Source organism: Corylus avellana, chromosome ca4 (assembly GCF_901000735.1).
Source record: "Corylus avellana chromosome ca4, CavTom2PMs-1.0".
NCBI lineage: Eukaryota > Viridiplantae > Streptophyta > Magnoliopsida > Fagales > Betulaceae > Corylus > Corylus avellana.
In genome coordinates this window covers 36,765,962-36,831,044 of record NC_081544.1, presented here as the reverse complement: position 1 = coordinate 36,831,044, position 65,083 = coordinate 36,765,962, and the positions used below count along the sequence as shown (strand labels likewise).

The following is a 65,083-nucleotide window of genomic DNA, read 5'->3' as shown; positions in this document are numbered from 1 at the left end:
TATTTTACAAGAAAAAACTATTTTACAATAAAAACGTTTAAATAAAAAATGGAAAAAAAAAACGTGAAAAACCGAAAAAAAAAAACGTATAAATGAAGAAACGTAAAAAAAACGTATTTTACAAGAAGACATAGGTTTTGGTACAACGAATGAGTTAAATACCTAATACCCCTTAGAGTTTCATTTCTTTATTTTTTCCCCCCTTAAGTTTTGATTTTTATAATAGGAGATCCCTGTGGTTTTGATAAAGACCAAATTAGTCATTCCGTCCGTTGACCGCTAGTTGACTTAACGGAAGTCCACGTCACTGACACGTGGACCAATTAAAACTTGACACTTGGTATAAGTGGTCATGTCATCGGTCATGATGCGGCACCTAATTAAATTTTTTAAATTAAAAAACTAAAAAAAAAAAAATTCAAAAAGAAAAAATTCTGGGCGTGGCTCGCCATTTGCAGGTGGCTGAGCCCATACGCTGCACGTATTAACATAAACACCTACACACTATTGATTACATATCATACATATTAATATTATTCCTTATGTAATGAAGAACCTAATTCAACAAAAGTTTTTTCTCTAATATTATCCCTTATGTAATTGAAGGAAATGAAAAAATAAATAAATAAATAAATAAAACATCACTTTCTCACCGAGAAAGGGAAAAAAAAACATAATGAAATAAAAGGAGAAAATTTAATTAAAAAAATTGAAGAACACAAACTTTTTTGTAAAACAAAAAATAAAAGGGATAAACAAAACAAGAAAATAAATAAATAAAGGAAAAGGGCAGAAAAAGAAGATAATAAAAACACATGAAGATAACATATGTGAAGAAGAAAATAGAGAGATATTTTATATAGGAAGAAAATAGTTATGAAGAGTAAAATAAAAACATAACAGGAAAATATATGAAAACTCTTAAAAATCTAAAACACCCAAACAATAACACAAACACCCAATCAAAAACACCCAAGTAGGAAAAAAAAATAAAAAAAAATAAAAAAAAAAAACCCACTAAAGAGGAAGGAAACTTAAAAGACGCCTGAAAGGCTAAAAAATGACAAGGCAGTAAACAAAATTAAATGTAAAAGGCCATGCAAAACTAGGCGAACTCACATAATAATAAAACACCAATAAAGAAAGAAAAAACACAAACAAAGAAAAGGAGATGATGGGCATGAGCCAACGTTACATGCATAAAACCTCATTTCTTTGACAGATTAAGAGAAAATAAGAAAATACGAGAAAATTAAATAGAAAGAAAATTTAAGAAAATCGAGAAAAAATAATAATCAATAAAGATAAAATTAAAATCACAAAAAAAGAGAGGACAACGTTACAAAGGAAGATTTAAAAAAACAAAACAAAAAAAAAAAACAAACACAGAAATTAAAATATCGGAAAAAAAAAATTTAAAGGAAATGAAAAAGGAAGAAAAAAACTTAGGGAAGACGCTTGAAGGGGTTGATGGCAACATTGACATACGTGCTGTATACTTTGCCTACCTATCTCGGCCAGAGAAATTGATCCTTCAAGGTTTTTCATTGTCAATCCCAGCAGGAAAGACAGTGGCTTTAGTGGGTAGCAGTGGATGTGGAAAGAGTACAATCATCTCTCTAGTTGCAAGATTCTATGACCCCTCAAAAGGTTTGTGCAGCTCCTTCTTACTCCTAAATTAGTCCCGAGTTGCTCAGCATTTTGTTTTTTCCTTCTTTTACTTTAAGCTCATAAGAACCCAAGCATTCAATGCGAAAAATGGACACACGTATATGTATGTTTCAATAGCTTGCCACATCAAGCTCTCCTATGTCCTTCTGTTTGAACGGAAATCCCTTATATATTGTACTGCAATAGGTCAATCCATGCCGAAAGGTTGTAATGATTCTACTTGTAAGAACTATCCGAGCAAGAATGACTTCGGCTACTCGAACGTCTGTCCGACCAAATGGGTTCAAATAGCCTTTTACATAGAACAGCCCTATTTGTAGTGTAATATGATAACTCTATTGGATGCAGATATCGGAAATAAAATTATAATCAAAATCTAGAAAAAAAAAAAAACAAAAAAAAGTTGTAAACAAGAATATGAGAAGGGGGACAGACAGAAAACTAATCCATATGTTTGACATTCTAGTGAGTCTCCGACTAAGCATTCAAAGTACAAGCCTCGCAATCCTAATTCATAATATCAACCCTTTCCTGTTTTGCTCACTATACAGAACTATGTTTTATGTGACAATTCCTTGGAAATCACTTATTCACCATTCCATTCATTTTATATAAATATGACGAATTTAAAAGAGGATGACCTCTTTAAACATTATTCTAATCCACCTAAAAAAATTTCTATCCACCATTCCGTTTTAATTGCAACAACAAAAAATACTTTTAAACAGCATGTCGGATGTTTGCACAGTACCATAAATAGTAACCAAATGAATAATTAATGTGCGTCACATCATATATTTTAATACTAACATTTTGCTTCAATTCTATAGCCGCTCCATACATCTTAATTGCTGTGTACAGTCCATAGCTTTTGGGTTTCAATTTGGGGTTTCTTTGTGGTTTCTTTAGGGTTTCATTGGTAGTAACCAAATGAATAATTAATGTGCGTCACATCATATATTTTAATACTAACATTTTGCTTCAATTCTATAGCCGCTCCATACATCTTAATTGCTGTGTACAGTCCATAGCTTTTGGGTTTCAATTTGGGGTTTCTTTGTGGTTTCTTTAGGGTTTCATTGGGGTTTCATTGAGGTTCCAATTTGGGGTTTATTTGGGGTTTCATTCGGGTTTCAATTTTGGGTTTCATTATAGAATAGAATTAGATTTAATTTAAAAAACAAGTACACATTAAAAATTAAAAACAAACGAAAGTTTAACTGTTTAAAATAATATATTAGTTAAATTAAAAATATTAAATTAAGTTAATAATAAATTGTATAAAATTAGAAGTAGATAAAAAATTTTTAAAGTATTCCAAAATCAAAAATCAAATGAAATTTATGAAATTTGAAATGAATTATTAAAAAATTTGAAATGAATTATTAAAAAATTTGTAAGATATTTTTACAACGTACAATTTTTCATTCTAAAAATATTAACATATTAATATATCTAAATAAAAAATTGTAAATTACAATAAAATAGAATTTATTAATTTCTAAGTGAATTATTAAAAAAATAGTAAGATATTTCTTAAAATACGTTGTTTTAATTTTAATAATATCAATATTCGTAAAATTTTGTTTTTCTTGGTTCTAATATTTATTCATTTTGATTACAGTTTTAATTTCCTTTGTTGTATAAAAAAAAAATTCAAAAATTCAAAATATATATATAATCCCTAATTCTTTTCAACTCATAATACTTTTCGGATACATGGCCGGAAACATGGTGTCCATGTTCCAACTCCCTCAAAAAAACTCCTCCTGCAATCAAAAATCGTCGAAACCAATTTCTAACGGCATCTCGGAGTCTTAGCACCCACGGCAGAGTCAGAGCAAAAGGGCAGTGGCGCCAAAAGTTGTTCTACTCCCACCGGGGCACTTCCGAAGAATTTTATCTACCCGAAAAGTATTATGCATTGAAGAGTAACCCCGACCAAAGGAAATTGTCTAAAAAAGTGAAAGTAGAAAAATCAAAAAAAAATTAAAAAAAATATTTATACCTTCTTTTCTTGGAAGCTTCGACCGATCCTGCAAAACAATCTTGAACAGGCATTAGTAAGAAAGCTATCTTCAATTTTCTATTTCTTAATTCAATTACTATTTTCGTACTTCGTTCTACTTTCTTTTCTTTTTTTTGTATTTCCCACTTTACATCTTTCACGAATTCTACTTGTATTTTTTACTCTTATTTCTTAGTTTACATAATTTTCTACATTTCTCCATTAGTTTCGATTCATTTTCTTACCCTAGGTTCATTTATTTTTTCTAATTTCTGCATTTCTTTTACTCTTTTTTATACCTTCCTTAAACCTTTCATATCAAACTCTTAATATTATCCTTCGAACTTTTAACATAATTTGTTTTTTCTTTCGTTTAAATTTTAACCCTGTCATTGGAGGCTTTTAATGACATATTATTCTTCTATTATCTGTCATTTCACTTTTTTTTTTCTTCATATTATTATTATTTTTTCAACTTTTCTTTAAAAAAACGTTAAAAAACCCAAAAAAAAATTAAAAAAAGGTTAAAAAACCAGAAAAGGTTTTTTCTTTTAAAAAAAAAAAAAAAAAACTCCTAAAAAACCGTAAAAAACTCCAAAAAAAAAAACTATAAAAACCTAAAAAAACCAAAAAACTTCAAAAAAAAAAAAACCATAAAACCTAAAAAACTCCAAAAAGAACGTAAAAAACCATAAAACCTAAAAAAACGTAAAAAAAAACTCCAAAAAAACTATAAAACCTAAAAACGTCAAAAACCCAAAAAAAAAAAAAAAAAAAAAAAAAAAAAAAAAAACATATAAAAACATATAAAAACTCCAGAAAAACCAAAAAAGGGAAATAACTAAAAAAAAAAAACATAAATATCGGACTTTATGAGATAGATAAAAAAATAAATTCGAGTTTTCAATCATTCTTAGTCAAGAAAATGCAAACGTTCTTTCATGCTTTCTTTTCGGATGGAGGAAAGCAAGAAAAAATTCGGATATTTGATTTTCACCTGAAACAACCTGAAAAAATTCGGATGTCTGATTTTCACCTGAATAGTAACGAGCTCTTGCCAAATGGTGTGCCATACACTTCCACATTTGGTCCCTTTTGACAAAAATTGGGTGGTTCAAAACCACCCCAAATTTTTTTGTTTTTAGTTATTTATTTATATTATTTATAATTTTTTATTAATTTTCTCAATCATGTCCAAACATAATCTCAAACTCTTTTTTCTCTTCGGTATTCACAATCCAAAAAAATGGTATATTCAAATGAGCCGATCATCTTCCTACTTTTGTGGCATCTATTTTTGAGTCCAAATTTCCATTTTGTGTCTAACAGTATCTTCAATAGCATTGAGACAGATGATCTTGCCTCCCCTTTCCTCAAAAGACGAAAATAAAATAAAATAAAATAAAATCAATGGTGGTACATATTCAAATTAGATTAAGCCATGCACCAACTGAATATGCCATCGGCAGCTAAAATAGCAAGATCAAAGATCTTTCAAGTAATGCGTCCCATGATATTATCCAGAGGATATTATGCTAGTGCTATATATACACAGACCAACAGAGCATACTGAAGTCTAAACCGCATGACCCTAATGTTACCACCGGCATGGAGCCCATTGAAACGCAAAAAGGCCAGCCTCAAGTATTTATAGTGCAAATCAACACCTGAGCTAACAAGGAGAATTAACGGAATGGCCGATTTATGTTTCTTCTCAGCCACAATTGGTAAGCAGTCATATGGAAGGAATCAAAACCCCTCGGTGTTTTATTCCAACAAAAATGTTTCCGAACTTGGCACAGATTACGAAACATATTTAGGTACTTTGGTGTTGTTATTGACAGCAGTTTGTTCTTGGTGAGAGCTATCTCTCGTTGGTTGATAATAACCGAAAACTTGCTCCAGTCCAAAACATTAGCAAATGGAAGCTCATAGTAGTTTGAAATAATAACGGGAATGCATCCATAATGTATAGCATCACTTACCCTAGCAGTGTTCACCTCATAACCTTTAACATGGAGGCAATACTTGCTTCGCCTAAACCCTTCTTCATATGAGAAAGGTGGACTCCCAGAGAAAACGTCCACATAAGAATCATTTCCCCATAAAGCTATCAGCTCTTGCCGAATACGAGAGTTTTGGATACGTCCAGAAAAGTAAACAAGTTTATGTCTGCATGTCAACAAACCAGCAGCAATTGTTGGTCACAGCAGGAAAAAATAAATAACTGTAGCAAATTGATCTAGAATTTGCAATGAATCTACAAGGCTACAACCTGATATGCTTCAAAATTCATACTGCTCCTAGAGGAGTTCTTATATCTATATGATTTTAATAATTTTGGATATAATCCGGAAAAACGTAGATCCCAGTCATCAGGCAGATAATTGAGTTTGTAGTGACTCCTATCCACAAGTTGTATACCAACTGTAGGGAATCTAGTGTAGTGATTGACTGGTTGAACTTAATAGCAAATCATTAAATGGGTTGGTAGCCCCTTCCACTCTCTGTAACTGTAAGTAACCAATTTATAACTGCTAGGCTAGCCGGCATTCACAAGGACACAACACTAAACTCCCCTCAAATTACTGCACGTAAAAAGATAACTAAATTTGAAAAAATGAACTTAACACCTTTCACTCACATTCCTTTATAAGTCACACCTTCTATATTAGCATGTGTCACATTAAAATAGACGAAAAATATTATACATGATACGCACGTGATTTTTTTTACGTAAACTATCTAAATTAATACTAAAAATCATTAAATAACAAAAACTAAAAGAATAGCCAAACTATCTTCAAAGGCTGTGGGAGTAGTTCGGCCACCCCCAAACTAGTCAAGGGGGTGGCCAACTGGCCACAAAGGTCGCCGAAGTGGTTTGGCTACTCTCGAACTGGTCAAACCACTCCTTCATGACTGAGTTAGCCACCCTTTCAAATTTTTCTTTTTTTCTTTTTTTGTTTTTTCTCATAATTTTTAGGGATAACTTGGATAGTTCGAGTAAAAACAAATCACATGACATTTTCCACCCATTTTAATGCCAAATGCTAGTGGAGGACATAACTTGTAGGAGTATGGGAGTTGGAGAGATCTAGTATCACTTTTAATAATTTGGTACCCCAAGTACCAAATAGATGGCAGCTTGGGGGCTAAATGTATTCCCTCATTTCGTTATTTGTTCTCCAAATCTAAAATTTGTAATTTTTTGGGGAAATACACTTAGCCCCCTTAAAATCATTGCCCCTTTGGCACTTAGCTACCAAATTTTAAAAAGTGGCACATGATTTTCTCTAACTACCACATTGTTAGAAAGTACACCATCTGATAGCATCTAACATTCAAATAAATAGAAAATTTTTCACACAAGACACGCACATGAATTTCTCTACTTGAGCCTACCCATATTAACCCTAAAAGTTATTTAAAAAATAAAACCTTGTGAGGTGGTTCCGCCACCCTTTAACTAGTTCAGGGTGGCCGAACCACCTCTTTGATGGTTGTGGGGTAGTTTGGCTACTCCCATAACCAATTTTGGCTGGATCACCCCCAAAGATTGGAGGGTGATTCAGCCACCCACTAGACCATTTTTGGGAATAGTCGAACTACCCTACAGCCATAAAAGGGGTAATCAAACTGTTAGATAATATTATGTTATTGCTATTTACTTTCTTTGGTATTCTAAGTCTACTAAGTTTATTTTTCCTTATTCTACTAGGTCTGTATTATTAGCCTATATATAGGCCCCTTCTGTACATTATACCGTGTGATTCAATATACAACCTTATTCTCAACATGGTATCAGAGCACAAGTTCTGAATCACTTCAAATTTTTTTTCTGCATCTAAAATTTTTTTTCCAGGGCCGCCAGTGTTATCCAACGCATCCATCTCTCTGTCCCTCACGGTTCTCTATCTTCCCCTCGAAGTTTTCAGCAGATCACTATACCACTTGAAAGCCCGGAAGCCAACCATCACAGAGCCGCCGCACACAGTCCCATCGGAGCCCTCATGCGCTGCCCAAGTTTCGGCAATTCCGCCACTGCTATTCCGTCACCGACCGCCACAGTGGTCCGATTGCTTCTCTCAGACCATCGATCGATAGATCTACTCCCGGTGACTCCAGAACTGCAACCAGAATCCAGATCCAGTACACAACGCGCCACTCATAGTTCTGCGCGTGAGATCCACACACCACCTCTAGTCGCACGTGCCCACACGCGCCAAACGCTCCAACCGCCACGTCAGCCCTAAGTGCCACGTCAGTAGAACCACGTCAATCTGAGTGCCACATCATCACAGCCACGCCAGCCCTGAGTGCCATGTCATCAATACCACGCCATCAATGCCACGTCCGCCCTGAGTACCACGACACCATTGCCACGTCATCCCTAAGTGCCACATCAGCAGTACCAAGTCAGTCCTTGCCACGTTAGCTGTGCCACATCAACATTAACTTTGACCGTTGACTTTTTGTTGACTTCCAAAGTTGACCAGGTGCTTTCTTACCTATTTCTTCGTCCTGATTTCATATTTGTGGTCTGTTTTTGCTTTTGAGCCTTCTAAATGGCACAAAACGAGATTATTTATCATGTTTATTGAATGGCACAAACTATATGGTGTAGTCTCAATCTATGCGTAGCTTTCTTAAAGGCCGCAAGCTTTGGTTTTATGTGACTGGAGAGGTCAAAAAGCCAGTTAAAGGGGCTTCTGAGTCAGATAAGGCTTTCACCTCTCGTCTTATTGATTGGGATAGCAAGCATCATCAGATTCTTACATGGTTCTGTAATACCACTATACCATCTATTTCTGCGCTCTTTGGCAACTTTGATGAAGCAAAGGGTGCTTGGGATATGCTTCCTTCTCGTTATTCTTCTGTAGATAGTGCTCACGAATATCAGCTTCTGTTTCAGCTTTTCCAGTTGACGCAGGAATCTGATCAGAGTATAAATGATTTTCTTGCTCACATGCAATTCTTGTGGAACCAAATTGATGTTTCTGATCCTATTTGAAAGGATCCCACTGATGTTGAGATGTATGTTACCCGTAGAGATCAACATCGCCTTCACCAATTTTTAATGGCCTTGCGTGATGATTTTGAGCCTGTTCATGTGCAACTTTTACATCGTTCTCCTCTTCCCACTTTGGACACTACCATCTTCGAACTTGTCCGTGCCAAGACTAGATCGCAGACTATGCGCTCTCAGCCTAGTCATACAATATTGGCTGCACCATCTTCTGGCTCCTCGTCATTCCAACGAGAGTATTATGACAGGTCATGTACTCCTTGACTCCCTCCTAAGTCTCGCGATAACAATTACTGTTGCTATTATCGACGTCGAGGGCACACGATTGACAAGTGTTGGCGTAAATGGAAGATCTAATGCACCCACAGCAGCAATTGCTCATACTGAGAGTGGTTCATCTCCAGCTGCTCCCTCTGGCCACACATCAGGATCCAGTGTCACCTTAACTGCAACTGACTTTTAGACAATAGTCAACCAGGTCGTCCTATCTCGGTCTGGTAATGCATCTTCCTCTGTCCTCTTAGTTTTGCCAGGTACCTCTTCCCCTTGGCTCTTTGACTCTGCTTGTTGCAATCACATGACACTTCACCCTACTTCCTCTACCACATCTATACCTTCACCTCATTTCTCATTGATTCGCACAGCTGATGGCTCCATTATAACTGCTAAAAATATAGGCACTATCAATACACCTTCCCTTTCTGTTCCTGAAGTTTTTCATGTGCCTAAATTGTCCTTCAATCTTCTTTCTATTGGCCAACTGTGTGAACTTGGATATAGACTTGTTTTTTACTTTTCTGGTGTGCATGTACAGGATCCTCGTACTAGTCAAACCATTGGGATCAGGCGTAGAATTGGGCGTCTCTGCTGCTGCCTCTTCATCATCACCATCTCTTGCACTTTGGCATTCGCGTCTTGGTCATGCATCTGCCTCTCGCATTCAATTTTTAGCTTCAAAGGGTTTGTTAGGTTCAGTTTCCAATAATTCTTTTGATTATAGTTCATGTCAACTTGGTAAACAATCGGCTTTGCCATTTAATAATAATGAGTCTCATGCTACTGCTTCTTTTGATTTAATTCATTCTGATGTTTGGGGACCTTCTCCTGTTGCTAGTATGAGTGACTCACGTTATTTTGTTATTTTTGTTGATTTCTCTCGTTATACTTGCGTGTTTTTAATGAAATTTCATTCTAAATTATTGGACATTTATCGTACTTTTGCCAAAATGGTTGAAACCCAATTTTCAAAACCCATCAAAGCTTTTCGTTCTGATAATGCTTTAGAATATACTCAACATGATTTTCAAGCTATTCTCAAACATTATGGCACTGTTCCTCACTTGTCGTATCCAGGCACCTCACAACAAAATGGTTGAGCTGAACGTAAACTTAGGCACATTTTAGACACTGTCTATGCTCTTCTCATTTCCACATCTGTTCCTACCCCGTTTTGGGGTGAAGCCACTCTCATAGCTGTCTACACGATCAATAGGTTGCCTACCCCTATCCTTGATAATTGCATTCCTCACGAGCGGTTGTTTGGCTCTATCCCTTCATATCACCATCTCCGTGTCTTTGGTTCTGCCTGTTTTGTTTTACTCCAGCCTCATGAGCGCACCAAACTCGAACCTCATTCTCGGTTGTGTTGTTTTTTGGGATATGGAGTGGAACAAAAGGACTACCGGTGTTATGATCCTGTGTCTCATCATCTTCGCATCGTCATGTAGTTTTTTGGGAGCATCGACTATTCCACGAAGTTGAAAAATTCAACATGCCATCATTCCCTCCCTTTACTACCCTTTTTGAGTTTCCTCTTTCTCCTACTCTCACCACCAATGTCTTGCCAGAGTCTCTCGCTCAAACTGCAGTCATCTGATGCCCTCGATGCTACTTTGCATGCGTCACCAGGTTCTGATGCCCTCGACGCCGCTTCGCCTGCGTCCCCAAGTTCTTCGCCTGCCTCTCCAGGTTCTGTTCCATCCGAGGATCCAGTCTGCACTCCACCACCTGACCTTCATCGATCCACCCGATTAAGATCTCTCCCATCTTATTTACAGGATTTTTATTGCTTTCATACCTTAGCTACCTTGCATGAGCCTTACTCCTTTTGTGAGGCCTCCACTAACCCTCTTTGGCAGGCTGCGATAAAAGAGGAACTTGATGTTTTACACAAAAACAATACACGGGATCTGGTTGACTTACCTCTTGGAAAATCAGTGGTTGGGTGTAAGTGGTTTTACAAAATCAAGACTTGTTCTGATGGTACTGTTGACAGGTACAAGGCTCGACTTGTAGCCAAAGGTTTTACTCAGGAATATGGTGTGGATTATGAGGAGACTTTTGCTCCAGTTGCTCGCCTCTCTTCTGTGCGTGCTCTGTTGGCTGTTGCAGCCTCTCAACATTGGTCACTTTGTCAAATAGATGTCAAAAATGTCTTCCTTAATGGTGATTTACGTGAAGAAGTCTATATGCAGCCACCTCCTGGATTATCTCATCCTACAAACAAGGTTTGTCATCTTCGTCGAACTCTATATGGACTTAAGCAAGCACCTCGAGCATGGTTTGCTAAGTTTAGCGCCACTATCTCTCACCTTGGCTATTCCATCAGTTCTTATGATTCAGCCTTGTTTATTTGCCGCAGAGACCGGGGAACCATACTTCTTCTACTACATGTTGACAACATGATTATCACTGGAGATGATATCATTGGTATTCAGGAACTTAAACAGTTTCTCAGTCAGCACTTTGAGATGAAAGATTTTTGCCCTCTCAGCTATTTTCTTGGTCTCGAGATCTCATCTTCTTCTGATGGTTATTATTTAACACAGGCCAAGTATATATCTGATCTACTTTCTCGGGCCAATCTCATAGACAGTAAGATTGTTGACACATCGACTGAGCTTAATACTCGTCTCACTCCTCATGATGGCGAACCTCTTCACGATTTTACCTTATATCAGCATTTAGTTGGCAATCTTGTCTACCTTACTGTCACTCGACTTGATATCTCATATGCTGTCCATCACGTGAGTCAATTTATGGCTGCTCCTCGCTCCACTCATTTATCAGCTATTCTGCGCATTCTTCAGTACCTGAAGGGGACATTATTTCATGGGCTTTATTTCTCCTCTCAGTCTTCTCTATAGCTGCATGCTTATACTGATGCTGATTGGGCGGGTGATCCAACGGATCGTTGCTCTACAACTAGTTATTGTTTCCTACTTGGCACCTCGCTTATCTCTTGGCGAAGTAAGAAACAGACTGTTGTTGTTCGATCTAGCACCAAGGCAGAATATCATGCTCTAGCTGACACTACCGCGGAACTTCTTTGGTTGCGATGGCTGTTACAGGATATGGGTGTCTCTCTTTTTTCTACTACTCCTATATATTGTGACAACAAGAGTGCTATTTAGATTGCTCATAATGATTTTTTCATGAACGGACAACATATTGAGATTGATTGTCATTGTGTTCGTCATCATCTTCTTCAGGGCTCACTACAGCTTCATTCTATCACGTCCCGTGATCAGCTCGCAGACATCTTTACAAAGTCACATCCTCAATGGCATTTTCGTGATCTTGTGTCCAACCTAGTTGGTCTCTTGCACTCCACCTTGAGCTTGTAGGGAGCTGTTAAATAATATTATGTTATTGTTATTTACTTTCTTTGGTATTCTAAGTCTACTAGGTTTACCTTTCTTTATTCTATTAGGTCTTTATTATAAGCCTATATATAGGCCCCCTTCTCTACATTATACTATGTGATTCAATATACAATCTTATTCTCAACAAAAACAATTACCCGAGGCTAGGTGGTTCGGGCACACTAAGGAACACTTTTAAAGGTGGCCTGACCAATTTCACAACCTATGGAAGCTGTTATAAGTTACCCCATCTGGTGTTAAAATAGAAAGAGAAATGACATAAATGATGTGCAAATGAATTTTTTTATTTGAACGAATTAAATTGTCCTAAAAATAGTAAAAAATAAAAACAATTGGAAAAAAATAAATAAAATGGTGGAAGAATCCCCTCAGAGACTATAGTGGTCAGCCACCCCAACTCCCAAACCACTGCTCGTGACTAAGGTGGCTCACCCGCCCCCTTAAAGTTATTTTTTTCAATTATTTTTGTTTTTTTAAATAACTTTTAGGGACAATTAACAATTTCGATCGTTCAAAATAAAAATAGATAAATAAATAAAATAACTGGACTTGATTTTTTATTTTATTTTTGCGTAACTTGTAAGGGTGTGATAATCAGAAGAATTTAAGCATAGTCGTGGCATGGCTGATGGTTTGAGTTGCCCATATAGTGCAATCAACAGAAAAGACAGAGTCCCCATGAAAGCAAGTAGAAAATAGCAGTGAAAGACTACCTCGCATCCGGGGGAGTGAGAGCTTTCTCATGTGGGCGAGGCCAAACCTGCGGCAAGCCCACATCTTTGTGGGAAACATAGTATCTCTGGAAGTAGCTGGATGAGCAAGTTACCTGGATGGCATTGTTATACAAATCATGAAGCTTAGAGGCGGCCTCTCGACCAACGGAATGACAGTATACATAGAAGTGGTCAGCACCGGCAGAGGCATTCCAGAATTTGAAATCACGGCGAACCCTGGTGGTGTATTGGGTGACAAATTCAGAGATGGATGCCTCGGAGTAGACACGAGGGTCGTTCCGCAGAAGGTTGATGGAAAAGGGCAAGAAAAAGAGATGGGCTTCCTCCGGATGGCGCGTAATGAGGGAACTCCGAAGAAGAGCCACCTTAAACATGTGTTCGCTGAAGTAATTTCCTAGTCCCGTATGGAATGGATCTGGGTGCGGGAGGAAGATGGGAGAGAATGGAGAAGACTTGGAATGAGACTGGTTCATGAAGGCATCAGGATAAACATAAATCTTAAAACTGCGCATCATTTCCTGAAAATCTAGAGCAAAGAGTTGCCAGTTATGATAAGGACCCAATTCTATGTCTACCTTATTAGCAATTGTCTTGGTTATTGAAGGTGGAGGTGCTGCATCTGCACTGCTAAAACTTGAGGGGAATGGGAATTGCGGTGGGGCTGGCTTTCCCTTTACAAGGAATTTGCTGCTGTTTTCCGACGAATCAATATCAAACTTCAGGGTATTAATGTGAGCAGAGCCGCGGAAAAATGAGGCAATAGCAACCATCAATGCCGCCATCAGCACTGCTAGTAGCAAGAGGCGTAGGTGGAGAGCGTGAGGGCGAGAGGAGGGATGTTTGGGCCTCCTATGAGTCCTCTCTTCTTGTTCTGGAGAGACAAGCATACTGAAAACTGAAGAGGCGTTCATCCCCTCTGCTTGGGTCTTGCCCAGATACTTAATCCCTCTATTTAGTATTTACTACCCACTGTGAATTGTTTGGAGTTTTCTTGTTTTTTTCGATCCCATTTTCCTTCACCAGTTCTGCTTTGACCAGGAGTGGGTGACGTGTTATTATATAAATAACACAAATATTATATAGATTTGCTGGAAATTAAAACTAAATATTATATAGATATGCTGGATTTTAAAATAAATAAATTTAAAATAAATAAATAAATAAAAGGGCAAAAAAGATGCAATTTAGCCGGAAGAGAGACAGAAGAAGAAAGATTCCCATTCGTTGAAATTGCCGAAGGAGCGAGAGACTCACTGTTAATATATAGATAGACATAATTTGGACCGCAGAGAGAGTCAGAGAGGCAGTACTTTTTTTATTTGAAATTTGTACTCTGGGGATGGCCGCTTGGCTAAGGACATCGCACCCCAATCCTCCCCTATATGATTACGAAACAAATAAGCTAATTTTTCAATCTCAGAAAGGTCGCATCCACAGCTTGTCCGGTAACCATCATCGGCGTCTTCACTTGGCGGTTAATTTTAGAAATCGTCGCTGCCGTACCAGAATCTATTGCAACTCTGACGATTCCATAAAGAAACAACAACCAGAATCAACTGGAATTCAACTTTACTCGGAGATTGAGAGGTCATGCCCTTGCCTTCCCCCTCTTTGTTTTGTCTCTCTTACTTTGTGCCCTCATTACATATACGATTATCCATATGTGCGTTTCTATTTATGATCAACGTTGATTATTTCTCTCCTTGCATGTTTTCGTAAATTTTGATAGTATGTTTTCGTTATTTTGATAGTATGTTTTGGTAATTCAACCAAATGGTCCGACCAGAATGGGTTAGAAAAACAAAAAACAAAAGTACAACACAGTATAAGTAGGTTTAGGCTGATATTTATATGTAACGTTGCCAATTAAATTCATGTTGGAAACGGGCTTTTCTGATCTATCCAGCAGCTTGTGTATATCATAGCTATCTAGTAGTTGCATATATACGCACAACGTACATATGTGTGGACGTAAACACATATTTCGTGTCAGAAGTGCTAATTGGAAATAATAGTTTTTTCTTTCTGTATCTGCAGATTACTTACTGAGACTGTAAAACAATCACAAGATGCTTGGGGTGGTTCTAGTGAATGGAGGGAAGTTGAGGTGTTGTTTGATTTAGTTTTTGCAAAGTACCATATGGATTTTAGTTTGATTCATGTGTAGCAAATGGCAAACTGATTTTCATGTTAGCATTGGTGATACCTTGCTGAAAAAATTGCCAGTTAGGAAAAATTGGATGGTGATTATTACCTTATCCATGTTTCGTTACACCCATAGGCCTGTTTATTCTTAAAGCTAAATCTGCCAGCTTTGCATAAGTTTCACTGTCCTATTGAATTAAAAAACACATTATGTTGGAATGTTTGAATTGAATTGCGAACTCTATATGAATTTTCTGTGGGCATATGGATTTCGAAAATTTCCCATCTATACTATGCAATGCAAAAACAGATCACAACAATATCAATTACTTTCTATTCAAAGCTGTGCTATGATCAGTTCAAGATGGGAACGTTGCCACAATGGTTGTCAGTTTCTTTGTCTCAAAAAGAGTTTGTCTCTGTTGAGTCAAATTGAGTTTGGTTGAGTTTAAATTTAAAGAGTTAATGCATGTTGCATATCATATATGGAAACGCTTGTAATGACTCTTTCTGTAGTACAAACTCTAGGACCAATAGCGTACCATATATTTGATACCAGCTCTAATAAGCAGCTTTGTTTTCTCCTTTCTTATATCCTTTTCTGAAGAGATAGTCTCTGTTGCATTATTAAAGATATGCCATTGTATTATCTCAGGGAGCATGGGTTCTCAAACCAAGAAGCTCAAAGCCTAAGTCAGTCGTACACTTTGTTGGCGGCATATTTGTTGGAGCTGCTCCTCAGCTTACCTACCGTTTGTTCCTTGAGCGCCTTTCAGAAAAGTAAGTCTTCATATTTGGACGCTAAAAATATAATGAAACACTTGGGTCAGCCTCATGTGCTTTGATAGATTTTGTGGTGCTGCTACATGCAGATTTGTTCTTTTGTTATGTTTTATATTTATTCCATGATAGATTCTCTTAAGATTTTATATTTCATGAGAGGACATTTTGATATTGTGCTGGAATCTTTCTCTTAGGCTCACAACTTTTAAAGTCTACTCATATAGCTCCTTTTTTTTCTAGGTTATCCGTGGATTCTGCTAGAATGTCTATTAATAAAAAAATCCTCTTTTTGTGATGTAGGGGCATATTGGTGATTGCAACTCCATATGCAAGTGGATTTGATCACTTCTTTATTGCAGATGAGGTCCAGTTCAAATTTGATAGGTGTTATCGGTTTCTACAAGAAACAGTGCGTTTCAATTGTTATTTGCAGAACTAGTATTTCCTTAAATTGCATTTAAAAAGAAAAAATAAAAGAAAATCCTAATGCCTGAATTTTGCAGATACAAGATCTCCCTACTTTCGGTATTGGACATTCTTTGGGATCTGTCATCCATCTTTTGATTGGTATTACACAATCTTCCTCTTTGCTTCTAAGGGTACAAATAATTTGGTCGCAGCAATTCATAAGAGGTTACTTACTTATCAAAAAAAAAATTCATAAGAGGTTACTTAATGTTGATCAGGATCAAGATATGCTGTTCAAAGAAGTGGCAATGTATTAATGGCATTCAACAACAAGGTATTTGACCTCTGAATTCTTAAGTATGCATGTCTAAGAAGAGGAAAGAGGTGACTAGACATGTTGGCCATGGTCAAGACTAGATTCTTGTCTCTATTCTTTTTCCTCTTCAATTCTCTTCTTTTGGCAGCAAACCAGTCGAATTCTACAAATCTTACCTTTTCTAGTCTGCTGTTTACTACAGATAAGTCATTTGAAACTGACAAAAATTTCTCTGTTGATTTCACAGGAGGCAAGCTTAGCTATCCCTTTGTTTTCACCTGTTCTTGTCCCAATGGCCCAAAGCATTGGACCTCTTTTATCACAAATTGCATCATCACCAACAATCCGTCTTGGCGTGAGTATCCAAGTCCCCAACTTCACTTTGTAATTTATCTGAAGTATTATTTTCAAACAAAGCTTACTGCTTGCATTTCAGTTCTTTTATTGTCATCATCTCTTCAAATATCAGAAAATACAACATATCCATTCTTATTAAATGTAAGGAAGGAGAACTTAAGCATCATTACATATTGAGATTCAAGTTCAAGTGTAGGAAATTTAAATATGGTTAGATTCTTGAGTTACTTTCTTCTCTGATCTGACTGTACTCAATTCTAGGTTAAGGTGTGTCTCTCATCTGTTTCTTTCTTTTCAAACACCATCCCTACATTGTTCTTCGCTTTCCTCCTAGTATTCTTCTGCTTCATACAATTGCTAGCCTAACTTTATAAGGCAGCTCATTTCTTCCCATAGTCAACTCATCTTTGCATCCTACCTCACTCAAATCTATAGTTCTTTTTCATCTGTTTTTAAAAATGTCTTTTTAACGTAAGTCTGAGGTGGCTGCATCTATGGTAGATATGTTGTCCTTCATCATAATTGAATTTGGTCTACTTATATTTTACAATGGATGCTCATTGTAAATACACTTGTTTTTCCCATATCTCTGTGTGTGTGCACATCTTGATGTCTGTGTGCATCTATGTCTGTGCACATATATGTGTATGTATGTATCTCTTAAGAAGTGTCTTTTGGCACTCCTGATAGCATGTGAGAAAGATGTATAGGAATGTGTGGAAGCATCAACAGTTATTTCATTGTATGGCGTTAATGATTCGTAGAAAGATGACTGATCTCTTTTCTATGAAATACTTGCAGGCAGAAATGACATTGAAGCAGTTAGAAAATCTTAGCCCTCCCATTATGAAGCAAGTTCTTCCTTTAGTTGAGCAACTTCCTCCCTTGTACATGGACTTAGTTAAGGGAAGAGAAGATTTTACTCCAAAACCTGAAGAAACTCGACGACTTGTATGTAAAACCATAAACCAGTAACACATTTCAGTTCAATTTTAGCTCGGTAGTTACGGATGTCTTTTTGTATCCTTTATGATTGCATAGTTCTTGACCATTGGTTGACATGTAATTGTTTAGTTAAAGAGTCCTCCTGAAGCTCTTCTAAGTCTTCAAGAACTTGATTAATTCTTTATCCTTTTTAAATGGCATTACAAAATTGCTGTGGCATACATGACAACTGTTCATTGCCCACTAGGTGACTATGGTAAATGATAGTAATTGTGCTTGATGTATGGCATGGTATGTGGTAGTAATTATGACCTAGGTATGGCACTAATGTTATGGATATGTGCTTTGGATGGTCTGATTTCTTGGGAAAACTTTTCATGACATGCTGCGATTTGCAGGGCATGTTGGCAATAGTTTGGTGGGGAGGTTCTTTGAGATATTGGATATCTTTCCAGAGTTTGCAAATTACATAAACTTGCAACTCCATTCTGCACTGCAATATTCTTTTTGGAAACTTCTTTTTGGGTTTACCCTACATAATGATGTTTAATATTTCTTCAGATCAAGTCATACTATGGGATTTCCAGGAATCTCCTCATAAAGTTCAAGGATGATTCAATTGATGAAACCTCAATGCTAGCACAGGTGCTTAGTTCAGATTCGGCCATTAGTTCAATGCTGGACATGTCAATACGCATGTTGCCTGGAGATCATGGGCTTCCTTTGCAACAGGTACGTTTTACCTAATATTTAGTTGCACTTCCATGGCTCTGAATTATGGACACTTATGAAAAGCAATTAGCTTGTATATTCAGAAAGAGCCCTTGTTGTGGCTTTGCGTCCATCCCTCTTTGAAAGAGACGAGCACCTTAAATTTTCTGTTGATTTTTTAGGCTCTCCCAGATGTCCCACCAGCAATGGCTGATGCAGTTAACCGTGGAAGTGAGCTTCTGACAAATCTGACTGTGGGGACACCATGGGAGACGGTAGCCAAAGAAGTGGGCAGTACCCTAGGTGTAGACTCGAGGATCCTTCGTGCAGAAATATCAAAGGACGTAGACCTGCTTGTAGATGTGATCACGTCTTGGATAGCTTCCAACACAGGTCCAAAACTTTTGAGGCCATGATGACTTTGCAAGACCAAGCAAAGCGCAAAGAAACAAATATTTTGTTCCGAGTCAAGTTTAGGGCAATTAAGAAGGCGCTAAAGAATCACTATGGATGTATAGCCATAGTCTTGAGCATTTTTTCTTGTTCATCTTATGTCACATAAGTAATGTCCAACTTTGTCCAATAATAGATGTAAACATGGTTTCTTGGCATCTGAAGTTACTGTACATGTATTCTCGCTTGGTTGTGACAAAAAACATATTATGTACTGTATTATGTATAGGCGTTATATAGTTACCCTGTAACATTTTAAATCGTAGCTAGTATATTTCCTGCGGAGTCAGATATGAATTACTATGGTAGGCGTTATATGAATCTACAATTGTAGGCATGGTTCTACCATGGTATGAACCATGCCTACCATTTATGGCATGGTTCTATTCCCGGTCAGGCTTCAATCCTTCAAGCAGATATATATGCGTCAGGCCATCCAATGCAAGGTGAATGGGCATATCGATCCTTTGAGGAAATCACCAGATATTCATGACATGAATCAGTAAGTGTTTGCTGCATCATCCATTGATCTAAGAGGCAATTAGAAAGGACTATGGCAGAATGTGTCATTCTCTCTAAACAAATATGTTAAATGGACGTGCATTTATGAAATTATGTCCTATTTATAAGCAATTTAAAAACTCAGTTTACCATACAAATGTCTACAGCTTAGTTCCACAATCCAAACTGGATAATCTGCAAATTCTAGATGTCCTCTTTGCATCTATTAGATGTATTTACATCAACTGCAAGGGCAGATCGTATTCCATGCTATCAAATTCTCAACAAACTGAACAAAAACTTGACAAATTATTGGAAGGTCAACCTCCTTGCTGTGTTGCACCTATTCTCTGTGATAGAGATACAAGCCAAGGCCAAACCGAGCACATGCTCTACAGAAAGCTATTTCCTCTGCTGCAGCAACTGGGTCCACAATGTGGCCATCACTGGGAGATACTGTCCCAGTTGACTCACGGTGAGCCTGTATCAGTGTGTCAAATAAAAAGTAAACATCAGAACTAATGAAGCATATATGAATTTTTTTTTTTATAAGCATATATGAATTTTTTTTTTTGGTTATTGGGCTACGCAATGAAGGGGCGAGTCTCCCTGAAGCAAATATGAGTTAATTAATGCAACTTCTAGGCAATAGAAAATGCAAAACCAAAATAAGACAACAGACTAACATACTTTTTTCCTCTTTAATTAATTGTTGTCGACTAATTTCCACTCAAAGACTAACATACCTATAACTAAGAGTTCTCAGGCAAGGTTTGTCATTATGTGTCCCAGAGTAGTCACTAGAAATGGTGTTCCCATCAATTTTAATCCAGCAGCCCCAAATACTAAGCGGAAAGAAAACAGAATCATTGTTGGATATGACTTTAATCTCATGACCCGTATCTCTGTGAAGTACATTCATGGTAATAAGTAGTCAATCCCAACTTATCAAAATAATAAATAAATAAGTAGTCAATCCCAGTTTGAAACTTAAATACATATTTTTAGGGACGTGTTTCTCAGATACCTATATTAAAACCACTGAAACAACTCTTCTGCTGCTTAACTTCACATAAAATGAACGAAGCCTTGGGCATACCTTTTTTTTCATGTGCCTTCAAACTAGGCCTACTTAAATCCCAATAAATATACCGCCACACCCCCCCAACATAGAGACCTACAGCACCAAAAAAGCAAAAATCCTAAAACTAATTAGGGAATGTAAACTTAGATAAGAGAAAATAAAGCTGTGGATATAAATGGTCATTAGGCTAGCTTCAATGGTCTTCTACTGTATATTCTAGTGTAGTGGGGTTGCTTCCCCTTTTCTCCCCAATCATTTTCTTTTTCTTTTAATATTTCTTAATTGTAGTATGATCAATTTCATCTCACCCCACTAAAAAATAAGAAAAATATTATTTTTAATATTCCCAAATTTCATTCCTCTCTTCCTATCGACCATATAGCCCTATTTCTTAATATTTTTAACACATCCGTAAGAGAGGAGCCACAATAGGACCATAAGAGCCCAAGACATTATTGTCATTCGTGCATAATTTCCTCCCTTAGATAGTTAAAGCCTTTTCCAACCCGCCAATCGATGTTCCATCTACTTAACAAAGAAGCCACTCTACACCTAATGGCTTCTACACCTAAGAATGCTAGCCAAACCCTCTATATCACCCACATTGCCTACAAGAACTATCTCTAACTTGAAAAATTTATCTTCAACCCGACACCGCTTCAAAACATAAGAATAGACACCACAAGTTACAATGTTTTTCACAATTAGCCTCACAAAAAATCAAAGTATTATCTGCAAACAACAAATGCGACACTATCATCTCATGATTCCTCGATTCTACCAAAAATCCAAATAAGAGCCCATTGTTCACTATAGCAGACATCATCCTACTTAATGCTTCCATAACAACCACAAACAATAAAGGAGACAACATACCTCCCTATCTTAATCTACGCAAGCTACTAAAGAAACCATATGGAGACTCATTAATGAGAATGGAAAACCGCACCGTAGTTATGCTATGCAATGCTCTATCTAAACCCGCCATCTCTCCCCAAAGTCATATCTCTTCAACAAGTATAACAAAAACTCTAAGTTAACATAATCATAGCCCTTCTCCAAATCCAATTTACACAATACTCCCAGTTTCCCAAATCGATCCAACAATCCGGACATTCATTCGCCACGAAGACAAAATCCAAAATTTGTCTACTTCTGATAAACACATTCTAAGAACATGAGACAATCTTTCCCAATACCAATTTCAACCTATTCACCAGGACCTTAGAAATAATTTTATACACACCATCCACTAAGCAAATATGACAAAAATCTTTTATTTCCACCGCCCCAGCTTTCTTCAGGATAAGAGACACAAAAGTAGTATTAAAACTCTTCTCGAACTTCTCTTCACTATGAAACTCCTTGAAAACTAACATAATGTCCACTTTTATACTTCCTAACACTTTTGGAAAAAAGCCATAGAAAACCCGTCAAGTCCTAGAGCTTTATCACCATTGAAATTTCTCATCACCTCTAACACTTCACTCTCCTCAAATTCTCTTTCCTCCACATGAATTGAAAGGAACGAAAGGCCATCCAACTTTGTTCTCCAAATATATTGTTCAGAATATAATTGTTTATAAAAGTTCACAATATGTTCCTTTATTGCTACAGAAGCAAACCTCATGTTCCCATTTACAACTAGAGACTCCGTTGAGTTAGTTCTTCTATGCAGAATTTGCCAAAGTATTATTATCTCCCTCTCTCAACCAAATGGCCATTGACTTCTGTCTCCAACTCACTTCTTCAAGAATAATATTTATCTCCAACTCTCTAGAAATATCTTCCTTCTTCAACCTTTTATCTTCAGTTAATGATCTTTTCCCTACAAACATATCCAGCTCATAAAGACCCTCTGCCTTCTCCTTCTTCCGCTTCCCTACATTGCCAAAGGCCTCCTCATTCCATTTCTTCAAATCTTTCAATTTTTGTGCTAACACATAACTAGGAGAACCCTAATAATTATAGGACCCCCACCAACTTTTTACTTGCTCATCAAAACCCTCTTATTACAGCCACATGTTCTCAAACTTGAAACACCTACTGCCCCGGCTCTCTACACCACAATCCAGCATCAACAAAAAGTGATCTGAAAAAATTAAGCATAGGCCAACTCTATGCTAGCAGCCGCTGTAATACAGAGGATCCAATTGTTATCCGAAAACCCACCCAGACCTCATTCAACCAAATTTATTCCTGTAATCCAGAGCTAAAGAGATAGAAAATGGCTCATGCTTTGTTGAGGTATAAATCATTTTTTGGACCAAGCTTGTGCCTTCCTCCCCTCTCTTTTACCCCCACTTTTTCAAACTACTACTACCACCTCCACTACTCCTTTGCACCACACACTGCCACCATCCCCTCTCACCGAAGACGAATTTTTGAATCATCTCATAACTCTTGCATCAAAGGGATCCCCTAGTTTCGCATGAATGAAAATTATTACATTGAAATACCCGTCCAAACAATAACCGCTAAACAAGGTCAACAACTTGCTATTTAGCTGATGGCTTGGAGCCTTGGATCCGACATAGCACATGGCCCTAAAAGACCTTGTCAACCACAATCAAAATTGAGAACATATTCATACCAAAACTTACTACATAACAGAAGTATGATATTTAATCATGACTGAAAGATACTTCTTCTTATGTTGAAGGAAAATCTCAAGAAGAAGACCACTAAATTATAAAGAAGCAAGACCAACTCTCTTAATAGAACAGGAGTCAATAAGACTGATTAAGTAGCAACAGCCAATTTGAAAGCTGTAATCATGTTACAACGAAAGAACTATAGCATTTAATCCCTTAAATAGCCAAATAAGCTATAAAAAATGAATCGTGAAGGGCTTACATGATTCCATTGATTCTTAAAGACAATAAAAACCTCCCTATTAGCTACCACCATCCCATTTCAAACAACTACAATACCACTAAAGCTTCCCAGCAAAGTAGGGCAATACCTTCTCAATGTACAACACTAACTTCACTCTAGAATTAGCAGATCTAAATGGCACCCACTTAAAATCCTAAACATGACCATATTTCGATTTGAACTTTCTCTAAAACAAGGCCCCAGAAGTTCCAATTAACAACCCCCTAAAAATATCTTGCTAGCAGATTCTTAGTTGATTATACATATTTGAAGATAACTCAAATCTCTAATTTTCTACCCTCTCTTTGGTGATTCACCTACACGTTTTCCTTGGCAATTGTGTATCACTTTTCCAGTATACATCCCCTACAAGCCTAACGGTCTACTCTAGCTTCCCAACCATGCTTCTTATCACGTAGGTTCAAACTTCAAACCCCATATTGATATTTTTCGTTTCTTATACTTCCCAATTGCCATGCACTTGGCTTTACCCTTCTCTTTAAAATATATTTTATATATACCAAGAAAAGACTGAAGAATGGAGATGATCAAGCCAAGTATGTGACTGATACTTACTGCTCTTTCTCATAAACCCGGTCTTTTAAACAGAAAAGTGACATGAAATCACTCGAGAATTGTATTTTGTGCGGGTACAACAACTTAATTTAATTATTGTCTCAAACAAACATCATAAACAAAAACTTTGGACGTAACTAGGCAGGTTTGATTTCTAATGGCATCTATGATACAAGATAAAATAGCAGTGAAGGAAGCAATAGTTTTGAGACAGACAAATAAAAAATAAGCAAACGTTTAGAGATATGAGTATGTCAGATATGAATGTATTCTTAGTTTTGTTTACTAGTAGCCATATGCAGAATACATAGATTACTAGAGATAAAATCACACCTCTCCATCAGATCCCCGAATGGTGACACGATAAACCACAGTCACACTTCCATTGTCAGAAAATATAACATCACGTATCTCTCCACACCATCCTGCCAAAAAGGTGTTAACAGCTAAGAAGATTTAGAAATACATGTATCTAAAAATAGTCAAGAACACCAAATTGTGTTTCTATGGATTATAAGCTAGTAAACTAGTTGCAACCTACATCAAAATAAGGAGATGAGTGCTACACATACTCCCAAGTATTCACTCTCAGGTGCTCACTCTCTAACGTGATGGTATAAATCACCATTGGATGAAATAACAAGTGAAAGTATGAGTAGCATCCAATGGTAATTTTTACTACCACGTTTGAGAGTGAACACGTGAAATATGGGTGGCATTTCTCCACTAACAAATCTTAAATAGCATGATAAGTTCTAGAAACTCTGAATAAATCTCACAGTAGTGGCACCGTTTCCCGGATGAAAAGCCATAAGGATGAATTTGGGAGGCCATATTATTTTTTTCATTAAATGCAACTTGCCAGAAAATGAAATTTAACGGCGCCGAGCGCTGTCTAGTACATAATTACGCAACTTTAAGGAGATTCAGAAGGTAGTGGGGTTGCTCAAGAATCAAAGGGTGTAGAGTGAGAAAGATTAATACAAGGTAAAAATTCATATGATGGTCGAAGACTTGTTGAAGATTGCTGCAAATATATGTAGATACGCGAAATAAAATTAGTTGGTAAAGAAAGGTAAGGACGAAATAGACAGACCAGGGGCGTAGAAGCTCAACATCCGATTGGCATGATACCTACAGACGGGCATCATCAGATCACCAAAAAATTGTATCAGATCAACCATCAAGAGACTGATATCTATTATTATTTGCTAAATTATTGGGGGGACGGAGAAATGATAATTCTAGTAATCTAAAATGAGTGGAATTACCAGGGGATGAAGGTGGTGGCCGCAGTGTTGTCATTATGAGGTGGAGTAGGAGTAGTCTCGATGATATTGTCGGGGATTCTCTTGTTAAGGTCTCGGAGAATCTCAACCAGAGGGCGAGTGATGCAGGATGAGTTTGTTGGGGTAAATGACTTGTCCAGCGGCACCACATAATTCGAATTCGGCACGCCTCCCTTCTTAGCCCCATCGTTGCCGCCGCTTTTGCTCCCATTGCTACGGTCCAAAGCACATACAACAAGCCCCAGAGCATCCGTACGGCCTCCCCTGTTAATCCCCCTCCCCTGCGCCCCAACTTTAGCAACTCCCAACTCATTACTGTTGTTGCGTGTTGAAGAAAACGAGGAGGAGATCGCCGGCAACACTGATTTCGTAAGGAAAGGATTCGTAATGCTTTGCACAGCCATTTTTAGCCCCACACCCTCAAAGATCCTCTAATTCCGGCTTTTGCTTTCTGAATCAAATAAAAAGTAGACGGGAATAGAAGCAGACTTGTAGATGAATTACCAATTCAAATGATATTAAATAAAATAATTCACCCTTTCGATTATTATATTCCTAAAATACTTTAGAAACACGGGCACAACAACCGCGCTTCTGATCAGCACACCTACTTTTACTAGACTTCTGATCCCTTATATTCCTAATCTTTATTAATTTAATTTAAAAATTAAATATTAAAAAAAATTTGAAGGGGTGGCCAGTGGTGGGACTGCCACCCCTGGCCAACCCCTAACCCATTGGGGGTTTGCAGGCCACCCCCCAACTACCCATGGGGTAGCCGCTAGCCAATTTTAGGTGGTTTGGGGCCACCCCTAAGCCTTAGGGGTGGCCGGAAGCCACCCCAAGGGTGAGCAAACCACCCCTTGCCCACCCCCATGGGGGTTGGGGGGCGACAACCCCAACGCTAGCTACCCCTTCAATTTTCTTTTTAATATTCAATTTTTAAATTAAATTAATAAAACATTATTATGTTGATGCGGCAAAACAAAGTGTTTTGATTGAGATTAACGATGGTTATACAATTTTGATGACAGGAATGTTATTGGCAATTTGATTAATCCAAGGAGTAAAAAGTCAAGAAAAAAAAAAAAAAAAAAAAAGGCTTAGAGATTTTTTTAGTTTTGGCAAGTTGACTCAATGACTTATAATATATTTACACTTTATTTTATTTAATAGTTTAAATAAATGTGTGAATTATTGAGATAAAATTCATAAACTCATGCATTTGTTTAAACTGTTAATGGAAATAAATTGTTCAAATTTTAGAATATGAGAATCTCATATTTAAAAAAATATATATATAAAGCAATTTAGGACGTACACTGAAGAAAAAAAAAGGGAGGGGGCTTTATCATCTACTCTATAGCCTTGTAAGTCATGACTAGTCAAGTGGGTAGGCCGCCATGACGATGTGAGCTTCAATTTAGCTGGACTGAGGTTAGTTTCACTCTTCACTTTTTTTACCATTTACTATGATTTACCACCCCGCAATTTGAAAACTTCTCCCCCACAATAATAAGTCATATCGTTTTGGATGTCGAAAATTTAATATACGATAATAATACAAAATTGTTTTAAGGTATAATAGAACAATAATAAAACTAAAACTAAACAAAACCAAAAAAAATAAAAAATAAAAAAGGGGATGGCTAACCACCCCATTTTTGGCCAAAGGGGGTAGCTCCATGGCTGGTCTGGAGATGGTCAAACCACCCCCATGGCCTTTGGGGGGGTGGCCAAAAGGCCAAAACCCAAAAAAAAAAAAACAAAAACAAAAACAAAAACAAAAATAAAACAAAACAAAAAAGTTTGGGTTTTCAAGGTGGCCAGATCACCCCTAAGGGCCTAGGGTGATTTCAGCCACCAGCCACCCCTAAAACCCAAACCCTTTTTCTTTTTTTTGCCTTTTGGGAGTGGTCGGCCATGAGGGTGGTTCATCCACCCCTAGACCGACCACCCTTTGATTTTCATTTTGATTTTTTTTAATGAATTTTATATTATTTCTTTTTAAAAACAAAAGAACTATTTTTTTATTGCTCAAAACGTGGTTGTTTTGGGCTACAGAAAGCATGCGGTAGATGCAAGCCGAATCCCTTACAATGAGGAATACATATCCCTCTAAAAAAATTAGATGAGTAATTACTCCTAAAGAAATAGACAACTTTATATGTATATAACCTATTTCATTGAAATGCAAAGGGTGGCTGGCTGGCCATTATAGAAACAAGGAGTAGTGCAACCCCCAATGCATTTGGGGCGGCCTGACCACATTCGATTGCATCGAGGGTGGCAGCGGCCGCCCTGGAAGCCTCCAAGGTTGACCACAGCCACCCCAAGTGTTATCTAAAATCATAAATATATAAAACAGCCAATGACATTAATCAATTCCTTCCATCCGGGATGGCTCGTGGCCACCCCAAGCGTCATCTAAAATCGTAAATATATAAAATAGACAATTATACATTAATCAATTCCTTCCATGAGTTTTCTTCTTTTCCATCTATAAAACCAAAAAGATTCACAGGTCAGTCTAAACCTACTATACCAAGAACAACTTCCCCGCACCCACAAAAACAAGGGCACATAGCTCTTATCTTTAGTAGAAATCCCGTATGAAAATGACTTGATAGATCCATGAATTATCAGCATAGCAGCCAGATGGCAACCATAGGTTGGTGAAGGACGCTTGTAACATCATGTTGGAACTCGTATTACCTGTCACTTACAAAGTTCAAATTACATGAAAGTTCAACAAATTACATCAACCAAGTAAGTTGTAGTTAATACCTTTCCCATCTTTCTATGGAAAATCAGTTCCACTTCACTGCGGAGGCTTTCCACATCCACCGCGTAATCTTTGAGATATTCGTCTGCCATCAAATTTTGGAGTTGCTGCCTTGTTCTCTCTAATGCACCATCCAAACCACAAAAGTCCTTGAAAACCAGAGGTTCAGGCGTCCTGAGTTGCAGAAGATTCTTAATCGCAACAAGTGCCTGCATTACATCTCAACAGCAGCACAAGATAGGTTAGAACAAAACTACAGACCTGGCTAAAATAAATTGAACTCATCATCACGATTCCTCATTTCATCAGCAAAGTGTGTGCACATGCGGAACATTCCAAGAATTAGTCATCCAAATATTAGCCGACATTTGAAAACGTAGTGTCTCCTAAAGAAGATAAATAGTCAACCACCTTCTCCTGTAGATCAAGATCATCTGATGCCATTAGATCGACCAGAGACTTCAAGAAAAAGCGATTGCTGAAAAAAGGCAGCTCAGCTTTGTCCACATTTTCTAATTGACACTCTGTCAGATCACCCACGAGAAACACAGCTTTCCTGCGCAATCTGATATCAATGCTTGAATTGCTCAGAATGTCCTACCAAACAGTAACTGTCAGTTGCAATCATCAGTGCTATATGAATAAGCTCATATCTTTTTCTCATTCTAATGTAGGTAACCTGAAGCATAATATCTCCAGCTTCTGCATAAAACAATTCCTGACCGGTTAAATTGCTTCTGATCAGAGCTGAAACAGCATATAATGCTTTGATGGCTTCTTCGATGGAACTAGATTTTACCATCTTCATTAGCTTTGACAATGCTCCAAGTTCCAGGACCTGAAAAACTTGCAGATTTGTAAATTAGATAATATTAAGCACATAACTTAATTGCATGAAAGCAAATCCTCCACTGAGCTCAGCTGATAGATTAAAATATGAATAATATTACTCTTAACACTCATTTATCACTCTCATGTTACAATGGTTGACATAGCATGTTTTAAGTAACTTACAATGTCAACCGCTTAAAAAAATACAAGTATAAACCATTTGAAACACATCATGTTAGCCGGTATGGCATGGATATAATAAATGTGCGTCAAGTATAGTGTTACTCTTATGGACAACATTGCAGGAGAAAACAATATATAAAACATGAACGTTTTGCATCTCAAAAGGTTCTGAAAGGAAACATTTCATACCTGCCTCTGAGCAACAGGATTATTCTGACTGGCTTTCCCAAGAATCCATGCAGCAACCATCCTTATATCAGGCTCAGGGTGATTAAGTTCTTCTATAACCACGGCAAGGCCCCCAAGTTTGTTCAAATCTGACAAACACAAGACTAACTACATCAGCAACAAATTTTCAGGTTCAAACTCAAAAGAGAAAAAAAAAAAAAAAAAATCAATCAAATCAACAACTGAACCACAAGGGTTTGGCAAGTGAAATTTTCAAACGCTTCCTACTGGTTTCTCAAATATGAAAAAAAAATGATAAAAGATATGAAGGTAGGTATTAATGCTGTGACTGAAAATAAAAATTTATAACAATTAAAAAAATAAAATAAAAAACATTAGAAGGCCCCTACTTAGCTCACATATGGATAACAACAATACTTTTTGTCAACATTGACCCATGAGAAAAATAAAATAAAATAAAATATGAACAACCTAGCAGTCCGAATCTTATTCGCACCACATAGGATTTGCTTACCAAGCTACCCAACTATTCTAGGTCCGACAATGCCATTGTTTTGACAAGCCTGCTAAAGGATCAGTGTGCCTTTCAAACTGCAGCCCACATGGCTAGATTTTGAAACCGCATTGTACAATATCTTTTGTCCTTTAACAATAAAGTAGGGACCATGGTTGTCCTTAGAAACTGACCAGTTACCTATATTTCTGCAACAAGACAATGAGCTTAAGCTCAAATGACACCTCTCCTCAATGCCCATATCTTTTTTTCCCCCCTTCGGTTAGGTCCATCCATATCCTCTTGAGAAAAATTAAATGAATCTAGGCTTTCTTTTTCTTTCCATGTTTCTTCTTATTCTGGAATGAACATATCCTTTTAACATTCAAATGGAAGAAATACACAGAATCACCCGAGTTCACAACGTCAGCACCAAGGAATGTAGTGGTGCACATCTTCCAGCAAAGATTGCAGCTCTATGAAAAGTAAAATATTTACACCTACCATTTGCATTATCTATTGGCTCAACAAGCACTAGAAGCTCCCGTAGGGCACGTTGGCGATCTTCCAAAGACAGAGAGGAATTATTCAAGTCAGCTATTGCAATTTGCATCAACTGTGCATCCGATGGCATTTTTAACTTTTCCATCAGTTCCTGTGTGAGCAAAATACATATATAGTTATCTCAGGCAAGCACACTTAACAAGTAAGCACACGTGACATAATACAGAAGCACAAACATTGCTGAGGAACAAACACAGGTGATGTGCACGCATTATTAGGTCTGATTCATCCATAACAATCCCACAGGAAATTATATCACGTACATAGTGTTTCACCTCATAACCTAAAAATAAAATTTACAGTGCCAAATCAGAAAATCTGCATTTTCTAAAAAAACCTAAAAAAGAAAAACTAAATGATGCAGGAGCACAGCAGCTGAGTTGTCAGATATTAAATTAAATCTTCAATTCTTAGTTTCTATTACTATCATATACTGTCAGAACAATCTTAGTTCTACACGACGTCACTAAACATCACAGATGGGTGAAAAAAATCTAGAAATGCATCAGTATGAAGGAATGGCTGGAATTAAGAAGAAGGGACCAAGAGGACAAAACTAACAGGAAAGAAAAGGAGATAGTGAGAAATGACATCACCATCACCAACCTAAAAAATACCATTTTGTATTTGCAAAATATGGTGCAGAATGGCACAGAAGGGTCATGTAGATGATCCTATAAATTATAAATGTTTACTAAAAGGGGTCATAAGCTACACAATTTATTTTCTTTAAATAAAAAAAGGCTACAATCAATATAGGTAAATTATTTCTTGAACGCGGTGCAGAAAGCAAGAGGGACTATATTTTTTATGATTTCCAAACCATAAGCACCTAAATAAGTTCCCACCTTTAGTTCAATTTGTCGCTGTTTTAGCTCACTATGAGATAGTCGCTGGACAGCCTGAGATGTTTCCTTTAATTTTGCAGGATCTGAATGACCTGATTCATTTACAAGAGAAAATCACTCAGTCGAGATATATACAATATCTTATTGAACATTTATGAATACAGCGAAAGTGCAAGCTCCAGAGTAATAGAAATCCAGACAACCATTCCCTTGCAAACTTGTTCCCATGTTATACAAAGCAGAGAGTGATTGCTACCACAAAAAGAAATAAAGGAACGTAAAAATGAATTATTTAAGGCATTTCAAATCCATAAATCGGTTTTGACGTGAAAATATACTCAACACAAGAAAAATAAAGGTTAGTGCATTATCAAATTGAAAATTACAATATAATATTCATATGACAGTCAATAATTTATTTTCCATTTTTCAATATCGCAGGTAAAATCATCCAACTCCAACTTCTCAAATGTATTCAGGGAGGGCAGTATATAGTATCATTTTGGGTCAAGAAACTAATGACCTCTGACCCAACAAAGGATACTTATAGTCCACATCATAATCTCTGATTAACATGAATTGAGAATGAAACCACTGTCATCTAGCATAAGGACGTAATGGAACTGCCCACCAGGATGATACGTCCCAATTCGTTGATAAAATTCAACATTCTAAGAAGGGACTTATCAAATAATAAAGAGAGAGTACTGAATAGCACAGGCCGCGGCTCAATGAACCTCATCTGAAAATTGAGAGCGAAAAAGTATCCTTATTCAAATTTTATGGATAGTCTTGATTCTATTGAAAAGAACTCACGGCAATATAAAAGTAGAAAGCATAACCAACCTCCTATCCCTATCATTAATAGGAATATTAACAAATGACACCAGTGGAGCAAATAATTAGTTAGGGATGTAAATTAAAAGGGAAGAAAAATAACGGATAAAATTACCAATAGCCCACTGTAACATTCCCTCGAGCGAAGAAAAGCCGCCGTCGGAGTCGTCGTTGGCGACGGCCTCGGTGGAATCTTCCTGCGCTTGAGGGTTGCGAAGCAGATCCACCTCCTCCTTTGCAGTGGACCAAAATAAGGCTCCCGACGAAGAAGTCTTATTACTACTTGTATCGTGAAAGCGATCTGCACTAGCCACCGCCGCCCATCCAAGGAACAATGAAGGGACAAGTAATAGCCACAGACCCATGCTTGCTACACTCCGTCCCATATGGACTGGAACCTAGAACTCCAAGATACGATAACTTCTCTTTTTTTCTCTTTTTTTCTCTTTTTTTTTGGACTGGACAAATCCTTGGGGTTTCTCTGGGTGCTGATTCGAATGACTCAAGTCAAACTTTCTCGACAACTCTTTTTTATCAACCCGTTCGTCTTCACCGAATGAGAAGCGACTGGGAAAACAAACGATTGGAAGCCAAACAATTGAATTCATTCAAAATTTTAAATTGATGAGGTCAGGATTTTTAAATTAAAAAAATGCAGTTTTAAAATTATTTTTTTGGCTCATTTGTTTGGCTCTCTAAAACTCACACCAAATAACTAAAATTACACATCATATGGTAGAACCTGTAGCTGTACCGTTGATATGGGATCGGGCTAATAGTTCCAGAAGAGTAGAGATTTTCGGCAACCTGGGGTCATCCCAGTGTTTGCCAAAGTCTTATGTTGTCAAATTTTTTTTTTTAAATAATGTAAGATATTTTGATTTTGAAAAAAAAAAAAAAAAAAATTGAAGATGAGCGATATTAAAAGAAAATTCAAATTTGAGGCATTAGCATCGAATTTAAGATGATGGAATTCCTTAAGGGTAATACAATCCCTAAAGAGTTAACCTTTCACTCCTAAATTTTAGTTTTAAATCTAAAAATAAATTTTGAGGCATTAAAAAGCATTAAAAATTAAATATTAACTCATACAAATTAAACTAAAAAAAAAAAAAACAATTTTTTTTTAATATATGCCTATTGCTAAGCTTCCTTTTGGCAGCCGCATAGCAAGACTCGTCCCAGAAGGCTTCTATACGTGGACTTGCCTTAAGCAACGATACACATCGACACCCAAAATCTTCTCAAATGTTTTTTTTTTAAATTTTTTTGATAGCAAAACACAAGACCAACAAGGTTAACTCAATAGGTTGGTAATTATTGGCCTAAGTAAAAGGATTTTGCATTATTATTTTTCGTTTTGGGTATGCTACGAAGGAATTCACACTTTTTTTCGTTTTTTTATTGCCCACTCTTTTCTTATTAAATTATAAAAAATAAAAAATAATTGGGTTTTTTTTTTTACTCTTTTTTAATTATTTAGTTATATTTTTGTTTTAAATTTATTGTTGAGGAACTCATCTTTTTTGGTGTTTTAATCTCCTGTGCCTTTTTATAATTTGCTTAGAAAAAAATTAAACTAAACAAAAGCACCAAATGAAGCAACTATTGGAAATGAAACAAAAAAATGGAAAAAACTGGGAGTGAAATTAAAGGAAAATTTATTGATCATGCCAGATAAAAGAAGGGATAATCTAAAGTGAGACGGTGTTGCGTTCACCTTAAACATCAATTGTCCACAAATTTTTTAAGTTTTAAAAAGCATAAAATATTTTTCTTCTTATTGGCTTGTGTGTGTGTGTGTGTTTTTTTTCTTTTTTCTTTTTTTTTTTGGGGGGAGGGGGGAATGGCTTTTGTTGACCATTATTTTTACATTAAAAAAGTAAAAATAAAACATTTTTAAGAAAATATTTATGAGAAACTTCACTTATCTCTTGATTCTTCAATGTTTTTGCAGTTTTACCTTCAAAGTTTAAAAATTTGTAATGTCGGGTAACCAAATTTAAAAACTTTTCAATGTCACTCATTCAGTTAAAGTTTGAAGTTAAATCATACAGTAAATGGATGAAATGTTCATTATACTCCTGTAAAATTTATAAAATTTCAACATCATCTTAATTGAATAATTAAAAATTGTTTTTTTTTAAAAAAAAAATGACCAATGGTTGATGAAGGTAACATAGAATCAAAACCGGAGGCATAGCTACACACTCAACGCCCTAATTATGTGATAAATTTTAAAATATTTATTTAGGATAATTTTATAATTTTAAAAATTTAGAAGAGTATAAATGACATTTCATCTATTTACCGTCGAGTAATGTTAGAAATTTTTATTGTGTCACTCAAAGAATGACATAGCTCTTAAAATTATAATTGACCTTATAATTGAACACTATTGAATTTTGATCAAATTATAATTTTAAAAGTCACCTTATTTTTTTAGTGACACAAGAATAATTTATAAAATTACTCATTTACTGTCTAATTTAAACTCAAACCACGTTGCAAACTTATTAAATTTTGCTATCTAACATTGTAAATTTTTTAAATTTTAGAAATGTAATTGAAACATCAGTGAAGTTTCTCTGAATATTAATTTAAAAGCAAATGCAACTAATAACACAAGGATACAATAGAATAGAAAACAAATAAAAAAATTTGTTTTTTAACGAGCAGCATTTCTTTTTTTCCTTGGGCAAAACGAACAGCAACATAAGAAGCGAACGGATTCAACTCAAATAAATTGGGTGTTGCAGACCCAACTAGGGTGGATCAGTAATAGTGGCCCAGGAAGGCTGCTAATTTGGGTCGAAGAGGTTCTCAGGATTCAATTCAAATAAATTAAATTGGGTGTTGGATTTTAAAATGCAGACCCAACTAGGGTGGATCAGTAATGACCCAGAAACGAGGCTAATTCGGGTCGAGGTAAAACATTCCCAACCCCAACTTATACTCCGTTTGATAATAAGTTTTGCCTTCAATACTATTCATTTTTTCTTCAATTAATTTTTACTACGGCATGAAACCAAAGCCTACCAAAACCTTTTATCAAACACACCGTAGAGAATGACATGAATGCTTACTGCGTAGTGCGGAGCACCCTGCCGCCCTGTGGCCGACTCGCTTGAAAGTTGGGAATAAAAGGTAGACGGATTTTTAAGGTCTGTTGTGCCCTTCCGGTAGGGCTGCTGCTATACAGTGTTAGTTCAGTTACAAAGATTTGGGATAGAAAGAGATGGTGAGACTCACTGCCGAGTTGATTTGGAAAAGCCCTCATTTTTTCAATGCTGTCAGGGAGCGAGAGTTAGATCTTCGAGGTATCCCTCTCTGTCCCTTTCCTACTCTTGAAACCCTAATCTTTCATTCTTTCTTTCTTTCCTGGAAACAGCATGTCCAAATGCTCCTACTTACATAGGTGGGAGAAATAAGCGACTTCCAGCTCTTGGTAGTTATCTAATTATTTCCCCTTTGCTAGTCAGGTAACAAGATTTCAGTCATCGAAAACTTGGGTGCTACCGAGGTGAGCAATTTTGCCTCTCTAAGTTTCAAGTTCTCCCTTCATATGTCTGGAAATTTTGACTTGTTTAATGCGCTTGACTAAAGAAATGGTTTTGTGCTTTAGTAATGAGGTCTTAGCTCAATCAATTTTTTTTAGTTTATATTTGATGATTTCTTTTATTGGCTCAGTGTTGATTATAATCGATATTTGAAACTGGAGGCTTTTTTTTTTTTTTGTTGGTAAGCTGAACGGATGTCTTAATTTCCCGTATTATAATCCCTCCCCAATTCTTTACAGGTTGATGGTTTCTCATAATAGTATATTAGCTCTATGAAGCTGCTTCAAGCAATATGGTCACACACAACTTGGTTTTTCTTGAACTATGAACAGAATGAGCTAATTTTCACTTTTCATGTTGGGTTTTTGGCAGGACCAATTTGACACTATTGATTTGTCTGAAAATGATATTGTTAGGCTGGAAAACTTTCCGCATCTTAACCGTCTGGGTACTTTGCTTATAAATAAGAACAGAATTACTCGTATCAATCCTAACATTGGAGGTAAGATTCAAACGGTACTTCTATCGATGTGGCATCATTAGGCAAGCCTGTGGTTGTCTCCCCCCTCCCCCCTTTCCCCGGGCTTTTTTTGTGCTAAGCAGGTACTATATTATATATGTTGGTTGTATTGCAGAGTTCTTGCCAAAGTTACACACATTAGTTCTTACGAACAACAAGCTTGTCAACTTGGTAGAAATTGATCCTCTTGCTTCCCTTCCAAAGCTGCAGTTTCTTAGTCTGTTGGATAATAATATTACAAAGAAACCTAATTATAGGCTATATGTGATCAACAAACTGAAGTTGCTTCGGGTTCTAGATTTCAAAAAGGTGAAAAACAAGGTGAGATCCCTTTATTGCACCAAACTAATATTCTTGATTTTCTCCTCGTGCTGTTCCTTCTTCTATGTTAAAACTGTAAGCTAGCCTTAAATTGTCATGCTCAATTACACTCTCGTTATCCGAAGCTTGCTTACTTATGCTCTCATTATCTGAAGTTTCAATGATGCTCACTGCTAGTTATCATGGACTGGATTGAAATCTTGGCCCCATGGAGCCAGCAGAAGTTTTCTCCTCATATTGAGGAAGTTGAGTAATTCTGACAAATAATTAATCCAACGTTTGTTCCCAATTTACCTGAAAGTTGAATCTCCGCTTTCAAAATAGAATTTAAGAGCACAATTAAAGGTAAACTTCTGGAGACTTTAGACAATGGTACGCATTTGTGTTTGTACTTAATTGGATCATAATCTGAAAAAACCACTTCAACATAGTGACCAGAGAACTTATCAAAAAAAAAAAAAAAAAACATAGTGAACAGAGAACACGACTGTGTACTTGTCATTACACATATTATTTGACATTATTATTTGACATCTTTGTTGAGGCATGTATGTTGGGCAACGATCTTGCTGCGCATAGAAATCTAAAAACTAAGACATTGTAATTTTATATTTGCTTCAAAATTGTGTTTTTGTACATTTCAGGCATTGGATTGCATTATTTTCTTTAAACATTTATTTCTGATATATCCATGAATAGATTGTCAGCGAAAAAAAAATTTAACTAAATAAAGATATGGCTGCTGTCACTTGCCTTCAACATTCATCCATTCATTGAACTATGATATAATACTCCTTCTTTGTTAGTCATTTTCTGATCTCCTTCGCCAATTATGTGCCTTCATTTTGATAATCATTTATATACCATAAATGATAGGAGAGAATGGAAGCAAGCAATTTATTTGCATCTAAAGAAGTTGAAGAAGAGGCTAAAAAGGAATCCACAAAGACTTTCACACCAGGTGAGGTACCCAATGTTCCAGAAGTTGCAGAGGAACACCAAACTCCAAAAGTGGCTGCCCCAACACCTGAGCAAATTATAGCTATCAAGGTATTATGATAATTACATCGAACATTACATTTAGTGACCATGGGCCATGAATGCTAGTTTTGGGTAATATGAAACCATACACCTGCCTAGAAGTGATTCTGCCACGTCCTATCTTGTCTTAGTAGACTAAATTACTTGCAAAATAATATTGTGCTAAATAAAGAGGAGCGGACTGGCCCCTAATAATCAGTAGTTGCACATGCATTGCTTGATAGGTTAAGGGACTTTGCTCATCCACACTCTTGCTTAAGCGAATTCCTCTTTTGATCCTACACCCTCTACTCTCATTTGCTATTGGCTTTTGACCTCCATTGATGGATGTTTGGCTGTAAGGGTCCTCGACGGGGTCATTAGCTAGAAATAAATTTGATCCTAAGGCAAGAAATATCCAGTCACACAAAAAAATGTGTCAACAGCCAGAACCACTCTTGTAGCGCAAGTCATTGGGATGTTCAGCATGTAAAACTTTGGATTATATCCTTTCTTCCTCCTTTTTAATGATCTGTTAGTTCTATAGGTAGAACATCCGTTCAACAGCTAAGAGTACTTCACTTCTTGTTTTTTTTTTTTTTTAAAGGCTGGACATTCATTATATATATATATATCTGTGTGTGTCATTTGTGGCTGTAAAAAACTAATAATTAGTCTCTTTAGAAATTCTCATACGTCTTTTTCTCATCTCTAGCGGAGGCGCGTTTCGAGTTGTGGGATGCGCTTGGTTTGGTTAAAAAACTAATAATAAGATAAGACGCTCTCTCTCTAGAAATTCTCAGACGTCTTTTTCTCATCTCTAGCCAAGGCGCGTGCAGGCGCGTTTGAGTTGTGGGATGTGCTTGGTTTGGTTAGGATGGAGCAACGATTTACTGTGGAAGCTAAATCGTTCTCCTTTTCGGCGAATGCAGAGTCAGGGTTGCGTTTGGAGGAAAGGAGAAAAGGGTTTGTAAAAAACTAATAATAAGATAAGACGCTCTCTCTCTAGAAATTCTCAGACGTCTTTTTCTCATCTCTAGCGGAGGCGCGTGCATGCGCATTTCAAGTAGTGGGATGCACTTGGTTTGGTTAAAAAACTAATAATAAGATAAGACGCTCTCTCTCTAGAAACTCTTAATCGCCTTTTTCTCATCTCTAGCGGAGGTACGTGTAGGCACATTTCGAGTTGTGGGATGCGCTTGGTTTGGTTAGGATGGAGCAACGATTTATTGTGGAAGCTAAATCTTTTTCCTTTTCAGCGAATGCAGAGTCAGGGCTGCGTTTGGAGGAAAGGAGAAAAGGGTTTGTTGGTTCCTTATATATGAGTCTCCAATGCTCGGGTTGGCTGGCAGACACGGTGGAGTTGCGTTGCTATCTCCAGGGGAGGAGGAGTTCGCCAAATCCTATAGGGAGAAGGGGAAGGCCTTGAAGGTTCATAAGGGTTGCAACAAGGCAGGCCGTTTCTTAGTGGCCGCTATATTTGCTGAGGGTGGGTGGAGAGGAGGGATTTGTTTCCCTAAGTGCCGTGAAGGAGGGGGTTAGCGTCGAATCGTGGGTGAGTTGCGGAAGATATTGGTTTTCCTAGCAGCAGAGGAGAGGCCGCTGGTCCATGATGTTCACTCTGCGGGGGGTTGGGGGGGGGTGTCTTGTGTTCAGATCGTTCTTACACAGTTGTGGCCTCCTCGACGTCGGGCGTCGAGTAGTTCAAAACAGCAGCCGCTGTCTAATTGCCATTTGGACTTGTTCCCTACGGTGTCTCGGTCCGAGCCGGTTGGCGGTGGGGAGGTAAGTTCGCTGGTGAATTGTTTTGAGCTTGAGATGGGCGGAGGCAGTCAGTCTGGTCCGCTCTGCGACGAAGGGCGCTCTGGTCATAGGGGTGGTGGCTATCCTTGGACGAAGGGCGCTAGGGTTTCTCGTCTTTGGAAGAAGTTTCTTGAGAAGATTGGGTTGGTCCTGGACCAGGTTTTTTCCAGGATGGGCCTGAAGCCCAAACTTCTTATTGGGTTTAGGCTGAGAGTTGGACGTAAGTTCGCTTATGGGTTCTGTTGCAAGTCCTGGGTCTACCCACTCGAAGCCTTCTTTGGGGGAGCTTGTTTCGACGACGCTGGTGAATATTCCGATGACCACTCCAGGAGCTGATGGTGTTTTCGGTGATTACTCCGTTGATTTCGTTGGTCACGGAAGCATATTTGGAGCTGCCATCTAGGTGTCCTTCGGGTCAGCATGCAGTGTCTATGCTGGTGAGTTCTACAGGGTTGGGTTCAGGGTCTACAACGCTGGTGGCTTCTAGGTTTGAAATGCCGGCGGGTCTTGGGTTTGAAACGCCAACGGGTTTTGGGTCTGCAACGCAGGTGACTTCTCCGGTGATCCCTTCATCTTCTGAGGTTCTCCCTGGGACTGCAACGTCGTCACTTTCTGACCCTGTGATGGTGCTTCCTAGGCCAGCGGTGGTTTCTAATACCGAGTTGCCGGTGGTCTCTGTGGGTTCCGGTACCAGTCCGGATCTGCTTCTGGATCAGATTCCGAAGGTGGGTTTTTGGTTGCCGAAGGCTTATGATTCGATGAGGACGCCTGCCTGAGCAATTCATTCTTCAGAGTATGTTTCCGATCAACCTTCCCGGAAGATTCAAAATTCTCCATCTTTTTTGTATGAGTCAGGTTCTCGTCTTGGGTTGGATGGGTTTGCTTTGGATTCCAGTTCGCAGGGGTCTAATAGTACAACTGGGTTGTGCTCCTCTGACTCCAAAACTATGGTTTATGGTCTGACCAAATCCCAAGGACTGTGAAGAGTTAAAGGACGAAGATCGTTTGGAGCTCTTGATGAACATGGAAGATGATTTTCGTTGGGAAAATAAGGTTGCACGGGAGGCGGGGCTGTTGGAGGGCGATGAGGAGGAGGTTTGAAAGGTTGCGTGGCTGAATGAGGTGAAAGAGGATCTTAGCATAACGGTCATGTGGTCTAGGACTAAGGGCAAGACTATTACGCTGTAGTCCCCGTGGGTTTTGTGGGGTTTCTTGTGGGTTAGCTTGTGGGGTTTATTGTGGGTTTTTTTGGGCGGGTTCTAGTGGGTTTGTGGGTGAGCCTTGGCTTCCCTTTTGGGTCTCTTGTGCTCCTTGGGAGTTTAGGGCTTTTTTGGGTGTTTCTTGGCACTCTCTTTATATGCTTCTTGTGTATTAGGGTTGCGTCCCCTTGGCATTTTGATATATACAACAATTACTTATCTAAAAAAAAAAAAAAGTGTTTGGATGTAGAGATGGGTATTTTATAGAGGGTTTAGTTTGAAATTGATTCAAAGTTGACTAAGGTTATGCAAGGTCTAGTCTCTAATGCTAAAAGTATTCTATGCAGTCATTATTTGCCCTTTGTGTGGTGTGCAAGGGAAAATTTTCTTTCATGTCATGCTGAAATAATATGGGGTGTCTATTCATTTCATATTTACACAATAATAAAAGAAGTCTCTGCTAGTCTTTTCATATAATGTCTATTGACTTTCTTTGCATCACCAGATGCATTTTTAGGATTATAATTTAGATTTGCTAATGTTTCATATGGTTCACCGATATGCAGGCTGCCATTGTGAATTCCCAGACTCTTGAAGAGGTCGCAAGACTTGAAAAGGTCCTTTTTTTTTCCTTGATTATTGAGAGTTACTTTTTAATTTTGAATCTTCGTCTTCTTTTTGTGCTTAGCAGTAACATATTGCTTTTAACTTGGTTTGGATGAGCAGGCATTGAAGTCAGGTCAACTTCCTGCAGATTTGAAAACTTTGGATGAGGATACCGGGGCAAATGTTGTCAAACAAAAGGATGAGAATATGGTCTCCAATATCCAGAATGAGGCTGATGGTAAGCCAAATGATATGGAGGAACAAAGGAATGATGAACCTGCACCCATGGAACAGGTGTGACTTTATCCTGTGGCTTTTTGATTGTTTGATATGTAATCTTTACTATATACATAATTACATGCATACCTATACCTATATATATATAGTATATTATACACGTATGCATGTATGTATGTATATAGATGTGTGTGTGTGCCTGTGCATGTGCAAGAGTCAGCTCTCCCAATGGACATTTTATCGCTCTTCCCTAGTGTTTGGCTTCTGTGCTAATCCAGATGGATGGTGCACGAAAGCATCCCTCATATTGTCTTTTATGATAAAGTTTTTGGAGGACGCTGGTTGCATGAATTTTGTTTGTATCGTTTTTTCTTCAATTGGTGGACTTAGCCAGTCAGGGATAACTCGATTTTCTCTAAATTTCCCGTGATGTGAAGGACACTAAAGAGTTGGTGTAGTCAACCAATCAAAAAAAAAAAAAAATCGGTGTAGTCATCTTGGATCCTTTTTTTGATTGCCAAGGTTGGATCCTTAGAATTGACCTAGGAACTGATTCCTTTTTAAGTGGTAAATGGGCTTCTTATAAAATTTTGAAGAGATGATATGCCTCCTTATGTTTCCCCTCCCTTCCTCTTATCCCTGTAAAATTCTTTTGACATTTTAATGACGCTTGTGGGGTGTGCATGTGTAAAGCACTTTTAAGCCTTTATTTTTTCTGGCATTTCAGACCGAGTCTTCAATATTTTGCACATACACACATGAGATCCTTTTCTCTTTACATGAAAAAAATTATTGTAGGTATGTTACTATACATAAAGATAATCTTCGTTTTACCTGATTTCCTTGAAAATAATGAGATGGCCAAGGACAGTGTTACATTATTGGATCTACATCTTACACAGAAACAGAAACACATGCACATGTATTTGACCGATGGGAGAGAGTTGTAGTGTATGTGGCTGCCTTCATTCCTCACCAGATGCACAGTCCAGTAGGTTTGGGGATCAAATACCATATTGGTGGCAGTGGTTGTATATGATTGTTGTCATTTCAGCCGAATGATCAAGCAACTGGAATTTTTTTGCTAATTTATGGTATGGGCTCTGGTATTAATGCCATACTTCTGTTCTTGCAGGAGTAGAAGGATACTTTTGGATTCCAGTCTCCTCATGAAAGATCGCCTTCCCTTTTGCACTCCTTGAGGGTGTTTTTACAATTGAGACTTTTTTGGGGATATTTCAGAAAACTTATGAGTACTTCATCAATGGTTATGCGCATGTGCTAAGCCTAAGTATAACTCTCCCTACTTTCCTGAGTCGTTTTTCTCAAACTCCAACCCCCATCCCCTCTCTCTCCTCCCACCCCTCATGGGGCCTGGGGTTGGAAATCCTTTCCCTGTGCACGTACTGTTATTACCTGAATTTGATGGGGTTTGGCTAAATGGACAGACCTTGATCGATTTCTTAACTTGGCTCGACTCTCTTATGGCGTTACATACATGTACTATGTTTTCTAATTACCATGCAATTATTTTCCTCTTTTCTTGGATCTAAGTAGATAGCATTTGATTGAATAGTTAAAACCAAATGGGAAGATATCAGTTTTATTAAGTGAATTGTGGCAAATGGAGTTCGTCTGCATATCACGTTGAGAATATGTGGGAGAATTTATTAAGTTGATTTCTTAAAAGGGTATCCAATTTTTCGAGTCAAAGGATAGAGGTCACTTGTATGGAAGATGATTCTCTTAATTTCAAATGAAATAGAAAGTATTTGTTTTATTGTTAGGATGGGTTTTAAAAAGTAAAAATAATGTGGCATGATGTAATTTTGAGATTTTTTTTTATTATTATTTTTTGTGGTTATTATGTTGTGGTCAAGTGGTATTTTCCATTTTTTAAGGAAAGATCTCAATTTATGACAGAAGGAATACGGATAGGAAGGGCACCATATGTGACCCCTTAGAAAGTTAATCACATATTATGAAGATGAATAGCTTGCATGAAGTTGGTGGATTATAAAGGAACTTATGGGTAGTAACTTACTAAGTTTCACATTGGTTTATTGCTAGATGAGATTAGGATTTGTAAGTAATTATAGAGAGCTTAAATTCCGGAGCGGAACCACCTTTAAGGCTTGGGGGGCTTGGGCCCTCTTAAGCCATAAGGTGGTCCCCAAAAAAATAATTTTTTTTTAAAAAAAAATTATATATATTTTATAAAATGTACTCTTAAAAATTAATTTTTCCCCCTCAATTTTTTTTAAAAAGACTTTTACCCTCCAATGTAAAAATTCTAGTTCCATCAGATTATGATACCCTGTAAAGTTAGTCCCGTATTTATTCATTGGTGATGAGACTAACTTTATAAGTAATTATAAAAAGTTTTAATTGTAACTTATTAGTCTTTTTGGAGTGATTATCAGACAATTCCTTACTTCAATATAACTTGTGATTGTAGCATACTCTCATGAAGTAGCATTATGGTTGTTATATGTCGATTTGTAAATGCTTCAGTTCCTTTTAGAGAAAGACACTATTCTTAAAAATGTCATTCAAGTTATGAGGGAAAACAGTGTTGGTGTAGGTGATAAATGCTTAACCAAGTGAAAGGTAAGAAATGAGAACTAAATTAATGTAGCGTTAAGACTAAAAAGTAAAAGCTATATACCTTTGCATTGAAAAGAACAATAAAATTAAATTAGTTCTTAGTTTTTAAAATGAAGGAATAACTTTCCTTTTAACACTCCGGAGCTATTACTTATTTTAGAATACTCACTCAAATTTTAAAAACTCTCAATTTCACATTCTGAACTTTTAATTTGATATAATGTACTCTCATCTATTAGTTGCTAGACATTAAAAATAATAAAATAACCTTTATACCCTTGATATTTTTATAAGTACCAAAAAATAAAATGTAATCAAGGAGAGAGAGAGAAATGGTGCAAATGAGGGAATTCCTTTATGCGTTGGGGTACAAATCTGTTGACATTATTTTTGTTTAGGAGAAGAGCTTAGGAAACCAGCCAATAGAAAGTGCTATCATCCAGTTCCTTGAAGAAACTGGTGCTAACCTGTGGCAATAGTTATGGTAGGAAATTTAGTATCTGCGATAGTTGTACGTGAAAGATAGATGGCACTGCATGACATGATATGCTAGTGTCTCAGTTTATGCAACTTTACAAAATTAAACACCACAGATGTCCAAGAAAGATTCAAAATCTAAATCAAGACAAGAAAGGATCTATTCGGATGAAAACAATCTGAACACTCAAAATCAAGCGGCAGACCTCAGGGCTTCACTCAAAAATGTCCGGCCAGGTTGCCTCTCAACAACCTAAAAGCTTAGCATTCACTCCATCCTGTACAATCATGTTCTCCTGTTTCCACTTAAGATAATCCATTCTGCTGAACTTTGTGAAACCCCATTTGCAACTGACAATAATCTGTCGTCCGGGAAACTTAAATTTGGCCCTCTTGAGTGCTTCCTGTGCATGGTTCCCATTTGCATCTTTGCACCTAACAGAGAACAATACCTGACCAATACCTACCCTTGCACAAGCGCTTGGGCATTCCCAAAGGCACCTCGCATACCAGTTTGGAGCCTATCTGCTCCAGCACAAGAAAGCATCTTGTTGATTCGTAGGACATGAAAAGGATGAACTCTTTTTTTCTTTTTTTAGATAAGTAACGAAAATTAAAAAAATGCACCACTAACGCATGCAGCTCCTAACTAAAATGAGCAAATGAAAAACCTGAATGTAACAGCAAGAAAACCCCACACAACCCGAAAAGCCCTCAAACTCAAACCGCCAAAACAACAAGAGCCCAAATCCCACACAAAGCACTCAGTTTCCAGGGCTCCACCGGAACATTCTCTTTCTCCCAAGAGAAGGACATAGAGCGGAAATTCATCAACTCCTTTCTTTCTTATTCCTACGTCACATATCCTGATCTTCGGATCAGGAACAAACCCCTACAGTATCAAGACTTTGGATAGGGCTTATTTTTAATCTGCCAGGAACACTTTGCTGGTCTTCGACCCATTGAGAGCCTGGGGCCGTTGTAAAGATGAAGGCTTTAGCGAGGGAAAGAGTTGCAGAAGGGTGCTAAGATCCACGTCACTTAAGATTATATCATCTCCCCAAATGTCTAATATAACAACAGAACACAAAATAAGTATGTCTCCTCAGAACTGAAACTAGTTTTCAACAATGTATTCAGACAAGGCTGAAACCATTTATCAAGTTCAATCATCAAGCAACTCTGGAAACCAACAAAAAAACCACACACACACACAAGGACAACGTAATCAACTCACCAACCCCCCCAAAAAAAAAACAAAAGACAAATATAACAGTAACACAAAATAAGTATGCTCGCTCAGAACTGAGGACTAGTTTTCAACAATCACATTCAGACAAGGCTGAAACTTATTTATATCAAGTTCAATCATCGGGAGCAACAATCTGTAAACCAACAAAACCACACACACAAGGACGCGGAATCAACTCAGTTAATCCAACCCCCCCCCCCCCCCCCCAAAAAAAAAAAAAGAGGCTAATATAACAACTAAAACACAAAATAAGTATGCTCCCTCAGAACTGAGGACTAGTTTTCAACAATCACATTCAGACAAGGCTGAAACTTATTTATATCAAGTTCAATCATCGGGAGCAACAATCTGTAAACCAACAAAAAACCACACACACACACAAGGACGAAGGAATCAACTCAGTTAATCCACACACACTTCCACCAAAAAAAAATGGCTAATATAAAAACAGAAACACAAAATAAGTATGATCCCTCAGAACTGAGGACTAGTTTTCAACAACCACATTCAGACAAGGCTGAAACACATTTATATCAAGTTCAATCACTGGGAGCAGCATTCTGGAAACCAACCAAAAAAACACAAATGCACAAGAACGATGGAATCAACTCAATTAATCAACATGAATTTTTCACATGAAGAAGCATTAATGTACACATGCAAGACCAAACGTGCATATAAGGCAAACAAGAGGTACTCAATTAAACATTAAATAAATCAACACTAGAAGCATGCAAAAAGATCTCTCAAGGAAAAAAATGTGAGCATAGATTGTTGATGATTGTAGGAATTTTGAAGGAAATCTATACCACTTTTGGTAAGAGGGTGTCGGAACAGGAGGGAGACTAGGTAATAAGATAATGAACACCGTAACAGATTTTGGACAAATCAACACAGACCATTAATGTACACTACTAGCAAAATCACCCAACAAAAATTAACAATTAGAAGGTCAAAATCCCTCAGAACAGCTCATGCAGATCAAAACCCCTCCGAACAGCTTGTGGAGTTGGAGGAAACTCCTCAAGCTAAGGGATGAAGCTAAGTCATTTATCAAGTTTAGCATAGCCATGTATGGGATGGCAAATCTATTCATCTTTGGGCTTACTGGTGGCATCCAGATGGGGTGTTAATTGATAAACATGGTTTCCGTGTCAAGTATGCTTCTGGATGCCATTTAAATGCACAGTTGGATAGTGTGATGAAAAAAGGGGATTGGTTTTGGCCTCCAGTAGGTCAGATCAGTTAGTAGATATTCAGAGTACTTATCAAAAAAAAAGTAGATATTCAGAGTAAGGTCTCTTTGATTGATAGCGGTGACTTTGACGATATTCGTCATGGTAATAAGCTGAGTTCAGAGGAACAAATCCTTAAAAGGATTGATTGAGAGGTAAGGACTCGTATTATGGGTTCTAGGAAATTTGTTAAACGGCTATCATCAGGGACCTATGCAGACCATGGGGAGCGTCAGTGAAGGTGCTTAACCTCTATGTTGGGTCGGTGTTAGGTGATTTTTTTTTGAGTTGTTTCCTTCGGTTTGTAGATAGGAGATACATGTAATCTTTTGGTTTGTGAAAGATTTTACTTGGTATATTGACCTGTTATTTGTAAGTAGCTGGGAGATTTTGGTATTTTTTTTGTAGTTCAGAGTACCAGTTAAGTCTGGTGAGCATATTCGTTTGTTGGTTTTAATGAAACTTATTCATCCCAAAAAAAAAAACGTCAAATTAAAATAGAAAATGCTCGAAAAACAAAAAGTAAAATTTGACCAAACTTTATGAACAGTCCAAAACTTATACAACTGCGATAATATATGAGGATTTAGATTAAAAGCAAAAACTACGATATTAGCTGATCTTCTTGTAAACTTTATATCTTCAGAGTGACATATCAGATGGTGGGTCTTGAACAAGGCACTTACCGAGAGAACCAAACACGAGATTTGAAATTCAATGACCCACGAAGAGACCCAAAATGGTTTTACATTGATAAAAATTTCTGAAATAAACATAAATCCAGACCTTTTAAACGAGAAAATAATGTGATTCCATGGTCTGAAATCAGAATCACCGGTACTTGTAAAAATTTTAGAACGAGAGAGAGAAAGCAAAGAGCAAGACATGGATGACAAAGTATCCATCGAGCAAAAAAGTCCTTATTTGTTTCTAGATATTAAAAGAACGACAAGAACTCCAGCGGTGCATAACAACAACAACATCTACAGAAATCATTGGCATTTGATATTTGATATTTGAGATTTGATGTATGCATCTGCGCATATCGGTAGTACTCTCAAGATAAAAGAAGGAGAACGAAAAGTAAGATCGCATCAACAAATCAGAGCATCTTCTTGGAGGCACATATGTTCAGTGAGAGATGAACAAACACAAATGAAACAGAAAACAATCGCATGAATCCCAGTGATTCGTAGGTTACCTGCAGAAAGCCTGACATGAGAAAAATGGGACGCCCACTTCGGCTCTCTCGCTGATTAGGATGCCCTTCTTTTTATACCTCAGAGAGACCTAAATAACAACTACCAAAACCCTAACTTTACCGCTGTTTTTCTACGTCTCAGGGCCCGTTTGGGAGTACGATTTCAATAAGTGCGATTTTAAAAATTGTGTTTTTAAAAATTGCATTTTTAAAATCGCTACCTTTTAAAATCGCACAGGCGTTTGGTAAAACATACTAAAAAGTACTTTTTTTATCAATTGAGTATTTGGATAACATTAGCATATAATTGCGGTTTCATGACCAAATTACCAATAAGGATGAACAATACAAAAAAAAAAAAGAGAAAAGAAGGGTTTTAAATATATTTTAGATGGGTATTCTTGATATTTTTTTCATTCCCGTTCTAAAAAATGTAACTATTGCGCCAAATATCTTTTTAATAGAAATCGTGATTTTGTTTTAAATTCGCACTTTTTCAAATAAGCACCCTCTAATCAGCTTATGAAAATCGCAGATTTTTTTGCGATTTTAAAATTTGCGTTTTTAAAATCGTAATCCCAAACACCCTAAAGTTGCGATTTAGTTTAAAATCGCAGATTATTTTTTTAAAAACGCACTCCCAAACGCACCCTCAGTCAAAACTCAGTTAACCACGGTTCCAAATAATTAACCTTTTTTCTTTTTTCTTTTTTTCGAGCCCTCCCTACATTTTAATTACCTTCTTTTTTATGCCCCCGACAATACACTAATCTAACATCGTTTAACCACGCTCCTAGAAGTAGCTCAATTGGTTGGAATTACGTCTTATGAAGCGAAAATTACTAATTTGAATCCATTTATCCTCCCCTTTTTGTGTTAATATGTCAAAAAAAAAAAAAAAAAAAAAACACAATCAACATCGTTTAAAGCTACTACATCCCAAAAAAGAGAAGAACAAAAAAAATCTTTAAGTATAAGAATAAATATAAATTAGGGTTAAATACCTTATTCATTCCTAAGGTTTCACAACTTCATTTTTTGATTCTTAGGGTTTGATTTTTATCATAGAAAATCCCTCAAGTTTGCTCAATCGGTTAAAACTACGCCTTATGAAGCAAGAGTTACTAGTTTAAATCCCTTCATCTTCCACTTTTTGTGTAAATATGTTAAAAAAAAAAAAAAAATCAACATCATTTAAAGCTGCTACACAACCTAAAAAAGGAAGAACAAAAAAATCTTTTAAGTATAAGAATAAATATAAATTAGGGTTAAATACCTTATTCACCCCTAGGGTTTCACAACTTTATTTTTTGATCCATAGGGTGTGATTTTTATCACAGGAAGTCCTTCAAATTTGCCTAAAGACCTAGATGATTCTTCCATCCATCTACCATTAGTTGACTTAACGGAAAGTCACGTCACTGATATGTAGACGAATTATTTGTTTACACGTGTCCTATTTGCCAAATCACATCTGCCACTTAATAATTTTTTCTTTCACATGTATTAAATTAAAATTCTGAAAAATATTTGAAAAAAAAAATAAAACCCTTCTTCCATTAATCTTGCGACCCACAATCCCCAAACGCCATTGAATCCACCCCCATCTCCGGAGACCTTTCTTCTTCTCTATCTCCAGCCACGAGACGTCTTCCCCGGCCACAACGCAATCTCTGGCAACGAGTTTGCTTCCGGCCACAACACAATTTTCGGCCACGACAGAAACCCATTCGATGAACAAACGCATTCGACAGAGCTGAGTCAAAATCAAAAAATAAAAAATAAAATTTTTTTTCATTAGATGACATAAAGAACTCTCGATGACAGCTTTTACAATGGAGTATACTAATAGAGAAATGTTTTATAGCCTTGATCCAATGCTGCTTACAAGAATCATTTATATTACATAAATCATATGTATACATTTTTATCCAAAAACAAACTTGTACAACATCTCTCCATTTTCTGATTTTGATGGCTATCAATAGGGGTGTCAAAAAATACTGTGAAACCGGAAAACCGGGAAACCAGGGAGCCAATTCTGGTTCCGGTTAGAAAAAAACCAAAAACTGGGACCCCGGTTCCGATCCCAGTTTTTAGCACCTGGTTATAACCGGAAAATCGAAACCAGGTGCATATATATAATAATATTTTTTTAATATATATATATATTTATTTTGCTTTTGTTTTTACTTTAGGTTTAGGGTTCTCTTTCTCTCTTTCACTTCCGCCTCTCTTTCTCTGCCTCTCTCTTTCACTTCTCTGCCTATCTCTTTCTCTCTTTCATTACTTTCTGACCCCTTTTTAATTGTTTGGTCTCTTGCAGGAAGCGAACGTGGACGAGCTCGTGAAGGACGAAGCAACCATGAGAGCGACGATTCAATGTATTAGAAGAAGAGGAAGAAGACCCAAAAGCTTAAATTGAAAACCCAGAAGGAAAGAAACTTGGGTAGTTTATATTTGGAGAAAATGCAATTTATCCCCCTGAAGTTTCAGGACTTTTTCAATTTTAACCCCAAAGTTCAAAAATTGGCAATCTACTCCCTGAAATTTCAAAAATTGGCAATTTAAACCTTCCGTTATTAATTTCCGTTAAATTGGACGGAAATTTTTTTTTAAAAAAAGCCTGAGGTTAATGATGTAATTTCATAGATTTTTGTCCATTTAGACGAAAAAATTAAACGGGGGATTTAAATTGCCAATTTTTGAACTTTTGGGTTAAAATTGAAAAATTCCTGAAACTTCAGGAGGATAAACTGCATTTTCCCCTTTATATTTGGGTAGATGATTCGATGTATTAGAAGCAGCCATTTGGGTAGTTTATATTTTGTTTCGTATTCCTGGGTTTCTTTGATATTTTCTCTGTAACTTTCTCTAGGCTTTAGCTAGTTCTTTGGTGGCTCAATTTGGTGTTTATCTTAGTAAAATGTAACTCATTTCTTGAAGTTCATTGGCCTTTTGAAGTTGGGTTTGGCTTAGTTTCGATTTCCAAAGAATTTGCTCTAGAATTAATGTTATAAGTTGTTCTATCTCTGCTTGGTTGCTGAGAAAATGTGGGAAAGTGAAATAAAATTTGACTTTTGTGTGGTGAATTGTATGCTAAAAAAATGGGCTTATTTTAGGCCCAACACCCTAAAATAAGCCAAAAAAAAAAAAAAACAATTTTCTTAAAAAACCGGTTACCGGATTTGGCATAAATCGGAACCGGCCGATAACCGAGACCCGGTTCCTGGTTCCGGTTGCCCAAAACCAAGAACCAGGGTACCGCGGTTCCGATCCTTGGTTTTGGCCAAAAACTGAAAAACCGGACCAGGTTGACATCCCTAGCTATCAGATATTACTGTTTGCTGCCATCCTTCTATGAAACCCAATTTACTTCATCGGATAAGCATATGTTGAATAGGTTTCTGTTGAATGGGTTTGTTCATCGAATGGGCTTCTATCGTGGCCGGGGAAGACGTCTCATGGCCGGAGATGGGGAAGAACAAAGGTCTCTGGAGATGGGGGTGGGTTCAATGGGGTTTGGGGATTGTCGGTCGCAGGATTAATGGAAGAAGGGTTTTCTTTTTTTCAAATATTTTTTAGTATTTTAATTTAATACACGTGGAAAAAAAATTATTAAGTGGTAGATGTGATTTGGCAAATAGGACACGTGTCAACATATAATTTGTCCACATATCAATGACGTGGCTTTCCGCTAAGTCAACTATCAGTAAATGGATCGAAGGACCATCTAGGTCTCTAGGCAAACCAAAAGGACCTCTTGTAATAAAAATCAAACCCTAAAGATCAAAAAATAAAGTTGTGAAACTCTATGGTTGAATAAGATATTTAACCCTATAAATTAATGTCTCAAATATGACTCTCATATTTTACTATTTTCTTTGTATACTCTACGGTATTTTATTTTTCTAAAGAGGCTAATTATTTTAGTCACTGTAATCATACAATATATGATTACAGAAACATTATATTATAAAATTCAATGCAATAAAATGACTGCATTGGTCAAAGTAATCGATATATAATTCAAAGGGTTAAATACTTTTTTGGCCCATGTTGTTTAACAACTTTATTTTTTGCCGTTGTTGTTTAATGCAATCCACACAGTTTTCTTTCTAGGTTCCAAAAAACCCTAAAGGAGAAGAAAAATATTTTCAAGTTTTTTGCTGAGACTATGAAGAGAATTCTGAAGAGTTTTTTCCATTGGTACTATCAAGTGATTCAATGGTTGATGATCTAACAAACAAGTGGAAGAGTTTCTCTCTTTCTGAATAGGAGGATGCGGATGTTGTGGTTTTGCACCAGGCTGTTACAGGGACGGCGACGAGAGGACAAATGTGTATAGTTTGGAAAGCTTTTGGTAGAAATGATTGTTAGTAGGGAGTATATTAGATCTACATTGATAAAAGGATGGAAACCTAATGGTATGACAACTTTTAAGGGGTTAGGAACGAATGTATTCTTGATAGAATTTGAACACATTTTCGACATAATAAGAGTGATGGAGGGGAGACCCTGGATCTTTCAGAGAAATTTGTTTTCAGTGGAAAAGTTTGATGGATTAACACATCCCTCAAAAATTGATTTTGAGAAAGCATCCTTCTGGATTCACATGTTCAATTTACATTTGGCTTGTATGAACCAACAGGTGGGTCTTCAAATAGGTGCGACGGTGGGTACGGTGGAAGAGGTGGACACGAATGAGAGAGGAGATGGATAGGGGGAATTTTTGTGGGTGAAGATCAATATTGACTTGTCAAAACCAATTGCTAGGGGTAGAAAACTGAATCTTCAAGGAGAGAGGACTTGGGTGTCATTCTAATATAAACGTCTCCCGTGTTTCTGCTTCCACTGCAGAAGAATATGCCATGGAAGCGGAGGCTGTGAGATTTTCCAAGGAACTAGTCTCCAAGGTGCGAAACCTCAATTTGGACCTTTTTTAAGGGTTCCACCTCCAAATAAAGCAAGGATGGGAGGAAAAGGACGGGGTGTACCCTACTACAAGCAAGAGGGCTCAGACTACATTCCGTCTAATGTGGAGAAATCGCATTACAGAAGATCCAGGTCATCAGGAGAACGATGGCGCACGGAGGTTGGGGAAACAGAAAGGCTACAGGGTGGCTATGGTACGGCGGATTACTCAGGGAAGGAAAGTCCCACAAATAAGGAGTTTCCTAACTAGGGAGATACATCGACTAAGTGCGTGGGAGGTAACTGTGTTGAAATGGATGGCGATAATCAAGGACCTCCCGATGCCGTGAATCCAGGTGATGGAATGGAAACAAAAATGGAAGCAAGGAGCAATTTACTAGGGAGAGAGGAAGTTAGGGCAGGAGAAAATGCAAAAGGAAAAGTCAATGTGGTAATTAATAGTGAAATGGAATGTGGCGTTGGGATTAGGTCAGATATGGAGAATTATATGGGAGTATGACCTAAAAAGTCACGTGGAAAGGGGACAGATCTTATTGAGCTAGCGCAAACTCATGTGAAACCGTGTTTGGGACAAATGCCTAGAAGTAATGATGTGTACCCAATAAAGCCCAGTTCGAAGCCCAGGGAGAAACCTGTCCAACATGAACAAGGGGGGTGTTTTGAAACGTACCTCAGGGACATCATGGAAGAGAAGGGCTTGTGCTGATCAAATTTTTCCCCAACAGGAAAGTCTAAAACATAATGGAAAGAGAGTTAACGAAGAAAAGGAGATCTGTCAAGATGAACCAACAGTTCGTCGGAAAGGGAACACAGTTGACAATTTTTTCCAACAAATTGTGGAGGAACTTGGGAACAGCAAGTTTACGATGGGATCGAGAGTGGCGAGGGCTAATCAACAACCCCGCCGACTGTCATGAAAATTATAAGATAGAATTGTCAGGGGCTTGGGAACCCCCGGATAGTTCGAGAGCTTCGCTGGATGGTAAAGGAGAAGAAGCCCGACGTGGTTTTCTTAATGGAAACCAAAATGAATAATAAAAAACTAGAACCTATCCATTCTAGTTTAGGTTTCAATGATGTTTTTGGGGTGGATAGTGTGGGAAAAAGCGATGGTTAGCATTAATATGGAAGGAGGAATTTGGCATTTCCATACAAAACTACAGTCGTCGCCATATAAATGCTATAATCTCAATGGCAGAGGGAGCACCATGAAAGTTTATGGGTTTTTACGGTCACCTCGAAGTGAATAAAAGGGAGGAAGCGTGGAGTTTATTAAGGTTCCTTAGCAAGCTGCAACTAGTGCCTTGGGTGGTTATGGGTGATTTTAATGAAATTTTGGACTTAACGAAAAAAACAAGGAGGGAATAGACCAAGAGGACAAATGGAGGCTTTCAAAAGAGCCCTCATTGACTGTGAACTTTCAGACTTCGGGTTCCATGGACCTAAGTATACTTGGAGAAATTGCAGAGAAAATGGAACTTTCATCCGAGAAAGACTAGACCGTGTGGTAGCGAATCAAGATTGGTGCTCTTATTTCCCAGATTTTGACATTTCGGTTGAAGTATCAGCTTGTTCAGACCACAATCCCATTTTCATTGAATCTCCAAAAGAAAGAAGGGAGATTGTACTGTAAAAGTGGATTTATATATGATGTCACTTGGGGAAAGGAGAAGGGGTGTCAAGACATCATTAAATGGGTATGGCCAAAGAAGAGGATGCTACCTAATACATGGCATAATTGCAAGAAAAAAATGAAACAATGTCAGAAAGGGTTATCCCGGTGGCAACAAGAGAACGTGGGTACAGTGGGGAAAAGTATTGAAGAAAAATCTATGGCTCTTAAAGCAATCCACGAAAATGAGGCAAGGGTAGATGTTCGAGTATTGCAGACAACCCAAGGGGAATTAACGTCCTTGCTGTATAAGGAAGAACAAATATGGCGACAAAAATCCAAGGCTCTTTGGCTGAAAAAAGGAGATAGTAATACCAAGTTTTTCCATGCTAGTGCGAAGCAACGTCGAAGTCATAATCAAATACAAAAAATCCAAGATGAGGAGGGGCGGCTGTGGGAATCAAAGGAAGGAATTGGATGGGCATTTATTGATTATTACAGCAAGTTGTTTACAACCGAAGGCTCCAAAGATATTTCTAGATGCTTACAGTCTTTGCCGTGCAAAGTCTCTGAGGAGATGAATAAACACTTCTTGGCCGAATTTACTGCAAAGGAGATATGCATAGCCATTCATCAGATGCCACCTCACAAAAGCCCGGGTCCATATGGTTTTACAGCTAGCTTTTTTCAACAGAATTGGGCTACTGTGGGAACTAAGGTTTACAAATCTGTTTTAGATATTTTAAATTCTGGAATAATGGATGATGATTTCAATTATACATATATTGCTCTTATCCCAAAGAACACTAACCCTATGTGTGTGAATGAATTTCGACCGATTAGCCTCTGTAATGTAGTTTATAAAATTGTTTCTTAGGTCTTGACAAATAGGTTGAAGCTCATTTTACCTAAAATTATATCTACTTCTTAGAGTGCATTCATACCGGGTTGTTTGATTACGGATAACATTTTGGCTACCTACGAGATGTTGCATACTATGCAATCTCGTATATGGGGAAAGGAGGGATTCATGGCGGTCAAGTTAGATATGACTAAAGCCTATGACCATATGGAATGAGGTTTTCGGAAGAGCGTAATGAAAAGGTTGGGCTTTGCAGGAAGATGGATAAATTTGGTTATAATGTGTGTTAAATTTGCCAACTACTCGATTTTGGTAAATGGGAGCCCCATGGGATGTATATATCCTACTCTGGGCATTAGGCAAGGGGATCCCATTTCACCATATCTGTTTTTATTGTGTGCTGAAGCGCTTAGCTCTCTTTTAGATTGAGCTGACCAAAAAGGATATCTCAGAGGTGTACCAACTTCAAAGAAATGACCCAGAATTAACCATTTCTTTTTTGCAAATGATAGTTTGTTGTTTTGTATGGTGAATCTAAACCATTGGCACCAACTATCAAAAATTCTTGGTATCTATGAGTAGTCATTTGGAGAACAATTGAATAGAGCAAAAACGGCTATTTATTTTAGCCGCAATACGGAAGAGATACGCCGCACCCAAATTTTGGAAGTCTCATGGATCCCGTCCTCTCAAAGATATGATACATGCCTGGGGCTACCCGCTCTTGTCGGTAAATCCCGTACGAAGGCATTTGCAAGTATAAAAGACTGAGTATGGAAGATGCTATAGGACTGGAAGCTAAAATTTTACTCGCAAGCTGGGAAAGAAGTATTGCTAAAGGCGGTAATCCAAGCAATCCCTACGTATAGTATGAGTGTTTTCCTCCTACCAAAAGCCATATGTACGAAGATAAATTATCTTATGCAGAAGTTTTGGTGGGGCCATAAGGAAAACAATAAACGGATTCATTGGATGAGTTGGGAGAGAATGAGAGTACCCAAGGTGGCCGAGGGAATGCAATCTAGGGACTTGGTATGTTTCAACAAAGCTCTATTGGCCAAACAATATTGGAGAATCTGGCAATATCTGGATAGTTTGTCGGCAAAAATTATGAAGGCAAAGTATTTTCCAAGAAACTCAATTTTGGAGAGTCATTTGGGGTCAAAGCCTTCTTATGTGTAGAAATTCATAATGAAATAATAAATGAAGTAAATTGCGGAATAATAAAAGAGAAAAAGATTTTACGTGGTTCGATCTATGACCTACGTCCATAGATAAAACTCAAAGGGTTACATTAGACTCTTATTGAATGATTTATATTACAATACAAATGCTCATATTTATAGGAAAATTGAAATAGATAAGTATGGTAATCAAATCTGATTAATTTGATTACCATCAAACCTGATTACAATCAATAAATAATATATAATATCAATTTGATATATTTCCTTTTATGTAGGAAATATATTCTCTAACATTATGCATGGCAGAGCATTCATGGTTCAGGGAATTTAGTAAAAAACAGGGTGATTTGAAGGATTGGGAATGGCGCAAGTGTCCATATGTGGGGAGATAGATAGGTCCCTTTCCCACATACGTACCAGGTTTACTTTCCACCAACAGTTCTAACGGTTGAGGCTAGAGTGAAGCAACTTATCGACCAAGACACAAAGTGGTGGGACATAGCTTTACTTAATAATATTTTCAGCCCTGAGGAGGTCAGGGCTATTACCGGTGAGTCTCACCAACCAAGTAGACACGAACATATGGAGAGGAACTGCAAATGGCGATTTCTCCGTATGCAGTGCCTACCATCTAGCTATGGGGATGGAGAATTTAATGAAAGCGGAAGGATCAAAACGGAAACATCACAGTAATGTGTAGCAAAGTCTGTGGAAGATGAAGGTGGTCAATGCAGAAAAAACGTTTTTGTGGCGGGCGTGCCACATTGTACTTGCCACGAAGGACAACCTGTTGAAGAGGAAAGTTGCAACTGACCCATATTGCCCAATCTGTGAGAATGCTGAGAAAATTGTCTACCATATATTGTGGTCATGTAGTTCGGCCATGGATGTGTGGGGTACGAGCAAGATAATTGTCTAGAAATCTGTGGTGCCTAGTCCCATTTTTTCCAAGTAGTGGAGGTATTTTTTGAAAGATGCACGGAAGAGGAGCTGATTCTATTTATGCGAACTGCAAGGAAGCTTTGGCTAAGGAGAAACAACTATGTATTTAATGGGTTGTTCACACACCCGGAGGTCATACTAAGGGAGGTACAACTGGCAGCCGATGAATTCCTTAAAGTCACCATGGGCGACCATGAGAAGGAGATAAGAAATGATGCAAGCCCACTTGACAAATGGAAAGCACTGGCAGCTGGATGGCATAAAACAAATTGGGATGCTTTTTTGGATCTTTCAAGTGGTCACATGGGAGTGGGCATTCTGATTCATGACTAGGTGGGGGATGTGAAGGCAGCCAAATGTATGCACATGCAGGGACTTTTGGAGCCAGCAGCAACAGAGGCAATGGCAGCATATCACGTGGTTATGTTTAGTAAGAAGATAAGTGTCACTCATCTTGTTTTGGAAGGGGATGCCAATTCAATAGTTGCTGCTATAATGCCCCAGAAGCATCATCATATAGGTATGGACAGCTAGTTGAAGATATTAAGATGGCTCTGAAATTTATTCCCAATTGGGAATGTCATCACGTTAGTCATTCTCTCAATACGGCTGCACATGGCTTGGCCCAAGAGGCTTGTAAATGATTCATAAAGAAGACTTGGAATAGATCTATTCCAGGGGCTATCCATGAAATTGTTTTGATGGAACAAATTGTACCCACTTGATTTGTTTATCAATGAAATTTCTACTATTATTGAAAAAAAAAAACAAAAAAAACTTTATTTTATTTTTTACCCCCTATAGTTTAGTTTTTATCACTTGAAGTATCTCACATTTACATAAAAACGGAAATGGTACCCTCGTCTAAATCCGTCTAAAATTTGACAGAAAGCCACGTTAGCACCATTAAAAAAATCAACATGTGTCCATATATCTAATTAATATATATATATTAAAAACATTAAAAAATTAAATTTAAAAAGGTTGTCGTAGCCACCCCTTTGGCCATTTGGGGGGTGGCTGGCCACCTCCTTTGGCCATGGGGTGACTTAGCCACCCCATTTGGTTGGATTGGGGGTGGTGAGGGGGTCCCAATGGGGGTGGCCGAACCACCCCCATAAACCGTGGGGTGAATTGCTACCTCCAATCCAGCCATTTTGGGGTGGCTCGGCCATCCCATGGCTATATGGGGGTGGCCAAAACCACTCTCAATGGGTTTGGGGTGGTTTCGATCACCCCGTTGGGGCTCTTGTGGGTGGCTCACCACCCCTAATCCGGCCAGATGGAGGTGGCCTAGCCACCCCCATGGCCAAAGGGGTGGCTACGGCCTCCCCCAAATTTTTTTTTTTTTTTAATTTTTTTTTTTAACTCACTTTTATGTAGTTTAACTAATTAATTTTTAAATGCATCTACATCTGATTAGCTATATTTTTATTTATATCATTTAAATATTATTAAAAGTGAGAAAAGTTTTGAGAAAAAGAGAATATATGAGAGGAAAAATGAGAAAAGTTTTGGGAAAAAAAGAACATGCAGATAAAAAGTAGGAAAAGATTTGGAAAAAAGATAAAACATGTGAGAGAACCAATAAAAAATAAAATGACCTTCTTAAAAAATGCTGCTACATTTAGCTTTTTTTTTTTTAGTTCTTTCAATCAAATATCTATTTTACATTTTTTTTTTTTTTTTTGCTAATCCAATGTAGGGGTTTTTTAAACATTTGAATAATCATTTTAGATAAAAGTAACATTTGACTCTTCTATTGGGAATGCTCTTAGTGGTCCTTAACCATCAATCTATTTGTTGCTTAAGATAAATTGGAAGCCCATATTTTACATATCGGGATCGAGGATCCAAAACGAGGTTTCACTAAAGATAGGCGATGACCCATTGCAGACAGACCAGACAGACATAGTTGTAGTGTAGTGTGAAAAACAAGTAATGCTAAGTCATTCTTCTATCACTCTCGTATCTCTCCAAAAATAATGTAATTCTTAAAATTATCATTGGCTTTATAATTGATCATTATTGAATTTTGTTTAAATGATGATTTTAAAGGCCTAGAGAGTATCCAGTTCATGACTAAAAAATCCTAGAATCACAAATGGGACACTGGATACTCTCTAGTCCATTTGGACTAGAGAGGATCCGATTCCTATTTTTTGAGAGACCCAAGAGTGACATAAAAGAGACTCGACTCTATTCAGTTTTAGTATACGAAGGTTTTCAAAATACAGCTAAACAATATAAAGTTCTGTTAGGTTGGGTTGGAAAATTCAAAATTGGACTTGCTCATGGCAACCCAAACATCAATTTAGGATGGAAGCATTTCCAGTTGTCTCATATTCTCCCTTCCATTTAGATTAAGAGTAGGGAAATTTGAGTGTACTTTAGCATCATGTAACTGTACGATCACCACTCCACTAGGTATGTCACCGGCTCATTATTCCTTAACCATCAATCTCTTCAATCCTTGAGATAAATTGGAAGCCCATGTTTCACATATTGTAATAAAGGGTCTAAAATGAAAACAAAGTTTCACCAAAGATAGGTGAAGACTCATTGCAGACAAACATAGCTTGACTTGTGTGAAAAGAGTAATGCTAGAAGTCTTCTTTATATATTTTTTATGTCCTTTCAAAATTGACGTGACTTTAAAATTACTATTGAATTTGTGATAAATCACTATTAAAATTTGAAAAAATAATGATTTAAAAGTCGCATTAATTTTGTAGGAATACAAAAGAGACATGCAAATGACATTTAGCATTACTCGCGTGAAAAAACTCAACTCTAATTGATTTAAGGGTTTGTTCGAGATTGTGTTAGAAATTTTAAAAAATACTTTTAATATTTAAAAAGTTGTGCCACAAAAGCTGACATGTTTGTCAAAAAATTTCAAAAGTACTTCTTTGACTTTTTTACTCTAAAAATTGTCAGAACGTACTTTTGACAGAAGCTTCAAAATGAAGTTTTTGCCAAAAAAAACTTTTTTTTTTTTTTTTTAATAACTTAAAAGTTCTATTTCTCAAACACAATTTGAAACATGTTCTTAGGGCCTGTTTGAGTGTGCGTTTGAAGGCTTAAAAATGCGTTTAACACTCAAAAAGTCTGTTTGAAGAAAAAAATACATATTTCGCGTCCAAAATGCCAAAAAAAAAAAAGAAAAAAAAAAAGAAAAAGACAAAACACACTTTTAATAAAAGCTTTTGTCAAAAAACATTTTTTTGACTTAAAAGCTCTATTTCTCAAACACAATCCAAATTCTCAAACATGCTCTTAGGGTGCATTTGAGATTGAGATTTCATAAGAATAATCTGCGTTTTTAAAAGATATCTCAAAACGTAAGACGTTTGGCACTACGATTTAAAAATCACTTAATTTAAAATAAGAAAAATATCTGAAATTTCTATAAGCAGATATGTGGGTAATTATTTGAAAAAATACGAATTTAAACTAAAATCACGATTTCGCATAACAAATATTTGATAAAAAGTGGCAATTTCAAAAACATAATTTTTAAAATTACATTTATTAAAACCGCAATATCAAATGGACTCTTAGTTTAGGAAGGTCTTCAAAATATATCCGAATAATATGAAATTGGGCTAGGTTGAACAATCAAAATTGGACGTGGCCCAGGGCAACCCAAACATCAATTGGGTTGGATTTACTGGGCTTCGAAACTATCTCAATTCTCAAGCATCTTTAAAAAATAATAAAGTAAGAAGGTACGAGAAACAGAATCGAGCATTGGAAAAACCCTACGGTTGCTATAGAGCGGAGAGAGATGTCACAGGCGGCGGCGGAGACAAGTGGGTTGCTGAGGATGGCAGAGATAGAAGGGAGAGGGAGGGGTCTTGTGGCGTCCCAGCCACTGAGGGGCGGGCAGATTGTCCTCAGGGACTCTCCCATACTCCTCTACTCTGCTCTTCCGTTGATCAACATCAACCAATCATCTTTCTCTTCTTCCTCTCACTCCTCCACTTCCAACATGTACTGCGCCAAGTGCTTCAGAAGCTTACTATCCTCTTCTTCTTCTTCGAGTTCAGTGGTACCTTGCTCTTGTTGCTCCCATCATCATATATTCTGTAGCCAAAAATGCCTGTCCGCTGCGCTCACATCGTCCCACTCTCTATGGGTATGCCAAGCCCTTTCTCGTCTCCGAGATTGCCCCTCTCTCGTTCTTGAACAACCCGTGGAACGCCAGGTCCAGGCCCGTTTTCTGGTTGCCGCCTACCATCTTGCCCTTTTCTTCCCTTCCCAATTCCAGATTCTGCTCTCCCTTGAGGGCTCGCCTAACGCCCCTGACACCACAGCTGCGCAATTCCTTCATTCCCTCATCTCATCCCTCTGCCCTCCTCATCCTCCTCTTGAGGGATTCTCGGTGGAACTCACTGCCGCATTGCTGGCCAAGGACAAGTTCAATGCCTTTGGGCTGATGGAGCCTTTCTCCCCCCGTGACGATGGCCAACGTTCCGTCCGAGCTTATGGTATCTACCCGAATGCCTCCTTCTTCAACCACGACTGCCTTCCCAATGCCTGCCGTTTCGATTACGTCGACACCGCCCCCGACCACCACAACAACACCGACATCATCGTTCGCGTTGTTCATGATGTTCCTCAAGGCAGGGAGATCTGCTTGAGCTATTTTCCCGTCAACGAGAATTATGCCAGCAGGCAGAGGAGGTTGATGGACTATGGCTTCACTTGCCATTGTGACCGCTGCGAGGTCGAAGCCAATTGGTCCGATCATGAAGACGATAATGTTGCCGAGGAGGAAGAGGAGGAGGAGGAGAAAGACGAGCTGATGGATGAGGACCACCATGACCAAATGGCATCCTCCCAAGGACAAGGAAATGCTGATTTCCCTCACGCCTATTTTTTTATCAGATACATGTGTGATAGGGAAAATTGCTGGGGCACTATGGCTCCCTTGCCTCCCAAAGACGACGCTACTCCCTCTAACTTCTTGGAATGTAATGTATGTGGCAACCTCAAGCATGACCAAGTGACTGATGCTAGTGGAGGAGAAGACGAGCTTTCCATGGATGACTGAGTTCTCTTCCTTCCTGCCTCTGACTGTGAGCGTCTTTGTCTTTCTCTGATATCTTAACCTTTTTGTCACATGTCTTTTTCTTTCTGCTACTCTCTGCCTTCTCTTGATTTTCCGACAGATTCCATTTTTTTTTGGTTAATTATCTTAGTTCAGGTTTCAATTTAATATCTTCGATGCTTTTGATAGATGTTAGACGAACAGTCCATTCTTATTTCATATGGTGTCTCTAGTGCAGAAGCTCATCAAATAGCCCTTGCTGAATTTTCGCTAGACCAAGAAACTCGGTTTAGTTATAAAGCCAATTTGAACCCCAACGAGTTGACTTATTTGGTAAGGGCTTTGGTCTTGGTGGCATTTCCATCAGGCTTAAGGTCTAAGGTTTGAAGCCTTTTGAGTGCAAACAATTCTTTAGAGTCAGCCCGTCAGCGAAGTCGGAGTATTACCTAATAATGGGACGCTTTACACCAGGTTTACTCAATAAGAGTGAATACACAAAGTGCCATTCCTTGGAGGGGTTCCTCGTAATTAAAAAAAAAAAAAAAAAGGATTATAAAGCCAATTTGAGCAGCTGTGGAATTTAGTCCCCTCTGTCTCCCGACCCCGATGGAAACTTCTAGAATCTGATGTTTCATGAGATTTAAATTGGCTCTAGTGTCTTTTAGTTCACTGCAGTTCACACATGAATCAGTATTAGGTTCTTCGTATGATTCCTTAATAGAGTATATGTTGTCATTGGTGGGGGGTGGGGGGATAATGGCCATATTTTGTGGGCATAAATGGGATTCAGTTTCTAAAGGGATTCAATTTATTCTAGAGCGTTTTGCACAAAGAGAAGAGAAGGTTTCAGAGTTTGTTGTTGAAGGACAATTAAGAACTAACATCAGTTGGTATTTGAGCCCTCATTTTGTGGTTTTTTGGTGCTAGGCTTCCAACTTCTTTTTGAAAGAGTACACCAGAAGGTTGTAATTTTGATCAAATTGAGTTCACTTTGGTTCCTTTTTTGATTTACTTGCGTATTGAATTCTCCACATAGGCTCCATATCAGGAACAGAAAAAAAAAAAGACAAAAAAGAAGAAAGAAAAGATTAAGAAACTCAAGGTCAAAGTACAGGTTTTAGTGTCTTTTTATCCACATAAGGTATGCTTAATGGATTTATAATTAGAAGCATATTCACTTGTTCTTCTTAAGAAGTTAAAGTGCGAGCTGCTTCTTGAGTTCCTGTGAGGAGCGGAAGGAGATCAAATATGACTTCCCAACAATGTACACTCTGTAATCGGTAACCACTCATTGCTTTCTTATTTGAATTACAATTTGACTCCAATCTTTTAGCAAAAGGATTGAGCCGAATACAATACAAAGAAGATACTACTGCATGAATTATATATATGGGAAAATACATTTTACCCCCTTGAAATATCCACTCATTTGCATTTTTAACCCCAATGTTTAAAAAGTGACATTTTATCCCCCTCCCAAACTTTCAAATTGTTACAATTCAACTATTCTGACTATTTTTTTTTTCCCAAAATGCTCCCATCCCATGTTTAAAAAAAATTAAAAATTAAGGGGTGGCTGGCCACCCCAGTTGAGCCGAAGCCACCCCTTAATTTTTATTTATATTTATTTTATTTTTTTAAAAAAAAATTTTAACTTGGGATGGAGGCATTTTGGAAAAAAAAAAATAAAAATAATCAAAATGGTCGAATTGCAACAATTTGGAAGTTTGATGGGGTAAAGTGTCACTTTTTAAACATTGGGGTTAAAAGTAAAAATGGGTGGATAATTCGGGGGGATAAATTATATATATATATACACACACACGTGTGCATGCAGATATCTAACCCTTGAAGGTCTTAATAACGAAAATATAAGATGAAACAAGTTTGAAAATATTAAACTCGTCGTCCCAAGTACACATTTACAATTAGAAGCATAAGAGTATATCTTTAAGGCACATTGTTTTTTTACAAGAGCTGGATTCAGTTGATCATCATTTACATTGTTGTTTTGGAACTAATCATACATCTCCACTCGTCTTTGGTGTGAACCTCGTGTATAATCGTATTTATCATTCAAGTTAAGCTTCCTTCCCATTTATTTCAAGGCAATTTGTTCTATTTATCATTCGGTTAATATTCTACGTTGCTTTTTTTTTTTTCTTTTTT

General features: G+C 37.4%; 6 protein-coding genes and 1 pseudogene across 8 annotated transcripts in view; 3 read left to right on the top strand and 4 right to left on the bottom strand.

Annotated features, from left to right (window-relative positions):
* Positions 1–5,108: 5,108 nt before the first annotated feature.
* On the bottom strand, positions 5,109–14,038 carry LOC132179099 (probable glycosyltransferase At3g07620). Of its 2 annotated transcripts, XM_059591738.1 has the most exons (3): positions 13,683–14,038; positions 13,087–13,571; positions 5,109–5,851 (listed from the first exon to the last, which is right to left on the bottom strand). In XM_059591738.1, exons 1-3 carry the CDS (start codon positions 14,016–14,018, stop codon positions 5,365–5,367), a joined length of 1,308 nt encoding a protein of 435 aa, XP_059447721.1. In that variant the 5' UTR covers positions 14,019–14,038; the 3' UTR covers positions 5,109–5,364. The 2 variants fall into 2 exon arrangements, with proteins under 2 accessions (XP_059447721.1, XP_059447720.1); XM_059591737.1 differs by having other exon boundaries at positions 13,087–14,038.
* A 361-nt stretch (positions 14,039–14,399) lies between these two features.
* Positions 14,400–19,528, top strand: LOC132179101 (uncharacterized). Its single transcript, XM_059591739.1, has 10 exons — positions 14,400–14,694; positions 15,145–15,214; positions 15,908–16,032; positions 16,336–16,444; positions 16,539–16,602; positions 16,722–16,777; positions 17,007–17,114; positions 17,918–18,067; positions 18,623–18,793; positions 18,955–19,528. The coding sequence occupies exons 1-10, from the start codon at positions 14,447–14,449 to the stop codon at positions 19,186–19,188; spliced, it is 1,335 nt and encodes a 444-aa protein (XP_059447722.1). The 5' UTR covers positions 14,400–14,446; the 3' UTR covers positions 19,189–19,528.
* A 300-nt stretch (positions 19,529–19,828) lies between these two features.
* LOC132179102 (DNA repair RAD52-like protein 2, chloroplastic) lies at positions 19,829–26,157 on the bottom strand. The gene is made up of 4 exons (XM_059591740.1): positions 25,535–26,157; positions 25,360–25,397; positions 24,597–24,688; positions 19,829–20,207 (listed from the first exon to the last, which is right to left on the bottom strand). Exons 1-4 carry the CDS (start codon positions 25,954–25,956, stop codon positions 20,070–20,072), a joined length of 690 nt encoding a protein of 229 aa, XP_059447723.1. The 5' UTR covers positions 25,957–26,157; the 3' UTR covers positions 19,829–20,069.
* Positions 26,158–27,891: 1,734 nt separating this feature from the next.
* Positions 27,892–32,872, bottom strand: LOC132177827 (hsp70 nucleotide exchange factor FES1). Its single transcript, XM_059590293.1, has 8 exons — positions 32,398–32,872; positions 31,446–31,537; positions 30,538–30,688; positions 29,541–29,668; positions 29,017–29,175; positions 28,749–28,934; positions 28,340–28,546; positions 27,892–28,267 (listed from the first exon to the last, which is right to left on the bottom strand). The coding sequence occupies exons 1-8, from the start codon at positions 32,666–32,668 to the stop codon at positions 28,247–28,249; spliced, it is 1,215 nt and encodes a 404-aa protein (XP_059446276.1). The 5' UTR covers positions 32,669–32,872; the 3' UTR covers positions 27,892–28,246.
* Positions 32,873–35,293: 2,421 nt separating this feature from the next.
* On the top strand, positions 35,294–43,015 carry LOC132179438 (U2 small nuclear ribonucleoprotein A'). Its single transcript, XM_059592166.1, has 8 exons — positions 35,294–35,602; positions 35,765–35,805; positions 36,215–36,344; positions 36,478–36,683; positions 37,560–37,733; positions 41,272–41,322; positions 41,432–41,605; positions 42,684–43,015. Exons 1-8 carry the CDS (start codon positions 35,521–35,523, stop codon positions 42,687–42,689), a joined length of 864 nt encoding a protein of 287 aa, XP_059448149.1. The 5' UTR covers positions 35,294–35,520; the 3' UTR covers positions 42,690–43,015.
* A 1,565-nt stretch (positions 43,016–44,580) lies between these two features.
* LOC132179666 (large ribosomal subunit protein uL16-like) lies at positions 44,581–45,711 on the bottom strand (annotated as a pseudogene).
* Positions 45,712–61,620: 15,909 nt separating this feature from the next.
* LOC132179991 (histone-lysine N-methyltransferase ASHR2) overlaps positions 61,621–65,083 on the top strand; it is a 6,794-nt gene continuing 3,331 nt past the window's right edge. For both annotated transcript variants that reach the window (XR_009440000.1, XM_059592823.1), the window contains exon 1: positions 61,621–62,942. Coding sequence is in view for 1 of the 2 variants with exons in the window: in XM_059592823.1 (XP_059448806.1) it covers positions 61,649–62,917 (1,269 nt within the window). In the remaining variant the exon portion in view is untranslated. The remainder of the gene's footprint in view (positions 62,943–65,083) is intronic.

What these genes read in the sequence shown, in the direction of transcription:
- LOC132179099 (XM_059591737.1), bottom strand. Translation starts at nt 14,018, where the DNA reads ATGAACGCCTCTTCAGTTTTCAGTATGCTTGTCTCTCCAGAACAAGAA. An exon ending in CTCACTCCCCCGGATGCGAG is followed by an intron (nt 5,852 to 13,086) that starts GTAGTCTTTCAC and finishes GTTGACATGCAG; the next exon opens with ACATAAACTTGTTTACTTTT.
- LOC132179101 (XM_059591739.1), top strand. Translation starts at nt 14,447, where the DNA reads ATGGCCGCTTGGCTAAGGACATCGCACCCCAATCCTCCCCTATATGAT. An exon ending in GTGAATGGAGGGAAGTTGAG is followed by an intron (nt 15,215 to 15,907) that starts GTGTTGTTTGAT and finishes GTATTATCTCAG; the next exon opens with GGAGCATGGGTTCTCAAACC. An exon ending in CTTGAGCGCCTTTCAGAAAA is followed by an intron (nt 16,033 to 16,335) that starts GTAAGTCTTCAT and finishes TTTGTGATGTAG; the next exon opens with GGGCATATTGGTGATTGCAA.
- LOC132179102 (XM_059591740.1), bottom strand. Translation starts at nt 25,956, where the DNA reads ATGGCTGTGCAAAGCATTACGAATCCTTTCCTTACGAAATCAGTGTTG. An exon ending in GTTGAGCTTCTACGCCCCTG is followed by an intron (nt 24,689 to 25,359) that starts GTCTGTCTATTT and finishes CCTTTTTGGCAG; the next exon opens with GATGGTGTGGAGAGATACGT. An exon ending in TTCGGGGATCTGATGGAGAG is followed by an intron (nt 20,208 to 24,596) that starts GTGTGATTTTAT and finishes ACACTGATACAG; the next exon opens with GCTCACCGTGAGTCAACTGG.
- LOC132177827 (XM_059590293.1), bottom strand. Translation starts at nt 32,668, where the DNA reads ATGGGACGGAGTGTAGCAAGCATGGGTCTGTGGCTATTACTTGTCCCT. An exon ending in AATGTTACAGTGGGCTATTG is followed by an intron (nt 31,538 to 32,397) that starts GTAATTTTATCC and finishes TAAATGAATCAG; the next exon opens with GTCATTCAGATCCTGCAAAA. An exon ending in ATCTTGATCTACAGGAGAAG is followed by an intron (nt 28,547 to 28,748) that starts GTGGTTGACTAT and finishes GATGTAATGCAG; the next exon opens with GCACTTGTTGCGATTAAGAA.
- LOC132179438 (XM_059592166.1), top strand. Translation starts at nt 35,521, where the DNA reads ATGGTGAGACTCACTGCCGAGTTGATTTGGAAAAGCCCTCATTTTTTC. An exon ending in TATCAATCCTAACATTGGAG is followed by an intron (nt 36,345 to 36,477) that starts GTAAGATTCAAA and finishes GTTGTATTGCAG; the next exon opens with AGTTCTTGCCAAAGTTACAC. An exon ending in AGGTCGCAAGACTTGAAAAG is followed by an intron (nt 41,323 to 41,431) that starts GTCCTTTTTTTT and finishes TTGGATGAGCAG; the next exon opens with GCATTGAAGTCAGGTCAACT.